At 31.3% G+C, this 54,527-nt stretch overlaps 4 protein-coding genes across 4 annotated transcripts; 3 read left to right on the forward strand and 1 right to left on the reverse strand.

Moving 5' to 3' along the window:
- Positions 1–955: 955 nt before the first annotated feature.
- On the forward strand, positions 956–3,587 carry LOTGIDRAFT_154166 (hypothetical protein). Its single transcript, XM_009061881.1, has 4 exons — positions 956–1,031; positions 1,757–1,918; positions 2,184–2,234; positions 2,451–3,587. The coding sequence occupies exons 1-4, from the start codon at positions 974–976 to the stop codon at positions 2,615–2,617; spliced, it is 438 nt and encodes a 145-aa protein (XP_009060129.1). The 5' UTR covers positions 956–973; the 3' UTR covers positions 2,618–3,587.
- A 484-nt stretch (positions 3,588–4,071) lies between these two features.
- On the reverse strand, positions 4,072–39,712 carry LOTGIDRAFT_210054 (hypothetical protein; the record flags this gene model as incomplete). Its single annotated transcript, XM_009061882.1, has 71 exons — positions 4,072–5,070; positions 5,315–5,404; positions 5,583–5,704; positions 5,927–6,015; positions 6,278–6,543; positions 6,786–6,914; positions 7,652–7,805; positions 8,107–8,270; positions 8,597–8,740; positions 8,927–9,033; positions 9,235–9,325; positions 9,492–9,608; positions 9,819–10,180; positions 10,325–10,482; positions 10,926–11,086; positions 11,466–11,708; positions 12,060–12,245; positions 12,506–12,813; positions 13,106–13,307; positions 13,696–13,956; positions 14,221–14,428; positions 14,726–14,943; positions 15,198–15,365; positions 15,640–15,925; positions 16,149–16,282; positions 16,586–16,753; positions 17,508–17,693; positions 17,846–17,970; positions 18,242–18,369; positions 18,709–18,912; positions 19,377–19,603; positions 20,613–20,798; positions 21,055–21,238; positions 21,491–21,571; positions 21,770–21,927; positions 22,136–22,261; positions 22,518–22,679; positions 22,892–23,317; positions 23,573–23,703; positions 23,845–24,067; positions 24,316–24,468; positions 24,774–24,975; positions 25,262–25,353; positions 25,572–25,862; positions 26,132–26,240; positions 26,354–26,549; positions 26,709–26,823; positions 27,717–27,923; positions 28,164–28,365; positions 28,584–28,846; positions 29,135–29,305; positions 29,496–29,610; positions 29,734–29,825; positions 32,158–32,369; positions 32,709–32,940; positions 33,310–33,473; positions 33,775–33,865; positions 34,099–34,192; positions 34,428–34,606; positions 34,729–34,834; positions 34,975–35,111; positions 35,136–35,230; positions 35,334–35,550; positions 35,757–35,952; positions 36,136–36,261; positions 36,477–36,672; positions 36,976–37,165; positions 37,463–37,598; positions 37,793–37,882; positions 39,091–39,290; positions 39,617–39,712. 71 exons carry the CDS (start codon positions 39,710–39,712, stop codon positions 4,864–4,866), a joined length of 12,255 nt encoding a protein of 4,084 aa, XP_009060130.1. The 3' UTR covers positions 4,072–4,863.
- Positions 39,713–41,063: 1,351 nt separating this feature from the next.
- On the forward strand, positions 41,064–49,646 carry LOTGIDRAFT_154169 (hypothetical protein; the record flags this gene model as incomplete). Its single annotated transcript, XM_009061883.1, has 10 exons — positions 41,064–41,631; positions 41,847–42,286; positions 45,408–45,646; positions 45,720–45,734; positions 45,929–46,132; positions 46,367–46,488; positions 46,723–46,871; positions 47,148–47,290; positions 47,563–47,721; positions 47,990–49,646. 10 exons carry the CDS (start codon positions 41,064–41,066, stop codon positions 49,644–49,646), a joined length of 3,696 nt encoding a protein of 1,231 aa, XP_009060131.1.
- A 1,718-nt stretch (positions 49,647–51,364) lies between these two features.
- LOTGIDRAFT_154170 (hypothetical protein) lies at positions 51,365–54,303 on the forward strand (the record flags this gene model as incomplete). The annotated part of the gene is made up of 7 exons (XM_009061884.1): positions 51,365–51,519; positions 51,944–52,001; positions 52,229–52,333; positions 52,570–52,728; positions 53,070–53,234; positions 53,441–53,592; positions 53,808–54,303. The coding sequence occupies 7 exons, from the start codon at positions 51,365–51,367 to the stop codon at positions 54,301–54,303; spliced, it is 1,290 nt and encodes a 429-aa protein (XP_009060132.1).
- Positions 54,304–54,527: the final 224 nt, after the last annotated feature.

Below are 54,527 nucleotides of genomic sequence, written 5' to 3' on the forward strand. Positions count from 1 at the left end.
TTCTTTGTTTATAATCATATTTTTTATCATAATGATCACCATAATCTATTGTATTTTAGAATATAAAATTCAGTCTTTATGTAAAATGTTTTGTGAATAGATAAGCCATTCCATTTAATTCTTTTTACCATTCTGTTTTATATATACATAATTTTTTTTTATTGTAAATACCCAATTTAAACTTTTGATAAACTACTTTTATATAACTTAATTGTGAACTTTCATTATTTTTAATTGAAATTTTCCTTAGTCCCTCCCAAATTATAATCCCGATTTTATGCAATCAACACATTGTAGGCATTTTGTTTTGTTTTTTTATGCAAGTTACTTCAAGATACATTCCAAAGGAGTCAGGGCTACTGTTCCAAAGCTTCTAAGAGAAACTAAACAAGATATATCTAATATCATTTCCACATGAATGGAAATGTTGCTGTCTGAATCAAGTCTAATGAAAGTTTGTAGTTCTGAGACCATAACTCAGTATACTGTATCTATTTGGTTGGCTTGAGTCTATTATTTCAGATTTCCATGGTCGCTGTTTCTTTTTTTACTTCTTCTAAAAGTTGCACAAGAAAAGCAGGCATATATATGTGACATATAAATAAATCCCCAGAGCTGTTATATTTCCATATTTTACAATCCAAAGACATTCTAACCATAGATATGTCTTTCACGTCTTAGTTTGTCGGCTAACCCTTACAGGGCCCCCCATGTAGCGCATGCGCTTAAATTAGCATGACTAATTCTGCAGTTATTTTTCTTTAAAAAGTTAATTCTTGCTATGACAATAAATAAATAATTAATTTTATAATTAGATTTCATTTCCTTACAACAATATTTCTTACTATCCTATTTTCACTTACTAATATTGGGTTTTAATTAAATTTACCTGTTCAGGTATGACAATATTCAAAAGGAATGCAAAAAACACCACAGCGCCATCTTTAGTGTCATCTACAAAGAGACCGCCATGATGGCGTCGCAGGCTATGATTTTCTGCGTGTTTATGTTCTTCATGTACATATCTCCAGGTTTGTTTTCTTTGTAATCTAATTCTTAGAATCCAATTCATTCTATTCTAGTTACCGTATTAGTAATTATAAATTGTATTTTAATCGATAATTAGATGACAAATTTTCAAGGGAACAAAATATTGTATTTGTTGTCATAATGATGACTGTAATGTTGATACTACAATTTACCAGAGTGCTCTTCTATTAATTTATTGTCAGTGCTGACCTTACCTGAAGAATAAGGCATCTTATTCATGTTTAATATACAATACCACTTAATTTGAGCAGACTCCATGAAATGGTCTATATTCTGTACAACTCGACAATTGTATGCATCATATATGGCTCTATGCAATTGTATATATTCAAGATGGCTCTATTAAATTTTTATATATTCTAGATGGCTCTATACAATTATATATATTCAAGATGGCTCTATTAAATTTTATATGTTCTAGATGGCTCTATACAATTGTATATATTCAAGATGGCTCTATTAAATTGTATATGTTCTAGATGGCTCTATACAATTGTATATATTCAAGATGGCTCTATTAAATTGTGTATGTTCTAGATGACTATACAGTTGTATATATTCTAGATGACTCTTTACAATTGTATAAATTTTAGATGGCTCTATACAGTTGTATATATTCTAGATGACTCTTTACAATTGTATATATTTTAGATAGTTCTATAATAATTGTATAAATTTTAGATGGCTCTATACTTTTGTATTCAAGGTGACTCTATACAGTGTTTCCAATGTGATAGTAATGAAGATATATCTTGCCCTAATGATGAACCATTTGATACCAGTGTAAATGCTAAAGTAGATTGTAATAGTTTTGAAGCCCATACACCTGGTCAGTTTTGTGTGAAGATTGTTCAAGAAAGTCCAGGGTGTAAGTATAAACTTTGGAAACTAAATGGTATTTCAAATCATAGGCTACTAACCAAGCAAATATTCTGTTGTTTATATACTGTCATAACTAATTAGGGAAGTTAAAATAAAATTTGGTTAGGTCTTTTCCTGCACAGTGAGGATTAATAGAAAATTGGGCATTATCTCTTACTTTGAGCTGTATGGAATAATTCGTCGATTTATATTTGGTGATTTCCATCCAGATTATTTCTCAATCTTGCATTTTTTTTTTATTATTTCATTAGGGAGAGGATGGAAGAAAGTAACAAGAAGATGTGGTTCTCGAACTGACTTTGGTAAATATATGTGTTTAATTCGTATTGTATATTAGACTCCACGAAGTACCAATGTAATACTTGCTGTATGACGGATACAAGAATTTAACTTGTGTACTTCTGAAATTTCAAACGCATTTCAATATGAGCAATTGAGATGTTCAATTTAAGACTTTGATAAGGTTATATTATTGTTCTCCAAATACTTTAATTTAATCAATTATTTAACTATTTTAGGTGTGGCTTGGGGTTGTAGATGGTCATGGGATTATACTGGTGTATTTAGAGAAACTTGTTACTGTGAGACATCAGATGGTTGTAATGGAGTTGACCGAATATCAACAGGATTTTTATTATCTTTTATTTGTTTCCTCTTCACTCATTTATACTGTAAACTTTTGTAATAGTAATTTTTAGAAAGACCAATAAACTTTCATTTCTCGTGCAAATTATGTACATATTGATTAAGAAACATATTACTTCATTCAAACATATCTTTGTTTTCTTTCAGTTTTAGATCACATTAAGTATTTTGCTTCGGTTGAAATAACCTTTTCTCTTACATTCTTTGGTTTTTATTTTGACGTTTAGGCATACAAATTTTGGCTTAAAATCTGAGAATATTGGCTTCAATTCTTTTATCCTGATAAAATCTATCAATCTAGAGTAAAACTTTTCATTGGGAATTAAACAACGATAATAATGTAAATGAATGATATAGAAAGTGCTGATCATATCATTCTCTGATTTTAGAATTTTATTTTTATTTTGTTTTATTTGCTGCAGATTATATCTGCTTTGCCACCATTATATCAAAACATATCATTTTTTTTCTATAATGGAAGCTTTGTATATTTTTATTTTGTAGATATCCTTTTAATGATTTCTTTTCATGAATGAATGAGTGAAATTGAATGAATGAAATTGAATGAATGAATGTTGAAAATATCTTGTCACACGATTATTGAAAATTTCATACTACATTAGCATTTTTATTCTAATAAAAAGGTTTTATATCTCTGATCATTTCTGGATATTATGCTTAATATGGATTTTTTAACCAGTCAAATATCATAAAAACTGAAGTGATAATCTAGCATACCACTAAAATATATCTTGGATTTGTTTCATATACCAATCAAATGTTTTTGGGCACTAGAATGAAATAAGGTATTGCTGAAAGATTTTTCTGTGTAATAACTGTCTTTTGATTTTATATTTGCCTTAAACATTGTCCATTCCAAACGCTAATCATTGTGCTCACAAGACCTAATGTGGTTGTGAAGTAAACTAATTATAATTGTACATTATAACATTCCTATTATATAGATCAACCTTATTTTTATATCAATTATTAATAAAATTCTTTTTATCAATTGTTTTGTCTATTTGGCTCCCATTACTCTACTTAAATCTTAGACCATATCAACTTGAGGATTTGTGTGCTGAATATATGTAAATAAGCTTCAGAACTACTAGAACTGCACAAAATCGTATAATTCATTGCAAATATTCTTTAAACTAGAAATTTCACTCTCTGTTTCTATATTTTATGTCTTTTCAACATATGGAAAAGAGGAGTCATTTTTACTTTTTAATTGGACACATTGCTTCAAATTTCAACGGTCAGCTTTAACACTATTACTGATTAGCTTAGCTTAAAAATTCCTGTTTCTGAGACTAAGGTAAAGTATGATTGGTCAAAAAGAGCACCCCTTTAAACATACCAAATTTTCTTCATCAAACAATAGTCATTCTGAGATACAATCAGTATTGTATTAAAGCGATATTCCATCTCGCATAATTAATGTATAATAATTTGGATGATGAAATTAGTTACATGAAACGAACAAGTATTGCAGTTGCAGACAAAGGTCTGAATTTATTACACAATGATCTAACACATTTAGTTAATTATCACAGACTAATTATATGGATATTATTATAAACAATAAAATAATATTAAAAACAAACAAATCATACTAGATTATGATATATGTAAATATATTACATTAACCTGGTTACGAGACAAATGTTTCTGGGTGAAATTGTGAAACTTTTGCAAGCTGGACAGTTCATCAGGAAATCCAGCAAACAAATGAATTTGAGATAAATTTGAAAACCAAATTCGCAATAAATCGCACATCTTCATATAAAATAATTCACGTTACCAAGGATTGATAAATAAAATTTATTTATACTTGGTCAAATAGAATGGAGGACAGTTAGTAAAATAAAGTAATGCTGGCTCTGGTCAAAAAATAATTTAATAACAAATGGCAAAAGGGCCATGATGAGTGGAATACAAAAAAAGATTGTTTATTGCATTATATTTTTCAGATATTTTTGGCATCACAGATTCCCAAAGGTTTACATGCATTTTGATATTCTCAGCCAAAAATAAAGCATAATATTTCACAAAATATACATATTGGCACAGCAAACTAGATATATTTATACAGTTTGGGATAAATATACACACAAAAACAGGCATGTTATCAGCAGAAAAACCACAAATATTTCACATTTTTGACATTTTATAGCTGAAAGTGGTTTTATGTCAAAAATGATCACCATTTCTTGGAACTTCTGAAATACATAAACTTTCTAGAATTTCTGCAGCTGATTGGTTGGGGAAGGAAATGGTAAACTAATCATCTAATTGACAAAGGGCAGCAACTCCTCTATTGATCCAATGAGATTGAGGTTTATCTGAAGGTAGTTTTATATACATAACAAAGTTTGTTGAGTGACCAGTAGTGGACAATGTTCCTCTTCTAGCGCTAGTTTTATAAACTGGACAGTCATAACTTGGTATATTGGTAAACTGGTCAGTTTTATTAGGTTTCAATAAAATCTAAAAGCTATATTAAGGAAAAACAAATTTAGTATAGTTAATCATAATTCAAGACTGATATATAAAGAATTAAGTCAAAAATGACTGATTAATAGAATATGGCCCATGGATGCTTGATTTCCAACACAACAGTTATTCGAAGGGAAGAGTTTCATATTTAGATTTCAAGCAGCACACTGTTTTCAAAAACTTCAGTATCAGAAATGCAATACCTGAAAATAACTATAAAAATTGTAAAGGATACGACAGGTATAGTATCAAATAGTATTTTAGGTTTAGATTCACCAATAACCATTTTTTCTCTATCCCATCTGGCGCCTTCTAAAAACAATCCCTGCAAATAAAGAATATTAAAATTGTAAAAACTTAAAAAAATATTAATCTACAATAGCAATTTATACAAGAGTAACAAACCAAATCTTATTGTCGTCCTTTTTATATGGCCTGAGTGCTTTGCAGCTAGATATAGACAGAAATAAATCAATCCAGTTTTTGGAATTTATTGAACTTACATAAACAAAAGCTCCATTTTCAGGCTTCACTGTCATTTCTTTCTCTTCTTTAGTCACTTCGAACTCAAATCCTACTAAATCTACTGGTATCTTGGTTTTTCTGGCAAAGTTTTGTGATACACCTATCAACAGACAAAACATTATTCAGTATAAGGATTAAATAGCGTTATTATATTAAGGAAATTAATTTTACATCCTACCCCTCTATTCCTGAATATGTTAAAAAAGACAGACAATATCATGCCTTGTACAAGTGAACTTCATTTTTTTTTAAGCTTTTTAAAATTTTATGTATGTCATGACAGTGTGTTTACAAGTTTCATTTTCAACATTAAATAACTTACCAGTGAGGAAAGATTGAGTGAAATAGAATCCAGATAACCAGAAAGTGACAGGCATACCATTTTTAATCCAATCATCAAAAAACTTCAATCTACAAAAAATATACATTATTAAATTGGTAATTATTAATCAGATGATAGAGCAAAGTAAACATATTCTTACTGAATAATGTATTCTAGATACAGGAAAACCAATAATACATGAAAGACAGTTTATGAAATTTTACTATCAGGTTGATGCAACATGTAATTGGAGAAAACTGTAAAATTTATAAAGAAATATATAATATTTTTCATCTACATACTGCACAATGACGTAATGTTATTCAAAAAATATAACAAAATAGCACTTACCGTTGCAATAGATCTGTAACGTAACTACCAAGTGGTTTTAATGAAGGATAAGATTTGGCAGCCCATACAGCAGGTAATTTACCAACCAACATACTGTTAAATATCTCTTCTAATTCACTAGACATAACCACCAAACCTTTGATAGCTTTACATAGATTTTGTAACGATGATCTGACAACTGAAGTTAATCTGTTAAATCGGATTAATTCTTGACGTAAAACAGTATTTATTGACTCAGAATACATTACTGGATATTTCTTTATAACCTGAAAAACAACAAGAAATGGCAATTTATTCATATAAAATAGAAAAGTGCACACAATGAGAAAATTTATTAAGTATTTCATTGGAAATGACTTACTCCTCAGACATTTCCATTCAGCTGAATCTGTCTCAGTAATGAATGGTGAGTTTTTAAATACAATTATTTAAGTCGTCTCAATGTATTGTCTGAAGATACTTCAAAGTCTGAATCTGGATCAAAACTATGGGAAATTCAAATACTTACATAAGGAATGTCAAAATCACTGGGCAATTTACTCAAGATATCAGCTGCTAAATCTTGAATAACCTCCCCTGATGATTTACCACCACCACCAGATTGTCGTGGTAACGTTAGTAGTATACTATCAAATAACTGAAATCATACAAAAAGATACTTAAAATTCTCTGCAACTATTGCACCAAGAGTTAATGAACATTGGTTGCGTATTAAAGCAGCCATTACCGTAGTCTGAGACATCTGCCTCTATTGCAGCCTCTGATGGATATTTTGACAGTTGTCAGCGGGTGTAGAGTCAGAAGAAAAAGACCCTTTTAAATGGGAATTTTCCATACCTCCAAAGATGCGTTTTTCTCTAACATAATATCAGATCACCTTAAAGATGATTGTAAATTAATGTTTGTTTTGTTCGTATCACATGACTCTGTGACCTTAGAACTTTTGGCTCTACACAGTTTTAATTGGCCAATGCTAGATCAGTTTCCCAAAAAAAACTTTGATGGAACCGGAGACATGACATAAATGGTTTAGGAAGAAAATGATGGTATGACTGAACTACAGAAATCTTTTCAAATATATACCTGGGTTATGCAGATCTAAGGTATCTAAATAGGTTTAAAACCCCCGACCTAAAGAGATGCGGAATGTCCACATTTAACAGGCTCATCATTTCTGTCTCTACACCAGCTGACATCTGCTATCAGAGGCTACCAATAATGTTACATATAGTGTCATAATTATGTTATTTAGTTATACAAATTGTAATTCTAGGTGCCATTTAAATTTCCAATGTAAAAGAGTGTCAGTAGTCTTTTCTGACAGACTACAGTTGTTTACCATGGTTACCAAAAATTGAGTTTTAAAATACTAACTGTTTGTGTTTCTTGATTATCTTTAGTAACATCAGCATTCTCATGTAAACCAAACACTTCAGGATTTTGTATTAAAGGTAATGTACGTATATACTCTATATAATTATTATAAGGCCCTTCTGGAGGTGCATAGTATATTCCAGTTGGAGAAAATCTACAAATATAACAATAGGTTGTTAGGTACATGTTCATATGAATTAGACAATTTAAGATGAACATCTTTCAATCAGCCAAAAGAATTTTTCACTTACTTTTTACTGCTCATTTATTTTAAAACACTTGCTTCATGCATAAAATACATTAACAGTTGTTTAGGAAACAGTTTTCTATTAATGGGACTAAGGACAAAACAAGAACAGGATGCCATGCATCATTCAATCCAATTTATGACATCTGACATTTGAATGGCATGAATAATTCCAGATCCGGCAAAATTATTTCAATACGATACTTACTTGTATCCCTCAGTAGTTATAATCTCTTCAGTATAAAATATAGATAATAATGACATTAATAGTCTTCTATCTTTATCATCAGTAACACGACCACCATAATTACATTCACCAGTTAAATACGTTACAGCTGGTAATGGTAATTCTTCATAATCATTTAAAAACATCTATAATACAAGATTGTCAAATATGAGATCAATATGAGGAGAATGTTACATACTTTATAGTCCAGAGGGTTCGAAAAAATAAAAAGGTTTTGAGTATTAGATGCAGGACTATCGATTATGCACTTTGTCTTTATTCCAGGATAAATTTGAATAGTCAATCTTTCTCTGCAGGCGCTGATAAATCCTTTTACAAGAAAAAAGCTTAATTTAGTATTATGTTCAGAGCTATCAGTCATGCATTATTTCAACTGCTTTTTGTCTTCCTAAATAGAGAGTTAATGTATACAAACTTTAGGTTAGGATAGAACAATCCATTTGTTACCTACCAATATTTGTCTCATACTAATACGTAAATCAGATTCATTAAATTCATATGGTATATTCCATCCTAATGGACCAAATTTACGTCTTTCTTGTACCATAGCATGGAAAAAACATAGACCAAATAACATCTTATGCCACCTCTCAGGCTGAAAAACAAAGCAAAATTCATCTAAAAGTCCACAATATAACCCTTAATATAATGTGACTTTCATGATTACAAGTTCTGAAATTTGCAATGTCTCTTATACAGAATCCATTTCAATTCAACTTTTTCATTTATCTTATTAGCATTTTATAACAAAAAGTACCCTTTTAATTGAGGAATTACATACCTTATTACAGCCATCAAAGAAAGCAGGATCAGATATAGGATCATTGAGATATGATCTTAATAAATTAGCTCTCAATCCTTTTGGTGGTTCGTTAGTCATTTTCACACCTGAAAAATCACAAAAACCATATCAAGCAAATGATCATTGTCCAACTAACTATCATACAGATAATTTTATACAGATTTGAGCTCCATTACAAATATTACCACAGAGGCTTCTAAATTTTATGATAGCAATTTTAATTAGATTTCTCTTTGGAGAGTCCATGAAAATAAAAATGTTTTTAGGGTATATTACTCATTTCTTACCATTTTGTAAGATAGAAACAGGAAACTCATCTGAGGGATAACTAGTTAGCCAGAGTCGGAAATCTTTATTGGTATTCTCTGGCGTAATAACCTACAAAATAAAATGGAAATAATGATTAAATTATATTAATTGTTAATTCATTTCATGTCTACCAAATTCGTTTACTTTTTCACTGTGACTTATGGATTGTGGTGTTGATTTTTCTCCTTGTAATAAACAATGATTAGAATATCACGAGAGAACAGCTTTTACTTACTTCTTCACAAATCTTCTCGAGTTTTGGCATCCAGCTAGTAGCTAGATGGCAATTCTGTAATACTACCCATGAACCATCTTTAATAGCATTCTCTATCATTTTAGCAGCAATAGGACCCTGAAGAAAAACACAGGCTTTTAACTTTGATATTCTAGGGATGACTTGATAAAAAGCTTTTGTAACATAGTTTTGGTCAACATATTTACCTTTCTTGTACACATGATATAAAGTGCTTCACCAATTCGCCTTCTATACAATCTGCAGTATATAGCCTAATACATCAATTGTTTTGCTGGTCAGAATGAATAATTTCTAAGGAAATCTTACCTGTCCTTGACCTAATGATATAGTTTGAATGCGTTGTCCAGAATAACCCATGTCTTGTCCAAACTTCAACAAGGCTGCCATAGGATCTGCACCAGGTGACAATATAAATATCAACGGAGCACAACAATTAGAATCAGCAAATGATCCTGGTAGATCAAAAGTTGGTGGTTCAATAAACGACTGTCCTAGATTATCCACAATAAATGTCTGGACAGCTGGGACTATTTTATCTGGCCGTAATGTTCTCAATATCACCATTTTACCCATCCCAGTAATGGCATCAAATGGACTAGGTAATTTATAATCATGCGGTGAAGAGGAATCATAGAGTTGTCTCCACTTAGCTGTATTTTCTTGGAAATCTGAAATTAAGAGAAAAAGTTTGAAATCCTGTATAAGCTTGGATAATATTTGAAAATCAAACTGTAGGATTAATAAGATAATAAACTATGGAATTTACTTGAAACAGACAATGTTTGAAGTTAGTTATAAACATTGAAACTTACGTTCTTTGTAACCTTTCAACTTCTTCAGATCACTAGCTCTAACTATTTCTGACCAAGATTTCTCAGTCAGCCATTCAGGACATGGATTAGGATAAGGATTATCCAGTGCTATACCACCAGTTAGTAGAAATCTCCATACTTCTTCATCTATTTTACCTCTACAATCAAAACATAAGTTAGATGTAAGATGAGCGTATGGTAAATTAAATACAGAGTTGTCATTACTCAACATTTCATACATTTTTTGTAGGCATTAAAATTTCTTTATTACTGTCTTCTAGCAGTCTAACAATTACTAAAGGATAAGAAGGGGTGTGCACTATATTTGCAATTATACAGTATTTGAATATGTTTGATTAAACAGCATGTGCAATTGACTTCAATCTGGTATGACTGACAAAAAAAACAAAAACCACTCCATGCCACAATCTTTTTCAAACTATTTTAAATGTGTCAAGGTCAACACCTATTTGACTACTTTGTTGACATGTTTTGATAAAAAAAAACATGGAATGGAAATTCAAATTTAAATCTGTGGACTAATCAAACTAATGAAAGTATGATAAATTTCAGACAATAGAGATGTAGGTATAATACTTACTGTCCTTTCATAATACCATAACACAGTACAAAAGAGAACAGTAGTTTATCTTTCTCAAATAATGAGCGGCACACATTACGATAAATACTGTTAGTAAAATGATCATTGAGGTTAAATATTCTCTCTTCTAAATTATCACTTGGTACACTGTTGATTATAGACTGAAATATATAACAAATTTAATTAACTTTATTCAAGCTGATTGTAATAATAATTATTTATGTGTGATATGAGAGGAAATGGATATTTTGTGCCAATTGAGACAACAATCTAGAGCAGGAAACTGTTCCTAAACCTTTATATTTACAACCTAGAACTAAGAATTCAATTTTTCATTTTATTTCAGTTCCTCCTTTTACAGTATCACCATGACAATCGAAGTTAAGATAATTCTCCTGAATTCTAATTTTTAAGATGAATCAAACCTGGGGCAATAAAAGTTAAGTTAACAGGTGAGCGCTTCTATAAATTTCAACATCGTTGATTTTGATAAACTCCAGTTGAAATGGTTTGAAATATGGAAGAAAAAAGAGTACAAACCTGTAGATAGAGGTTGATAAACCATGTTAAAGAATATTGGTACATAGGTTCAATATTAGCTAGATCAGATATACAGAAAAATAATATAGAGGAATGTACAGCTACAGGTTTATAACCATTTCTAGTTTCATCTATCTCTATTTCAGTTGCTGCAGCTATTTCTTGTTTAGCTGAAATCTCTTCTGATAATGTCTTAGATGATGAAAGAACCTTAATGGCTGTTTCATCTTCTAGAATGTTACCCTAAAATATTCATAAAATATTCTTTAGAAAGCAGTATACATTATTATATAATTATAAACAAGCTTGATTCAAAATTCAAGTCTGCAGTTTAAACACACTCAAATCAAAATTCACTTCTCTAAGTTAAGACATCCCAACCTGTTATAGTATCATATGACTTTCATTTGAGATAAACACAAAATCATCATTTCTCCTTTTTTTCCATAGGATGTCAAGAATCCTATCTGAAGACCATTAAGTGAAAAGGAAATTTATGTATTGCATAATATGTAACAAATAATGTTGAATTGTCCATCCCTTGAAACTTTATATTTTGTAAGTTGAGTAATTGTAATCCATGTCTTAATTTACCTGTGAGGAAGATAAAACTTCTAGAATCTTATCTTCAATTTCTTTTAATTGTTTTTTATTAGCAGCACTCTCAATAATCAGTTGATTTTTCTTTTCTTCTAATTCAGGTTTCTCTTTAGCTGCTACAATACCTAGTAACTGATCTTCTAATCCTAATGGTGTGATCATGAAGTTCAATAATGCCACCTAAAAGAAATAAATAGTCACAATATGGCATTGAATTATAGCAGCGATTAGTTATACATGCATCACATTGTTACAATGATAGTAACCAAAAGTAAAATGTCCATGTTAAAAGGCTCACCCCAGGAGACGCAAGTATTTGTTTCATTCTTTTAAGTAGTTTCAGCTTCATGCAAACTTCCAGCATTTGCAGGATGACATGTCATTTCATGGCATGATTCTTATTACCACGCATAATTTCAAATTCTATTCTAACAACTCACCTTAACAGAAATTTCTGGTAAGTAATGTGGATTACGTAATCTAGTAGTAATATAGAGTTTAAAATCTTCAGAATATTCTATAACACTGTCACCTAGTCTGATATATTCAACACCTTGTTGTTTAAATGTCTGTTTCTGTAAGATTGGTTCTAATATAGGATCTAACTCTTCTGCTACATTTTCTAACAATACTGGTGTTCCAAACTGTATAGCATTCTCCATAGTCCTCATATAGTTAGCATCAGATAGTTTGATTATACCTAGTTTATTCTCTTTCTCCATATTCTTTACCCATTTATTAGCTTGACCTGAGAGAACAAGGTATATAAACATTACCACATACATGTTTTCTTAACTAGGCTTGAGTCCAGCCATCAACATTCCACATTTTACAAATGGCATCAACTCAGAAGCAATTGTGCTGAATATATCTTTTGAAACATTTTTTAAACCTATTGGTAAATTTACATAAAATCATATTGAGAATCATCAACTGCTTGGCAATTCATTTTCATTAGTTAGAATGTCAATCAACACAAGAACAATTCATAACTCTGTAATCCATGAATCCTTCAGCAAATAAATACAAAGACCACCTACCTTGTGGATCAATCATGAGTGGCCATCTTCTTGAGTTTGATACAATAATACCATTATCTACACTGAAAGAATCAACTGGTAGACCTGCTATATTCCATGCTCGAATCTTTACAGGTTCACCTAATGTAGCATTCAGAGAGAACACACTAGAACATGGTATCTCCCTCTCGATACACAGTTGATGCCATTCTTTCAAAATATCCTGAAAGAATTAAAGATATTTCACATAAGCACTGAAATTAATAAGGCAACAATATCATCCATGATCATAGGCTCATTGTTCAAGCACCGATATGATATAGTTTTCAGATCTCAAAAGATTTAATTTTCTTTGAGTATTAGGGGGCAAAGCTGAAACTGCGCCCACTCTCTGAAGCACTGGCAGTGGCATCAAAATTTTTCTTACCTCGAGGAGGATTTGAACACACTGCAACTAAGAGATAACCTTTTCATAGTTTAACAAATGCATTTCTCCTCAAACAATATGTAAGTTATATAATTTAACTGGCTGCTATTTTCCACATTAGTTTTTGTCATTTCTAAGTTAAAGATGCAGAGCAAGGCCATAATTCAATACAAGAATAGATTACCTGTCTAAAGTCAACTGTAAAGGCACCAAGATACGCTACCACACCAGCTGATAATAAGACATCTCCAGTTGTATTTACATACTTTATACCTAGAACTTTAGCAGCTTCAGTCCATCTATCTTTCTCACCACCTAAACCACCAATTAATTTCTCAGCTCGATCTAATTTCTTACTACATAGATCTATATTATCTTCTAATTCTTTCTTCTTCTGTGTCATAGCTTCAAACTCATCATTTAGAGCTTGTAATTTATCTGTCACCTATAGGAAAGATCGGATGTGTAAAAGTATGCTCCAAGCCCAAAGGACAGCACATCTGTAACTGGTACTTCTGCTCCAAACATTTTTTTTTGCAATGGACATCTAGGTCTTGCACATAAAAACATCACAAGATATCTAAAGAGTAGTAGCAATAGCACATGATCAATTGTTACATTTTTCTTTTCTTTCATGGTTTGGCTAAACAAATCTATTGGAAAAGGCATTGAAAATGTTATCGTTATTCATGACCAGTTCAGTACTTACAGCTTGAAGTTGACCTCTCTTTTCATTTAGCTTCTCCATCTGTACTGCTAATTCAGATTCAGCTCCAGCTAATTTAGCTTTCTTGGGAGCTACAACTTTAGCTACTTTATCATAAATATCCATTGCTCTAACCCATCGACATAAACCTTCACAAGCTGTTGAGGCATTCTTAATAAGGTTAGGTTCAAATTCAGGATTGGATGAATATCTGAAAGAAAACAGAAATAAATCGTTATAAGGAATATTGCTTAAAGGATGTAAACATTAGATATTTTAATGGGAGTTAAATATCAACTTTCTGGATTATAATCTATATGACAAGACACAATCTACATACAAATCAGAAGAAACTAGTAAAGCATCATTTTTATGTAAAAATTTCTATTATTGAAAAATGTTGGACTGCTGCATGATCTCACGGCACGATAGTCTAGAATATATCTACCACAAAAATGAATAATATCTTTCTGCTCTTCAATCAGCAGATTATAATAAACTGACTTACTTTTCTCTGATCTTTTTGATAATTGGTGGAGGTATGTTATCTTTATCATAAGATTTCAGACGATCTAAGAATTTCAGATCACCCAATAACTTCTGAGATGGTCCCCAGAAATCTTCAATCATTTTACCAGATCCTCCTGGGTCTGGTTTACGTTCTGATTTTATAGCTAACATCACACAAATTGACTCCATTACCAGTTTCACTGCGGCAGGTGGATTCTGAAGTAATCAAAAGCAATGATAATTAAATGTTTTTTAGAAACGGGCAATCAAGATCTTTAGGATCAATTTTTGCTTCTCGTTCTAAGAAACAGATCAATGTTTGCTGTAGAAATATAGTTCAGAAAACAAGGATTGATGATTAAATTGGGGAAAGGCAAACAAATGTTGCTAAGCCATTTATGTTTCAAAAGCCTCAAAAATGAAAGTGAAAAATGTAGCAGAAACTATGAGAATGTGACGTGATGCCTTACCTTCATAGATTTGACCATAGTAATATCAGCAGGTTTGAGAGTATTCAAGGCAGAAATAGCAGCTTCAAGAGCTGGTATAGCTTCAGCTAAATCACCCTCACATTCATCTTTAATAGCTTGAGCTTCTGCAGCTGCTTCATTGGCTACTGCTTCATCAGCTGCTACGACCTGTAACAAACCATTTGAATAATGACACAAACAATCTTCAACAACTTTTGTTCTATAGCATAGTCAGTTAGGGCGTTGGCTCTTAACATGATGTCATTTGCATGGTTACGTCGGGCAAATGGCAGGTATGAGTTCTGATCTCAAACGGTGTGCAAAATTCTGTTGACATTGAAAAAGTCATCTTCACTTATAATTTCAATCGATGTTATCCTTGTAAAATATAGAGAAACATGACTCTGTTTCATTGTCTTTCCTTAATACAATACCCACATACCTCTTTCTTGGCCTCCACTTCTACAGTATCCTGTTCTATTTTTATCATTAATTTTTCTGTGTCTGCTGATGTTTTAATCAGTTCTGGTTGTAAATCTGTTAATTCTTGTTGCATAATAGAAACTTGGGATGCAGCAAACTCTAATTTCTCTAGACCAGTTATATATCTATTTTTCATGGTGGTAATCTCATTTTGTTTTTTACCCAGGAGATTTTTAAAGGTCATAATTAATTCTAAATATGATGTTGGTGTTACATAATTATGTCTTCTTAACATATCCATATACCTATAAACAAATATTTTTTCTTAATGTCAGCATTTTGGCAGAAAACAAACAGCTTACTGTTTCCAACTTGAAAAGCAAGATGGCCCAATCTACATTGACTGTGACTGTTTAACAATGTAGAGAAAGAAAGATGTCAACCCAAACTAGGTTTTCAAACCCGGTCATATATATCTTCTAATGACATTTTGACAAAAGATAGAATGGTTGTCAGAATAAATCTTACCTTTCTGAAAGTCTTCTAACACTTTCATGGAAATATCTGACCATTACAACTGTTTCAATTCTAACATTGTCTTCTAATTCTACATCTTCTAAAAATTTATTAGCTACCATTTCCAAGGCATCTTCTGGCCAGGCCTAAAATAAGTCATCATTTGTTAAAAAAAATCCTCAAGAAACAGTGGCAACACATAAATTATATTTTCCACCAGCTCTATAAGATCTTTTTTACATCCATCATTTTGATCCTCAGTTTATTTTTCCATTTAAACAACAAGAAACTATTTGCATTTCATTCTATTCATCCTGCCTGACTGACAAGTGACTACCTTGAAAGTCCTACATTTCATGCCAATCACACTTTGATTCTGCATCTCTGAAAATAAGGAAGCACCTGATTCAAAGATTCACAGTGTGAAGTATCAAAGAAAACAGGATTACCTGGAACCAATCTATAGTACAGCAGTTAATCAGAGATGGAAACATTCTCAATCTGTTTCTGAAGGCATCACCAATAGGACTCATAGCTAATACTATATGTAAATTCTGTTTGACCCGCTCAATGAAAAAGTTATACATAGCTAATGGCGTAGCATCTATCTTTTTAGCCTGAAATCATAAATTATTTCACCAAAAATGATAATTATGACTTTTTTTTTTTTAACTTTTGCGAGACTTTACTCAAACAGTAGTCCGTAAAAAATACACAACATTTTCTAAAATACACATAGATCATGTTTCCAAAACACATTTATTCATTTATGTTCACATACTGTAGATGTATCCAACATTTTCTATTGTTTACTAAACTGATGTGATTTATTTAGGGAAAAAATATAATCTGTTCCAAACATTTAACTAGCTACAGTTTGATTGTTGCTAGTCCTACAATTGGCTGAACATATTTAAACCTTAAATAGTGCATTTTTACAGCTAAAATTTCAGTTGACATATTGGTAAACATGCAAAATGAGACATTGAGTGAAGTTCCATATTCTACAGTTGATATGCAAATTTGATATCTAAGAGAAAAGTTTGTGAGTTAAGAAATTAAGTGACACTATCATTGTCATGCATTTTCTATTTGTCATTTTTCATTGACCTTAGTTTACCTTTTTATAAAACATAGATTTACACTTTTCCTTCTCCTACAATAGATATTTCTAAGGACATTTACATCAAGAAATAAATCTTTATAAAACAAATGGTTAATATTCATAAGCAAGCAGGACCTAAAGTATGAAAGTTGTATATAGTCAAAATTTTCTCCTTAGTCGCTCTCAAATAAAACACAATTTGAGCCACTCATTCCTTGGTGTAATACTGGAATTTAAATATATTTTCGCAATTTATTCTCCCTTACCTCATTTCGAGCAACGTTCTGCATTTTTTCAATAATTTCAGCCTTCTCATCAGCAGCAAAGATATTGGGTACATCTCCAGTATTTAATATCATACTAATATCTTCCATAAATGATTCATCTTTAATTTGATTATCAGAGAATAAAAATACTGTTGGTTTTCCTTCTGTACCAGCTTTTATCAATAGCTAAAAATAAATAAATGGAATTTGCGATATGATTTTCTAAAAGTTTCAGTTGCTTCTATTCATGGTAGTAGTAATGGATTGCACACAATGGATAGTGATCTAAGTTTTAACATAAACCCATAAATTACGCTTGAAATTTGAAAAAAATTCACCTTTTTCAGATCTTCTCTCCAATCACTGACAGAATAATTCTTGGTAATTTCAATTTGGAACAAATCATAATCGGCCATAAATGATGCTAATTTAGCAGCACTCTGTCTACCACTGCCTCCAATACCTTAAAAAATGAAAAAAATGGCTTTCATAATATACTACCTCATAGAAAGAGGTTTGAATGAACAGGTGGGGAGACTCAACATCTTAGAGTTAGTCAGTTTAATTCGAGCTGACATGAAAAAGCCTTGAGCCATTAAGATCAATGCTTTAAAAGCTTTGCATGTCAAGCGAATGGAGCGGCTTCAAGATTTCTTTGTGTCAAAGATATATGTTAGTTTCCATGAAGAGTATTCTCTTTTCAGTTATTGGTCTAACAGGTGGTCTCTACTTACCAACTAAGAGAGCATGTCCATTATCTTGTTTTAATACACGACTAACTCTAGATACATGTTCTATAGCAAACTTAAACATTACTAATCTCATTGGTGCTTTACTCATAGTATTATATTCTTCTAGATAGCTGAAATTAAAAGTAGAATGAAATTTTATATAAGGTCTGCATCACACACTTTTGAAATAAATACTAAGTCAATGTTTACATTTTGTGAGGGGAAAAACAGTACTTTATAGCTTTTCCATCCAATAATGTGATCATAACCATTAAATTACTTTAATATAAAGTCTACTGTCAGGATTTGTCCTTAGATGTACCTGAATACTTTCTCCTAGCCCAGAAAGAAATACATGAAATATAACAAGTCATATTTTCATCCTTTAATCAGTTGGACTATTGCATCTACAAAATAAACATCATTCAGCTAAAACTAGTTATTTTTTATTTCATAGTTCATAAACTTACTGTTCTATCATTGAAGTCAACTCTTTCAAGTCAATAACTTCATCATAGATTTTAGTCTCAGCATTCATATAATCACCAAAAAATAAACTTCTAATATTGTCATCTACAACATTACCACTTTTTGATAAATGACCGAGTACTTTATCTATGCTTAACTTAAAATGAGTCTGACACATCTCTTTCACCATATTGAAGAATGTTAGCCTGTATAAGAAAAGAGGAAAAGGAATAAGTTATTAAGTTTTCTAAGAGTTTTTTTTATCCACTGAAGATGGATAATGACAGGCAGTTTGTTTTAAATTTGGAAATATTTCAAAGATGTCTAGAATAAATCATCCTTTCCTCTATCAATTTCAAAAATTGGCTGGATTTTTCACTTGACTCAAACTGTATAATCATAATATAATCATATAATCACCTATGTGATGATTCTAGCATGTTCCCTATTTTTGATTGTCACTACTCTGATTTCATGATCTAGCAAAATAGCATAAGTGCCATGACTAAAGTCTATAATATCCAAATAAGCAACATGCAACAGTAAAACATTTTGGAATTTCTAAAGATTTCTTAATGGCTCATGTATCCACATGTATGGTGAAATGAACATCAAATATACAGTTGATACAGGGAATTGAACACTGACACTGAGTAAATTGTGCCCTCACCTATCTTCATCATCTATCAATCTATCATAGAACACTCTATATACTTCATGTATCCATAATCTAACTAGTTTCTCCATTTCAGTCAGATTAGTTGACGGTACCAACAGTACACCTCGTATTACACGTGAGAAATCACGTAAATTAAATACATAGTGACTTTTACTTGGTGTTGGTAGAAACTTCTCTACAGCTTCTTTATAAACAGCCATTGTAGCTTGTACTAATAACTATAAAATAACACAAACTAAGTTTCAGTCAAATATTACAGAATAATGATAACTCAGTGTAACCACTTCAATTGTCATATTTGACTTTTGCTTTGAACTGTTCAGCTGCTATATTCCAGATTTTCCTTTTCTTTGTTTTTGAAGGGGGTTTAAATAAAAGGGAGTTAACAAATATCTTAGATGGGGTTTGATAATACTGTAGAGGGGATATGAAATATTATACTGATTTAATTTGATGATGAACATATCTTTGTTCATAATGCTTTAAAACAGGGAAACATGAAATCCACTTAAGATTCTTAAATACGATTAGTCACTGGCAATGTGAATAAAAATGCAAAGTTCCAAAACTACAGAAATAATGAACATAAAAAAAAACTCAACAAAAGAAAATAAAAGGTCTAAACTCTGAACTGTTTTAAACGCAACTCAAATGGCATACCTCAGTCTCCTAAAGTAAGAAGATAGAAATAGAGAAATGTGGTTGTAAAGTGAAAATGAATGGAAGAAATCAAGAATCCATAAAAACATAATAGCTTTGGTATTTTATAGCTAATTGTTGTTTTTTTTTAAATTCTATCAAAACAAACTATCATATTATGAATAAAAATGTGGCATATCACTGTGAGAATTGTGGTACATGACATGTGATAACTATGTGACTATCAGAAGTTATCTGCAGACCAAGTGATTTGGATCTTACTTTACTTCTTTGTAACACGATCTCCAGCTCCTTAGAAACATTGAGTGATTATACATAAAATAATGATCTATCATTTTATTAACTTAATTTTCTGAGATCAGATTGATATAGTGTTTTTGATCAAATACATGGTTGAGGACCAAACCTTAATAAGAAGAAATATTGACATCTTCCTTATACCTTAAGTTAATTTTTGCATTCATGTCAATCTCCTATTTATTGTCTAAGAGAAATAAATTTATCATAGATATGAAATTGAGGGAACCCTAGAGAAAACTGTATCATATAAAAGGATATTTATCTTACCTTTCCATTTTTAGTAAAAGCAGGATCAAAACCTCGTGCGAAATGCCAGTCAGTAATAGTAGTAAAGATACGAGTCATAGTCGCATCATCAAACTCATCAATAGATAGAATATTTAAATGACGAGTAAATCTACCAGTAATATCATTTCTACCGCCACCTGGTGGACCCATAGCTGATACAAATATCTGGAAAAAACATCAACATAGAAATTGGGCATCATAACTATGAGGTATCTCTTTTTCTTTTAGTTTGATACTCTGATGAATTTTTGAATTAAGAATGCCACAGTTTAGTTTCCACTGATGTTTTCATGAGGCATAGATTTCAATTTCCGATTTTCACTTTTAGTCAGGCCTTCTCAACAGCTCTCCCAAGGGAGACTACTTTCAATACTCTTAGTATTTCAAGACACAATAGAACAATAAATGATAAAATACTAACCACATCAGTAAGGAAAACCTTTGATGTATCTTTTCTATCATACCAATGTCCATGATCTATCCACTGTCTTAATAATTCTATTGGAGGTTGGGCTCCATATTTCTCTTTAGCTGGCATATTTAAATCATCCACAAATACCACTGATTTCTTACCCATGGGAGGACCATAAACACCCTTCCTTCTCCTATAAATATTAAGCTAAATGTTTAAATTACTTCCATGATCAAGCAAGCAATTTTCAATGTCAATTGATATTTTAAGCAGTTCTGTAGTCTAAGCATTAGAAAATGTAATGTAATGTAAAATCAAAGTCATCACACTACAGCATCCGAACTGACCTGTTAAAAAATAAGTTACAAATAAATCATTGGAGACAAGAGGCGGTTCTTACCAAGGACCTACTAAGAGTATGTGACGAAAAAAAGGTGAAACTTACCTATCTAATTTTGACATGACTATATCTTGTGTTTGATTAGCAGACGTACGAGCTGAGAAATTGATACAGTTTGGTACATACCTGAAAAGAAGGTACGAATACAGTTTCACTGGATCATATCATGGTTAATTAGGTGATAGTGTTTTCTGCTTGGAGATAGGCACACTTTTCTGTTCAATTCAGTTACAATCCTGCTTATATCTTTGAGAGTAACTATTATGTAAACAATTGATATAAAAAAAATTCTGGAGAGTATAATAAGAGATGATGAAAACTTACAAATCTTTTGGTAATTTGAGTAAATGGTTGTTAGTTATAGCTGATTTACCAGTACCAGTAGGACCAACAAATAAAATAGGCACTTCATGTGATAAATAGGTCTGTAGAAAATAAGTCTGTCTTAATGTTTCCATAGTGGTGATAATCAAATCACTGACCTGCAATAACAGAATTAATAAACTTTAGTATTAAATCCATACTATGGGAAATAATAATAAAATACTGTGCTTGAACTTGACCACCTCCTACCTACAATTTATTCAATATCAACATGATGTCATCTTTTTCATATGAACTCATAATTGGTGCAAGTTGAAAGCTTTTCAAACTGACATTCATATTATATTAGAATGGACAAGTACATACTTTAGCATTAGCAGCAATACCCATAGAACCTTTAGGTACAGTATCCATCCAATCTGTCCAAGTTCCACTTGATTTCTTCTCAAAACAATAGTCATAAATACTTCCCTTTTCTGGTATAGAGTTACTCTAAATAAATAGTATAAAATAATATGTAATTCTATCTGTCAACAAAAAATTTGATTGAACATAAGTTTAGTCAATAGTAGTTTTGTTTTTGGTATTATAACGATAGAAAAAGACAAATGCATCCCTGTTTGACATGTTTTCAGTTGAACAAAGTTAATCTTCCAGGTTAAAAAGCTTTACTCAAATCTTCAAAATGTTTTGTTTTATGTATCATTGTCAATTAAAATTAGTTTTCAGATCTAGATGAAGAATATACCTTTGTTAATTTGATACTCTTGGGTTTTGGATGATCAGCATTAGTTCCACCAATCAAATTACGGAAAAATACATCAAACTGTTTTCTACTTTCACCAGTTATAGTAGCTCCGATAGTCCAGATCAATGAGAAGATAAATAACCCTTGTAACCACAGAAATATCTGAAAATAACAATGAAAGATAGATTACAAATCTTTTTAAAGATATGGACCTTCTTGCTGCTGAAAAGTCAAATCATTCTATGCTATTCTATCTTATTCACATTTGCTCATTTCAAAAGTAGGCTCATGTTCTTGGCATCCCCAAATTTAGTGAAAGTTTCCTGAAAATCGAAATAGACATTTTTATTCATATGACAAGGTATCAAACCTACCTGTTGACTGCTCAGAGCTTCTGAATGACCTTCACCTCCTTCCTCTCCCTCTTCAGTCTTTTGATTGATGGCTGCTATAATTTCATCCATTAAACATGTATACAGACGCATATGAGACTGAACTAAATGCATGTTTGATGTGTTGATCAATGTTTTACATTTTGTACGTATAAATTCTAGACATGGATCTATCAGCCATTCAAAGAGATCTGTGACCAATTCTACATGCTCTTCACTCAAATTTTTAGGCAGCTCATGTTGCATGTAGGAATCTTTTAATGGTTTCCAGCCCATCTGATGAGGTTCCATATAGATCATACCACAGCGACTAACTGTGGCAGGGGATGCTTGTTCTAAATCTGCTGGTTCAAAGATTAAGTTCATTGTATTACTCATCTGTATAATTTCACCACTCATTAAACACAGCTACAAATAAAATATATATTAACATTAAAATGTTGAACAATAAATAGAGTAAAAAAAAGTTCCTATCCACCAACATGCTTATCAAAGTAACATTCCAAAATATTTGATGCACAATCCTTGAACTAACAAATAGTGTTTCAATATGTCAAAATTCTAATTTCATGTACTAAAACCAAGAACAATCAAGCCTGCTGACACTAAACACATCAACTAAATAAACAAATTTACAATTTTTCAAAAAGTTAACATTGATACCTTTTTATTATCATCTAAGACAGTATTCATGTTTTCAATCCACACAGCATCTACAGGTCCATCAAATAAAATCCATTTCCTATCTTCATTAGGATTACTAGCATATTCTCTGAATGTGTTAGCCAAAACACCTACAATTTGGAAGACAGCACATAAATAAAGGGACATAACTCTACCAAAACCTTGAAGACTAAAGGGGGATAACTTTGCAGATTTTCAAATTCTATATATATATTTATCAGCTATAAGGTTAAAACTTGCAAGACACTTACCATCCGACCATTCATGAGAAACAGGATCAAAACAGCCATACAACTGTCCCATAGTAATAGCTTTAGGGTTGAGTATTCTATATTGTACTCTAAACTCGTTGAAAAGACCAGCCGCACACAAATCACCTAGAGTATCAGCTAAGGCTTGGTAAGCTTGAGTCTTTCCACCGAGTGGCTCACCAACAATCATAAGACCATGGCGAACCAGTATCATCTCATAAATCTAAAAAATGAATTGATTTTACGATTATATAAAATAAAAAGATAATGATCCCAGAAACTCAAGTAAAGAAAAATCTGTGAAAAAAAAAGATTGGATGTTCAGTTTCAGTTTAATTACCAGAAATACACAATGCATTTTTTGTGTTACTAAAATAATTAATCTGAATACATTGACAACTGCTAGTAGTTTTTGTTTTTTTGCCAGAAAAACTGACACTTTTTTGAACCATTATTTCAACTCTCACTAACCTGAATAATTTTATCTTCAAACCAAGGGACAGTTTGAAGTTTACGTTTGACTATATTTTCTCTCAGTGATTCCATAAACACACCGTAATCTGGTGAAGGTAATTCTATACCAGGGAATAAATCTGATATAATTCCTTCAAATAATGGAACATCCTGTAAAATACAATATATTAGAGATAGAAAAAAACAATATTATTATCTTTTTTATTATAGGAATTTTCACAATTATGACAATGCCAAACTTTGTAGTTGTAATTAAAAACTTAATCCGAAGTAGGTAATTTTTGTAGGATTTTATAAAAAAAAATAATAATAATTATGAAAATAAGTTGCTAAGATAACCCAGTATGATAAAATGTATGAAGAAGAAAGTCTCTTACACGTTTAGGATTAAAGATAGAAAAATGTCTGAGGCCAAAGCTAGTGAATTGTGTGTAAAGTTCTGCAAATCTACTAACCTGTGATAAAAACTTGGGTAAATTAACATCACTAATAGCTTTCAATAATAAGACAGCTTCATCTTGTTCTGGATATTTCAATTTGAGGTTACCAGCAGCAGTTAATACAGATTTCACAGCTCTCATACCATAATCATAATGATGTTGTGAGGACAACAATTCAGAACATAGTTTATATGTAGCTACAATCTTATTAGATAAACTGAAATCAAATAACATAATGAATTTATAACATTGTAGAAGAATATAGAAGCTATGCAGGCCTGTTGAAAAGCAGTCACATGATAATGGACACAATGACAATCAATTCCAAGTTTCATTTTCCCCCCTTCTGCTTATTATTGACGACAAATTACTCTTCTTAATTTCACATTAGAAACGGTCAAAGGATCTTTTTCAAGCACAGTCTGTTAGGTTAAGAAGCTTTTTCGTAGTATTATCAAAGGGTTATTGTCATATCAATCGTTTTAAAATAAACAGGCACATACCTCCTAGCATCAACAAAACCCATAGAATATAAGACAATTTCACCAATTAGACCATAATCTGGTACCATCATAGCCACTGTACGGAACAATACCTGGAATAGAAGAGATATCCTTGAAGAAATCAACCCCTTTCATACCTTTTTGTATGTATTTTACACATTCTACTATGAATTTCAACAAAACTCCTGGATCAGCTTAGCAATAAAGCCTTAAAAATTATATATTAAATGTTATAACAGTGTTCATTCCCTTACAGATTACATCTGTAGAAGTCTTCAAAATAAAAGATATTGAAGAAATTCACACCAACCTTCAGATTATCAGGTAATTCTTGTCGACCAGCATAACCAGGGTTCATAGTAATAAACATAGTACAAGTAGGATTGAGAGATAATTCAGTTCCTTCAAATATAAATCTCTTCATCTTGCCAGCTATAGCCTGTTGTATAGTATGGATCTGTTGAGCTACTACAGATAATACTTCTAACTCAATACGATTAAACTCATCAAAACAGGCCCAGGCACCAGCTTGTGCTAAACCTTTAAAGAATTTACCCATAGCTTTAAAATCTAAACCATCTGAACAGTTAAATACCACACACTGAAAAAGATATCAAATTTCATATTAGCTTAGATTGATGAATATTTCATGGCTGACAAAATAGCATGTCAGACATAGTAACTTTCATGTTAATGAGAGCATTTAATTCTAAAAGACATTACTGTTTCTCCTTTCTGATATCACTTATCTAAGTACATTGATATTTGTTGTACTCACAAATAGATTTTGGGAAATTATCATTGGTTGTTGTTCTGCAAATGAGAACATCCAATATACATGTCATAAGATGTAACAGAAGTTCTGTTTACCTGTTTGGCTACAGCTTTAGCTAAATCTTTACATGTTTCTGTTTTACCAGTACCAGCTGGACCTTCTGGAGCACCACCAAGATTCAATTTCAAAGCTCCCATCAATGTTCTGAAAATATATTTCAAATCAAAATCCAATAAAATGACATTATGTATATGATCTGTAAGTCAAAGCAAAACACATTCCTTCTGATGAGGTAATAATGTCATTAAGAGACTTACCTATAACATCTATCAGTAAGTGGTGTAATGACCAAGCGAGGAGTGTTACCAAGATATTCATAACCATAATTGATATCAGTAGTTATCATTCTTACAATAACATCATCTTCCCAATAATATCGTAACTGAGCTAACCAATCAAAATCGTTGGCACTTCTGATCTTATTCTTGGCTAAAATGGCTACCACATCTCGAGCTGAAAGTAACAAAAAATTTGAGTAATGGCTAATGTTTCTACCAGGTAATGTTAAGTTACTGCCAAGATTCCAGAAATATTCAGTATTTAACTGAATCGTTTAGAGCAGAGCAATTCCAAGCTTTAGTCAAGTAGAAAAAAGAGTTACTGAAAACCTACCATGGACATCAACTACAGTTAAGGCACCAAGTGATGTTCTAGCTCCACCTTCTAATTTACCACGTACTAATTCTACTATTTCTTCTATCTGTTTATTACTCTTCTGTAGATATTCCTATTAAATAATATACACATTTTTATTACAGGGTACAATAAGGTTATATTCCAATCAGGAAACAAAGATTTATAAAAAGCAGAAACAGTGGTACAGTCAAGTAACCTAATTTCGTGGAAACCTATTATTCGTGGATTTCCGGAAATGATTAACAATTTACATGAGCGACCTTGCGCGACCTCCGCATTAGTTTGTTTTGATAAACATGGGCTTTCTCTACAATATCAGCTAGTAGAATGAATCCAGTAGTTTCAAGCAAGGTAAAATGTATTAATGTATACTTTGACAAATACAAAATGGCGGATTTCACTTATTACCACAAAGTGGACCATATTCTTATGTTGTTTCAGTGACTTTTAGCAATAAATCACGCTACGTATCTTATTTTGTCAGTCACTATTTTTGTTAAAAATCATGGTTCTTTGAAGGAATTGTCACTAATTATAATGAATTGATGTTAAAGATAAATACTAAGAGAAGTTAATTATACAACCCGGTATCCATACAACGTGTTTTTCTAGACTTATTTATAGATCAAACATTGTACCCGAAAATAAGTGTGGCATTCTGCCGCCATTGCCGAGTTGGTTGCTCATGAAATATTGGTCAAATATTGATTCATAAAGAAAATCGAAATAAACCAATTTTAATCATTTTGTAGAATATCTGAGGAAACATCTAAGGCATAAAATTTTTTTTTCGTTTTTTTAACTTTGACGAAATTCGGTGTTGAATCCTTATATCCACAAAAATAGGTTACACCACTGTATACCACACACAATAATGTATTGCAAATTTATTCAAAACCATTTAGAAAATTATTTTTCTCAAAATGATCTAAAAAATAAAATGTCGAAATTTTCAAAATATAATGAAAAGACTGAGAAACTTACATTCATGCCATTAGGTTCTTTCATAGCTTCAGTAACCTCTGATGTCCAATAAATAGTACTAACAGCTAACGTAACTTGTCCTGGCCATTCTATAACCCAACGTTTACGTGGGGTTTCTTTATAGGCTTTTACTGATTCTAATATAACTTTTCTTATAGAACTCATCATAACATCTTCTACTTGTAATAACCATTTCTCTACCATACCCTATAATGTACACAGTAAAAAAAAATAAAATGGCTTCTCTTCAGTGTCTTAAGAAGATAATGGGAAATGACAATAACACGCAATGTACAATGAGTGACATTTTACCAACAACACATCTACAAAAAAAATCAATTTTCAAAATCTTGATTGAACCCCAAAGTTTAAGTTCTAAACCTCAACTGCCTTCGCCAATGTGGCTAAACATTCACAACAAAATATAGTTTTAAATTTCACACATACCTTAGCTTTAGCAGGATATATCTTAGTACTGAAAGGTACAGTTTCATTTTCTGAGGATATCATTCCTACTATTTCTTGTTGTTCAGTAAATTCTAGTTTATGTATACCTTCAAAACATTTCTTTAAATGTGGCTGTACACGTGTAGGATCTTTAGTTTCTGACAGTATTTCTAATAACTCATCATTAGACAAGAAGAAAAATCTGAAAAAGTAAATAAAACATTCAGATTGTAAATTTCAATGTGTCAAGGAAGAAAAAATGATAACATCAGCTTCAAAGGTGAAAATTCACATGTATGGATAATCCAGGTAAGATCGATGACAAGAAGTTTGGTCAAGGACCAGTTGGTAGAAAGGATCTAAAGTGAACCTAAGTTGTTGTTTTTTTTCTTTCTTCCACAAAAAATCAAAATTACCAACCTTGGAAAGTATAATCTCTTTTTCTCCAAATAGGCATTTAATCCTTTCTGAATCTCTTCTAGCAGCACATTAGCTTCTCTCAATCTGCCCACCATATTAGCCTGTGCTGTAGCAGCCAGACAATGAGTATCTTTAATAGACTCAGTCATGATATCTCTCCAATAACTGTCAACTATACCAAATTTACGACCTTCTTCAGGCATCTGAGCCATAATATCTTCTGAACTAAAGATAGGTTCTAAATATAACCATGTAGCTTGACACTGAAAAAATACAATATAAATTAGATTTCATATTGGAAATTCAATGAAATTTAAGACAAGTTCCATGCCATTTGAAATAGATGTGTTTCAGAATGCAATCTTAATTCTTATAAAATTCATATTGTTGCAGGCAAGAAGGTTTCATCTTAGAAAGATTAAATGTTTCTTTCCTATTCTATTTGGCCTTCTCTGTCATGAGCAGTTCATAGTTTTTAACTTTGGACAAGGATCTAATGAAGATGGGGAAATTGCAAATGATATTTAAATAAAATAGAAATCTGTACCTACCTTCAACCATTCATCAATGATATCCTGCATCAAAACTAATTTCTCTTCCCATTCTTTCATTTCAGCTTCAAATGGTTTAATAAATGGTGAACCTCTCATAGTCTGAGCTTTAACAATATGGTCATCTAGTAATAGTTGAATTTCATCAACTGATGATAAAATACTCACACCCTGTAAATTAGATGGTATAAAGATAAGATTTTGAATAATTAGGGAATCTGATTTCAGCAAAATTACATCTTTATATTGACATTATTTTTTGTCTATTTTTGAGTGTCAATAAGTTTTTTTTGTAAAAATTTCATTCATTATAAGTTATATGGTATGGTCTCTTACACTTAATACAAAAAAATGTACTTACAGTATCTCTATATGGAATCATATCAAATACTAAATCTTTCCATTCAAATTTCATCTTTTCTAGTGCTTTCTCAAGTGAGTATTCTTTAGCTGCTGCAGCACCGATTTCCTCTAATCTACAATCAATATAGTTATATTTTTTCAACATTCTTAACTTTAATAAAGCTATTTTGAAAATATTTTTTTCTAAAATCATACCACTGGACAATTCTCATATTGTAAAAGAGATAATAACTTACCTAGCAAGATGTTTATTTAAACCATATTCTAACATTTTAGATAGTGAAATATCACCTTCAGGTTTAATATTAAAACCAACAATATCACTCATCTGAAATGATCAAAAATATCATATATGTTGGTGCTCTCATCATATACTGCTGATGTCTGTTTCAGATATAAAATCTTCATTAGGTAAACTAGTTTAACAATGAGGGTTAACTTTTCAATATTAGGACTTGAGGCCATTGAGCAAAGTAAGCATGAAGAATTTCAACATAACGATAAAAGGCTAATTGTAGGACTTTGCTACCGCAAAGTCCCAGTTTGTTTTTCGAAATGTCTATTCTTTTTTTTTTTTTTTTTCGATTTTTCCACAGGGCACACAGCCTAAACTATGCTAGCTGCAACATTTCTGAAATATGTTCTGACGTCGCATCATGGCGACCTACTTTTTAAATATAAATTGGAAAATTTTTGCAAAAATGCAAATTGCACATTGCAACCTGAGCAAAAACGGGTTTTTTGACCCTGAAAGCCACATTTTTGGGCCGATTTTGCTCGGGTTTTCATTTTTGGAATCTGTGACTAAATTCCGATGTGATATGAGTTAACAAATTTCAAATTTCGAAAATTCATAGCATACATTTTTTGGCCGATTTTCAAAATTTTTGGACCATTTTTCAGTTTTTTTCGGATTAATCTGAAATTTTGATAAAAGATGCATGTCACTAATGAAAACCATTTGATGTATTCAAAATTTTTGCGTCACTTCCGGTTAAAGTGGAAAATCGCTTTTCACTTCCGGTTGAATAACTTCCGGTGTGATTGAAATATTTCAACGAAATTATGTATATCGTTATTAATCGTAATTCTATGGCCGATTTTAAAATAAAATTTAGTCCGAAAAAAATACTTTGGCCGCCATCTTGATTTGATACTTTTTCATAAAACTCAAAATGGGGCTTCGGGGGAGAATGGGATTGGTCAAATTTTTATGTTGGTGTATACTTTAGTCGATGGCGACAAAAATGTTGCGAATGGATTTTTTAATTTGACTTTTGCAACTTCCGGTCGAATTTTTTTCAATTTTTGAAGGCTTGTATCTCGTGACCTTGACCTTTGATGACCTTGACCTTTAGTAGGTCAAAGGTCATTGACCTTGGCTATCAGATCATACTTTGAAATTTGACCTCCGACATCTACTTCAGGTTTTATAGCTGTCCGAAAATAGCCAAATTCGCAACTTTGTACTGCCCCTACAGGTGACCTAATTAACCTAGAGAGTTCATTTTTGCATATTCTGAATGGGCTTTATGAGCTCTTTCCAACGATATATCACAATGTATTGTAATGCAAAATTTTAAATTTTTAAATTTTGCAATCTTGGAAACCTTGAAAAAATTGATGAGGGCGTGGCACATCCGGGTTAAATTTTCATTTTGTTTACATTTTGTTGTCTGGAAAAAATATATATACAGTACAATTTTTCGGAAAATCCTTTTGCACACACTTACCTCATTACTTTAGCCCAATTATATCAAAATCTCAGATGATTCGACTGTATAGTTCGAAAAAGGGAACGGGTTTTAGAATTTCAATATTTTTAATTTTAGATTTCCAAAAAGGGAACGGGTTTTGAAATTTCCATATTTTCAATTTTCTATTTTGACCTTTATTGACTCTTGTTGACCTATATCTTTTGACCTGTATGATGTAGAAGCTTTAAATTTGGAACACAACATAACATTCAGAATATCAATTAACCTATGCACAAGAAATTGAGGTGGGCCTAGCACATTCGGGTTAAATTACTCATTATTGACAATTGTGGCAATGGACATAACTCGCAACGTATACATTCGTTCAAAATGGAACTTTGCATACAATTACTTCATCCGTTGAGCCACGTTGTCTTAGAAGTTCGATTGTTTCAGCTTTATAGTTCAAAAAAAGGAACAGCTTTTGAAAATTCAAAATTTTCAATTTTTGACCTTGACCTTTTTTGACCCTGATTTTTGTAGGATCAAAGGTCATTCACATTGGCTATCTATTTATACTTTTATATTTGCTGTCCTATCTCAACTTCCGGTTTTATAGCCGTATATATTTAAAAATTTTGATGACTTGTATCTCATAACCTTGACCTTTGTTGACCGTCTCCCTTTCAATGTCAAATGTTATTGACCTTGGCTATCTTCTGATACTTTCATTTGTGCAGTCTGTCTACTTCCGTTATAACAATCTTCCAAAGAATTCTTCTCAACTTTAGACAGCTCTTGCGCGTGATGTAATTATTGTAGAAGGTTGATTTTTTCAGAGTCTTTTGCATTTTGCTACATTTGCAAAGTCCCACTCTGTGCCACGTGTGGCTCTAGTTCTTATCTTTTTGCAATTCCAGTTAATCATAACTTTAAAACAAGTTGAACCAGATAGTTACTCACCATATCCCAATGTCTATCTCTAATACCAGGATTACAAATAGTTTGTAATATAGGCATATGTTGTTTAAATTTATCAATCTTTCCTTTCACACTATCAGCTATACGTCTAGGGCCAGCCTGATCACCAAATGTTTTAGTTAACTTATACATTGTTCTCCACATATCACCAACTTCATTTTCTATATCTTCAGCATTTAATTCTTGGAAAGCTCCTGGAAATTACCAAAGCCAAACTGATATAAATCTTCAAAAGATAACACGCAAAGAATTTGAAATAAAATTACATAATAATATGATTCCTCTCTTGCCATTATCTTTTTGGACTTTTATAGAGCAAAACCCAAATTCTTGTAAATATATGCATAATTTACAGCTTTTATCAAAAATTTATCAATTAGACCTGTTAATTTATTGACACAGTTGCTTTGTTGCAGCTTTCACAAACTTTTCACATAACTTTTGCTTGGTTATTTTCAAAAAGAGATATAAGTTTGATTAACATCAAAACATTAAATCCTTTCTTTGAACAAAAAACATTAAGTGTCACTTACCGTTCATCCATAGTTCATGTTTCTGATGAAAAGAATAAGCAGTTGTCCATAGTTTTTCATACGGTTCTTTCATAGTAAACATTAGTTGTAAATCAGGAAATGAACTTTGTTCCCATTCTAATAATCTCTCTTCTTCATTAATAGCTTGTAATTCATCTCTAGCAGCCTCCAAACATTCATGTAGATGTTTTAAATTTTCACAGTTATTCTTCATTTCATCTGAACTCATTATCTATAAAACAAAATAAAGATGAATGAATAATCTTGTTTAGACAATATTTCCTGAATGAATCAGAAAAAAGCAAGATGCAATATGAGAAATGAAAAATTCTGTTTTATTTTTGTGCTTACACCATTCAAAGAAGTAAGCACTGTTCTATTGGAAAAGCTTTGAATACTACTTTGGATCTTCAGCTTAGAAACAAAGCAAAAATTCAAACACATCTAATGTCAACAAAGAAGGATTTTTTTTTCAAAACAAATTCCACAGCAAGTCTGGAGGAAGTATACTGGGATGGAAGTTATTTTGGACAGATCATACTTGCAATTTAATATCAATTCTGTAACCCTGAGAAATCTAGCAATAATTAGCGAAATTTACCTCTTTCTTCTTGTAAGATTCCACTTTAGACATATATTCAGCTAGACGATTTTCAAACACTGACACCTTTTTCCTTAATTCATCTTCAATATGATCTCTCTTATTTAATATTCTAGACTGATTTAACTCAAACACTGTACGAATATGTTCTGGCCAGTGGAATACTGTACTGTTTAATTTGATATCTTCAACTATGAATAGAAATCAATGACAATGATAGAGAATGGTTCATCTTGAGGATACTATCCCTGGAACAGTAGTGAGTTTTGAGAAATAAGCTACAGACAGATTGTTTGCATTTAGATCATATCTCTTTTATATTATACATTTCTAAGATGGATCACAACATGTTGTTTCCAGAGCCTGTATCATATTCTGTTGAAGTGTAGTATTTACAGTGGTGAATACATTATCAGATATACTCCAGGGTATATTCCCAATTATACAGTACTTAACAATACTTACAAGGGAAGATGGCATAATCTAATAAAAACATTAATCTATTGGCAGCTTCATCTATTTCATCTTTTAACTTGTATACTGTTACTTCCATAGACTAAACATACAATCACAATAGTTAGTCATTCATAAACCAGATATTCTCATAACATTTCCATACAAACAAAGTGAGTACAGGTAATTTTTAACTTTGAAACTTTCAAAGCATATTCTCATTTCTGTATTGGTTTGGCATTCTATTATATTTTCTAATTAACACTAGACACTGAAATTCTCTTGAAGTGTTGAATTTCCCAGTATAAATCAACAGAACATTATGTAATTACTCACAGCTTTCAAGAATTCCTGAGTTTCGACTATCTCTTGTGTTGTATCAGGCATTTCACTGACTTTATCAGTCATTTCATCATAACGACGACAAATTCTAAAATAATTAAAAAAATGTGGACATTCCTTTACCCCCATACTTCCTTGTAATTGGTATTCTAACCAGCAAGAGCTGCTAACTTTTATAAAACCTATCTATTTAAATAGCAGATACCAAAAAGGCTTTTTACATTTTGAGCTGCCATTTAAAAGATATGGAACATTGCTTTAATTTGATTTGGTTCAATCACAATATAAAATATTACATGTACATCTTAAATTTCAAATCTTACCCCCTATTTAAGTCTCTATTTTCATCCACTTCAAATGTAATCAATTTTTCTCTCAGATTCTGAGCTCGTAGACATAATTCTTGGTTTAATTGTACACAATCCAGACAGAACATACTCAATGGTACAGTTATTCTTAATAAAGCTATTTCATTCTTTAAATCTTGTAAACTGTTGATTTTCTACAATAAAAAAATTTTCATAAGTAAACACAGAAACCTACAGACTACCTGAAAATGTGATCCATTTGACTCAAATCATTCCTAATATTTTTCTTTTTTCCAACAAAGTTTAAAATACCAACCTGTTTAAAAGCTTGAATAGAATGTCTCTCTTTTAGAAAACTAGATACATCTTGTTCAGCTTTGTTATTTAATAAATCAGAATATTTCTTGTATGTATTCAGGTATCTGTATAATAAAATAATCAAATTGGTAATGAATCTGCCAAAGAGTCATATCAAATTATATCCAACATTTCAGTCTATATTATTATCTCCATGTTAGCACCTAATTCAGAGACCCACTGCAGCATGCAAGGTAAAACTTACTTCTGAGGTCCAACTGTGTTATCTTTAAATATTTCCATAGCTTTATCAATAAAATCAGTAACTAATGTTTCTTCTAGTTTAACAGATCTTAAATGTAATTTCTGGTTTCTCATATCAGGGAACAATTCACATTCAACCTAGATGTAATAGAAATATTATACTAATAGTAGTAATTTATCATTGAAATTTAGGGGATGTGATATTTTTGCAAAATAGTGTAAATATGACCATGATAGGTAAATGTTACGAAACATTGCTTACAGAAGACAATTGTCAAAAGTATTAGCCAAACATCAAATCTTTTTATTTTTTTGACAAAGGATTCAAACTCACAGCACCTAATGATTAACATTATCAACTATCTATAGGAATGGGAATTTTTCTTAATAAACTTACCCTTGAAAGTCCTTCAGCACTGGCTATAATTTCTGTAAAACATCGTAATATGATATCTCTAATATCACGGAATAGGGGATCAAATAATATCTTCGGATCCTGTACCCTTAGTTTTATAATCATGACTTGTTTCATCACAAACTTCAATTCATCAAACTCTTCACCAAAATCATTACCAGCCTATAAAGATAGTCAAATATTTTATGTAAAAGAATAAGTTTCTACCTGTTTCAAGAATGTGACAGTCTCTTCACCTACAGTTCAATATTTTGTGGAATTTGGCTGACAATAGAAGAGGATCTAGTGTTTAAAACAAAACTTTTCAAATTATTCAATAAACCAGCAAAATTATATATTGTTGTCAAATATAAATGTAGGATCCTTACCTCATGTATTTGGAAGAATGCTAAGAAATCAGCCAGTGAATTAATAACCATACTTCGTAATTGTATGGACATTAAAGCTGCTACACATGAGAAGAATTCTGCTACTAGTTCAGTGGAATCAACTTCATTCTGTGGAACTAAATATTCCCATGTATCTTTCATATCAATGAACAACTTGGCACACGTTGGCACCCATCTATGGAAAAAAAAAACAAAAAAATTGTCTTATTGAAACAGTTCATAAGTTTACAAATTTGTTCATGTTAAACTTTATAAGTATATTTTTGGGTTTTTTTTTGTTAATGTAACCCAGTAAATGTTACATGGCTTTTTTTTTAAATATCTTAAGTAATTCTAAAATGCAATTTAACAAACTTACTCTTTTCGTAAAACTTCATGGGCTTCCCAACATTGTTTTTTAACTAAAGATTCAAATTCTGAGGGTAATAATGGTAAATCAGCATTCAGTAATTCTTTTAGATTGACAAATCTCTGATGAGCAAACCTGGAAAAATATTTTTTAAGTTAAACATACAAGCAAGCTCTCCAAGATACTGCAGTACTGTAGTCATTCAATAAGTCAAACATTTAAATAGAGCATTTGTCACAGAATATATTCTATATGACTTTCAGATGGATTTGAACATTTATACATATCATACTTATTATTTCATAAATTTATTGGTTTTTAGACCCCAATAATTTGATCAAATTACTTACTTATCAAACCAAACATTTTGTAAAGCTAACATTATAGGATTAGTTATAAACAAATAAGTTCCGTTATAACTTTTCATTCTTTGATACATATCATGCCATGGGACTGGAGCTCTTATCAGTCTCTGTGGAAATGGTTTAGGTGTCCAGGCAATAAATAATCTCTCCTTTTCTTCAGGATCTTTCAGTATATAATCAACTAAAATAAGAATAAATCAAACAAGTACATAAAAGATTGAAATATTTCACTACCAAATAAGAAGAATATCTAGTATGTAGTGTTATTTTGCTAAAAATGTGGTCAGGATAAATACAGTCCATAAATAGAGAATATGCTCAGAGAAAATTATTCATTTAAATAGTTTAATCTTGCCTTTAGATTCTGCAAATACCTTTCATGAACTTGTTTAATGAATAATTCTGTATTAAATAAACCGTGGTCATGGACAGAAAAATGTAAGCTCATATCAGGTTATTAGATGTCTATAAAAGAGATACTCACCAATAGATTTTCTTATACTTTGTCTATGATCTTCATGTATTTCTTCTATTAATTCAGTATGAATGTCCTCTAATTCAGGATTCTCTAATAAGGCTTGTGGAACTAAATTTTCTATTTCTTTTAATTGCCCTGGTTGAGGTGGTGCCAACATTTCCTTATTAATTCCTTTCTCAATATAGTAGTAATATCTCTGCAATATCAATACAGTAGTAAATAAAGAGGACATGTCCAAGTCAGAATGAATAAAAGCTGAAATGCCTCAAGATATGTGTGTTTATACTTTTCTATAGCAAACACTCAAGCAGCATAGTTGCTAAATTGACAGCAATGATAGCATCAACTGTTAAAACTGAATATCTGCATGAGACAGTTAATGACATCCTTGAATTGAAGAAGGGGATGTCATATCTTAATTTTGGTAAGTTACATATACCAGTAGCTGAAATTAATTTTTTATCAGCTGATAAAGCCAATATTTATAGTCTACCTCTAAATCTCTGTCAGAAGCTGAACCAGTTTTTTCTAACAGCTCTGTTTCTGCTTGTAACATAATATCTATCTGTTCTGTAGGTGTAAGTGGTCTACTGGGTGGTAACTCTTCAATATCTGGTAGAGGAGATGACCTAGTACCAATCCATCTACAAGGAACAATTCAAACAATTGGTTAGATGAATACCAAGACTTCACACTAACATAGTGAAAAATAGACATCAGATATACCACATATCACTATTAGAAAGATAAAAGGAACGAAAAAGGCTTTCAAGTAATTCCAATCTCATCCCAAAATTTCACCACAGAGTGATTGGATTCTTACCCATTTGAAGACTTTTGTTCAGACTTTCTCTCAGGTGACCCATCCTTCCTTCTTTTTTTAGATGGGCTAACAGTTGGTCCTCTTGGACTTCTAGATTCTTCTGGAATTAAAATTAAAGCATAAAAAACGAGCATTATCTTTATCTTTAGATCTAGTTCGTTATCGGGTGATTTATCTTATAAATTATCATCCTTGATATTAATTATTCATTCATCTAAACAGTATTTCAGTTTGATGATATTCACATGTTTCTTATCTTTAAACACTTTCTTTAACAATATTGTTTGCCTCAGACAATGGTTAGAACTGGAGAATGGTTCCATTCATGTTCCAATGTTGTAAGAGAAAAATAATAAGCAGAGTGCACTTCATTAATTAAAGCTCAAACTGAATTACAGCATTATCTATTTGTCATGTCTATTTCTTTAAAACAAACTGCATGTCTTCTTGAAGCAGATCTAGGCTTTGATATTTGCTCCAGTATATCTACTAAGTATGTTAAGTTTTTGGAGCATATTGATTAAATTTTTAGTTAAATCATAATTTATGTAAGCTTACTACAATAAAATATTTTCAATGTTAAAATAGTGCTCAATACATCAATTGTAGAGCGGTATTTATAAAATGTGTATTAGTATTAGAATTAACTGTTTAATGTATTAAAAGATAATCTTATTGACTAATAGTAATAAGATTAGGATTAACAATGTTATAAAACACATGAAGTTTGTTATAATAACCTGTGATTAGCATTAATAAGTAAAAATAAGCTACATATATAACATGATTTCATATCATGACACATTACCTAATGGGGGCAAATTTGTGGGTCCTGAAAATCAACAGAATGTATCAATACGGTTGTAAAATTTTAATAAAATACAAAGAAGGATAATGACAAAATGAAACATATTATTCTGATAAGATACTGTTGGCTTTTATTTTGATTAAAGAGACAGGTGTGCCTTTTTGGGGGGGTTGATTTTAATCTTGAATATATCATTAGAAGTACCGTACTAGAAATGTACAAAAATTGTATAATTCCTTTAAAAATATTTTGAACTAAGAATTTTACTAAGTTTTCCAATATACGTCATTTTCTATATATATCACAGAGTATCTTAAATTGAAGAGTCGTCATTTTAACATTCAATCGTGGATTTGAAGGCACGACGGTGAGCTTTGAACACAATAACTGTTTGGCTTAGCTAAAAATTCCGTTTCTAAGACTAAAGTATGATTGGTGGAAAAAAATGGCAACCTGTCCCATTAAGAAAGAATAAATTGTAAAGAGAAACAAAAGAAACAACTTACTTTTAGCTTTATTTCTATATATTTTAGGAAGGTCTCTTAATTTAAGTGTACTGGCAGAGGGTGTATAATTATTAGCTATTGATTCACTTGGAGTTCTGTGATATTTTTCTTCTTTAAATGGTGCAGCTAATGTCCATGAGGTACCTTTCATCAATGGTGGATGCTGACTGTTGCGTAACACAATCTGAAAGCACAAATTTGTTTGCTTTAAATCATATGCATTGGCAATGAATGTCTAAAAGTTTTATAATAAATCAAATAATCAAAACAATATGTCAGTGTAAAAGTATTATAAACATCATTATGTGTTTCAATGTAAATTTCATTTGTATCACTTATTTTTTTCTAAGCTTTCATTAAGATGTGACTTGAAATGAAATGAAATGCATTTAGGAGCATCAGCACCAAACGGGCTATATAACTCCAAGATGTGAATTGAAGAAAGAAAAATATTGTCATTATCCTGGTAAGACCATAAGATCTTGAAAATTTTATTTGAAGAACTCTTACTTGATAAAGATCTGATGGCTCTTTAACTGTGCTTGGTAAAGCTGGTAGACCAGGTAAACCTCGAGATTTACTACTACTTTGTAAAGGGGTAGTCATCATCTGAAATTACAATGAAAGAGAGAATGTAGTTTCATCAATTTTATCATCAAATTCCATTTTTAAAGTATTTAAATAAATCTACTTGTTTGTGTAGCCCATTATTATTACCAGACTCCAGAGCCATGTGATTACATTTACAAATCATTTCAAATGGATAAGTGATATCTAGCTTAGACTTGGTAATAAACTTAAATCTACTTGAAGTGCTATTTGAAATGAAACAAATCTCATCTAAAATAACGACTGGCTCTTTTTTTTTTTTTTTTTAAAATAAACTAAAAATTGTAAAAAATCCTGAAAAGTTACAATTAAATTTTTCTGCTCACCTTAGCGCGTTCTAAAGCCATCTTAACGATGAGCAAGTTCGCCGAGTTCTAATAAAAGTGAAAGTTTTAGCTGAACTAGAATATTGAAGAAGTGGACGGATTCATGCCATGATGACAGAAACTTGGTCCTTTAGCTACAAAAGTAAAAGACGTTTTGTTCTCTGTCCTCCATGTTTGTAATCAACATCCGGGGATTTTGTTGCTAGGAACTCGCTATTGTAGGGGCTAAACGAGCACTTCCGGTAGCAGACGAATTTTAACATTTTGGGTTATTTTTTTAGTTAATGCATTACATGACATGAAAAGTCAGTCAAATTCTTTCCAACAGTTTTATTGGAAAGAGCTCTTCAAATGCCCATAAATATTTCATATGGCAAGGTTTATTTGGTAAAAAATTGCATAGATCTAGGGGTTTTTTTATTTGAATTTTTCCAAAGAAAGCAAAGGGACATTACTCGTGCACAGTCATATTTGTATACACGTACCTGTCAAACAAAACGATTATCACCTTGGGGACAAATTATGGCCGATATCCACCTTTATCTCTTAGTCACGTGAGTTAGGTAGTAGTTGATCACAGTCCGCAAATGGAGTGTGAAATTTTACAGATTATTTATTAATGTCTGATGATTGTTTGATAATTTCAGTGATGTTATTGAATGAAAATGAGACAAAATGTGTATCATACAAGAGATGTAGTGATTTGCTGGATTAAATAAGTGAAGAAATGCTGATAGCACCTGTCAGGATAGATCCTTGATAAATTTATAAATTATAATTATCAAAAATTTGAAATCAAGGTTGGTAGGCCCTAGTGTTATATTATTTGACAATTAATTATTATTATGTTTATTAATCTAAAATTGATTTAAAGAGTTTGAAAAGCTCAATATTTGATAAGGAAAATATAAAATTTGAAAGGAAAGTTGATTCTTTAAATTATATTTTAACTGAAAAGGAAAGCAGTCTATCCTGAATAGAACTTGTTTATATATTTTTTTTCCAGACCAGAAGTACCCAAGATGATGGAAATTTGTAATTATTTATCTGAATGTGGTGGTGATGCCATGAAACATCCACCTGTTAATTTAGAAACATTTGAATTTAATTTGGGAAGAGTGAGCAATTTAAAGTGTGAAAGTGCAGAAAAATGTGGAAATTGTGAAACATGTTCTTTAAATAGCAGAATTAGTTTTGTCAAATCTTGGTTTCTGAGACTTGGTGACCATTCACAAAGACGTTTTATGTTAGGACTATTAAGAAGAATACATAGTGTGGATTTATTGACTCAACTTGTTAATTTATTACAACCTTTAATGAATAAAGACTATACATACGCACGGACAAGAACCCATCCAGGACTTGATACAGACTTAGCTACCTTGAGTTCAGATCATGCATTAACATCTACAGCAGTAGAATACTACCTCTCTTCAACATGGGATTGGTTTACAGAAGCCAATTATTGGACCAAAGCAAATTTTGCTATGAATATATTGCAACTTTGTGGTAGCCATTTACTATTTATTTTGTCATCACAAGCACAAACTTTATTAGTTTCTGAAGAAAGAGCATTATCGGCAAAACCAGGTAAGCATTCTTAATTTTCGAATGTTAGCTTCATTTATTGCAAGAGTTAAGTTTTAGTAGAAAATTTCTGGTCGTCATAAAACATTTCCTCACTCTAGTTTCTTTAATCTATTTCTTTTCTCTAAAGGGACAAAAAAAAAAAATTCAAAAAAGAGAAACTTAAAGATATTTTAAGGAGACATGAATCTTAAAATGTATTTTTATCTGTATTTCAGGATCATTTTATACGGAAGCAGGATCTGTTCATAGTAGTGAATATTCTTATGATACAATTAATCATCCTGAATTATCATTATTAACACAAACATGTCCTGGCTATAGTCAAATCCATATTGATCCTTTTACTGGTGACAGTCTAGAATTAAATATAAGAGAAGATAATAATGATGAGATTATTAGTGACAGTATAAGTAGTATTGATCCAGCCTGTATGATCATTCCAACTGGATCCAAAGCTTATTCTGGAGTAGCTAGGTATAAGGATTTTATTAGATCGCTACCAGTTCATCTAGCCAAGTATATTTTAAGTTTTTTGGATCGATCAAGTTTAACTAATGCTCTATGTGTTAGTGATAATTGGAGAAACTTGGCAGAAGAAGTACATCAAGAACATTATGTTAATCAACAGTTAATTGAAGAAGTTATGTTAATGCAGGTTTGTATTTTTTTCTTTTTCAATCTCAAAATCATATAAGCAAATCTACATCTATGTTTAAGAATAGTTCAAATTTATAAATAAATACAGTTTCAAATTTGATTCCGGCCTCTGCTAAGTTTACCAACCAGTTCTATATTACTATCTTTTATGGTGTTCCAGCTCAAATAAGATTGGTCATGTCATGCCAATATTTTTCTCTTAATAATTGGTAAAACAAATCTATGTTTTTGACACTTTTAAGCAGAAAAGGGTCTATTGTAAAAGAGGTCTATAAAAATATGACTCAAACAATAGTTGTTATGTTTATACAGGTTGTGACTAATATCAAACATAAGACAATTATTCAAGTTTCATTGGATAAAGATATAAAACAAACAATATTATTATATCAGTTTACCTCCTACCAAGATTTCAGCTTAGATTACATTAACAATAACATTTTATAAACAGTCAGTGTATCAATAATTACACTAGACCATTTTAATGAAAAGCTTATGTGTGTTTTAATTGTAAACCCTCAAATTTAATGCTAAAAAATCCTTGCTGGCCTCCTGTTAGAAACTATAAAAAGGGTTAAAAGACATAATTACACCATAATAAGCCCAATTCTACAGTTTAAATTATTCAGACCTTCACTTTAATATTAGTTTTCTTGTCCACAATAATGAAAATTATTTTTGAAACTATTTTCTAAATTGAGAAATAGTGAAGTATGTACATCTTAGAATACTAGGACTGAATATCAAATTAAGATTACCTGATAGTATATATATCCTTTATGGCAATTGAATTCGTTAAACCAGTGCCTTTGAGAATGGCATTTTGAACACTTTACTGATAAAAGTATGGTATGAACAAACAGATATAACACATTGCATGGTAAATATGAGAAATGAAGGCTGAGAGATAAATTAGAAAGTGTCTATTGTAATTAATTATTGATATAATTAGCATCTCAATCAGTGTGGAGATCAAACAATCAATAAACAATCTCAAGATTGAGAGATTTTGAATACAAAGATAATTTATTGCTTTTTCAGTACAGAAATTTAAGGCTGATATACAGAAAAGAGTAAGGGAAAAAAACTGTCAAATTTTAGTAGGAAACCTTTACTTCATAGTGATATAAAGTCTAATTAGCCTATAGATTAACTGAATTTTCCTGTGCTGTCTAAGCTGTTAGAACCATTTTCAGCTGTCCATAGCTTTGTAGGAATTAAGATCAAATCCAAATCATCTGTAAGAAGCTTTCTATAATGAAAGTTCAGTTTTATCACTTACTGGTCATTATGACAGTTCTCTCTAGATATTATGTTAATGTCATCCATCATTAAATGTTCTGGAGAATGTGAATGACAGGCTGAAAGTGGTCCTTTTTTTATTGAATTGCAGGAGAATCAGACTATAAATCTAAACTTTAACAACTGGTTAATATTTATCCATTTAAAATACAACAAAATAAGCTTACTCCAAGAAATAAAAGACCAATGAGGATTCTCTATCCAGGTTAAACTATCAAGGGTACATTAACATGAAACCAATATGGGCTCTGAGAAAGCACCTGATTCATTGAGGTTCAGGTTGTGTCCAGGTCACAAAATTGAGCCACTTGCTGAGTTAAGGTGTCCTCTTAAATTTGATATTATATTTAATTAATTTAAAAGAGTTTGAAAGAATTTGCTGATATATCTAATGAAATTAAAAGATCTATTATCATTTATATGAATCAGTAAAGAATCAATAATCAGATAAGTTTTAAGATTAGATTATGGCTTTTCCTGGGTGTTATGACCTGTTTGTCACAAGCCTTTTAGTAATCTTATTTGATGTATAAAATCTCTTTATATAGGCTTAAGTTTATTGTGGTTCAATAGACTTACTTCTTATTATAAAAAATTTATTGCTTCGCTAATCTTATTAATCCAGTTACTTGACTACCAAATAATTTAATCAAATAAATAAATTATATTTAATTTGCATACCCTATATAATTTAATTTTTTTTTAAATTATTTGTTTGAACAGACAAGGACATATTGATTTAATGTCCAAAATAAACTGTAAAATAGATATGTAAACTTATATATCTTTTTTTACTTCCTACTGATAAAGCATATAACTTTATATGTGAAGATTTAAAGATAGAGTTCAAATTGACATATTTTCTTTCTCATTTTCAACTGCACAGCAATGCAAACAGGAGGTGCATTTAGTGTCTCATGCTTCTCAGAATACACCTTTTGTTTGCGTCACAAAATCCCATCGCTGGAGAGGACAGGAATTTGATTGGCTGGCAGTGTCATAAATCAAGCCAATGTTCAAGAAGACTCTTAACAAAGTGGCATAATAAAAAAAGGAAGGAAAGTTTGGTCTAATTTTAATTAGACTGAAACACAACAATACATTAAATCATTTCAGCATAAAATCAGAGGTCTTTGGTGGCAGTGTTTTTTGCCGCATTTATTGTAATTTCTGAAGTATTATTACAGATAAAAGCATATTTGTTTGGTTGTATTATTCAAATTGATCTTTAAGTTGAGGGTATTATTGTAGGTATATACAGACACTTGATCTAAACAATACCTATTGAATATCTTCATATCAAAATGTAATCTGTATAATAATAACTTTCTTTAAAATTCACCAGGTAACCCATTGGATTAACCTACAAACAATATTAGTGACAAACTATTGATTCCAATTAAACCAAAATTTTACCTTATGCTGTGTGGTTTTCTCAATCTCAATTTATTGTTATATATCCTACATTTGCAGTGTGCAATGAGGTAAATTTGGACTGAGAAATTCACAACCACTCCTAGAACATAAAAACTCTTATGTTTACCCTGAAAGTATTCTATGACATTATCAAAGCTTTTTATTGAGTCTAGGCCTATTGAACTTGACATAACTTTAGTCATTTTGGTGACACTATGCTTGATGTACCAGTAATACATATGGCAAAGGCCTATATCCTAGATAGCCATATCTTTATTCTGTAGATTAAATATATTTCAAATTGAAATTCGTGAATACGTATGCATTAGTAAATAAAGTTCTGTTCAAATCTTGAATTATATAAGATCTGTAATATGTTAAGTATTTTACTTATATTTCAGGGAGCAGCTGCACAATGTGCCAATCCAGTATTTGCTAATGATATTGATGTACCTGTACCCAATTTACATCCGGGATCTAATAGTGTCATCTATACTAATAATGATACAGTATTAAAAACACACTTCCGTAATGATGTTAATTTTGATACAGCTTATAATGGTGTATCTACTAGAAATGTTATATTAGAAGAAAGAAATGTATATTGTGGAGCTTACAATGTTATGGTTTTAAAAGATCAGTGAGTATTATTATCCTGAGGTCCACATATCTCTTTATTTTATGTACACATAACAAATTATTGTAACTTTCAGATACTTCCTTGCAGGGTAAGAAATCTCTTGCAAGGTATTTTTATGACTGCCTTCATTGAAATTATATTAAACTAATCTGTTGTCCCATTACAAATTGACATTCAGAATATTCAAAATAGTCTTTCTCCCTTGTAAATTTTCAAATTTCAACACATTTGTATTTACTTCACTTGAAACCTGAAATTTTCACATTTTTTTTCATTTTGTAGGGTTGATATCAATAGAGTTCTACATACTGATGGTGGTAATTTAATAGCTACAGGATCTAAAGATAGAAAAGTCCGATTTCTAGATGCTGTATCTGGTAAAGAGAAGGGACCATTGATAACAGGACATGCAGGATCTATAAGATGTGTATTTATTTGTGAAGACAAGGGATTTGTATTGAGTGGTAGCTATGATACTAGTATTAGGTAAGCTGTTCTCACTGTCAAAGATATGATATGCAGTGCCTAATTTGCATTGAAATCTTATGGATGGAAATTGAAGAAAATTTGTTTCATCATTAACATACTGGGAGAAAATCATTAGTTCTTACTTCACCTCAGAAATAATGTGAATCGGATGATACCTGATTTGTGATGTTGTTGTAATTGAAGAATGATTGTATGATATAATTATGTATGATTTCTGATATTATATGGTAGGTTATGGTCTATAGAAACTGGACATTGTTTAAAGATATTTCGTGGACATCGAGATACTGTCAATGCTATTATAGTATTAGGTGATGTTATGGCCTCTTGTGGTAAAGATGGTGCCTGTAAGAGTAAGTGTCTCTGCTTTCTTGATCTTTTTTATTTAGGCTCAATCAAAATGATGATACTGTGTTATGGAGCAGTAGGGTTATCATCCCTTTAAGGAGAATTAATTGGTGTATTTAACTTATCATCAATTAGATGATAATCATTGAAGAGGTTGAGAAAGTTGTAAGTTACACATATGTCTTTTTTTATAAATAATAAAAACCTTCTAATTATCATTATGTCCATCTTATTTACAGTTTGGAATGTAACAACTGGTAAATGTCAACAAACTTTTAGACATCGAAGTTCTGCCTGTAGTTTAGCATTATCTAAAGGACTATGTATAACTGGGTGTGAATCAGGAAAGATTAGAGTGTGGAATTTAGAAACTGGTAACTTGGTCAAGGTATATTGTTATTCTTATTTCTCATTTCTACTAATACTGTTTTGTGATCAAATTTGTACAATTCTACAATATAACAAAATACATTATTATTGGGATATTAATTCCATCATGAAGTAAAAAGGTGTGCTTAACAAGAATTACTATTTATCATGAGCCTGAATACTTCCTTTTTCCTTGCCTTCTTTAGGATTTTGCCTTTTTAAATGATCACTGTACATAAGTCTGTTTAGTCTTTAACATTATTAAAATATTTATATGTTTATCTGTAATTTGTAGACATTAATAGGACATCATGGACCTGTAGTTGATATCAAGTTTGATAGGTGGCATATAGTATCTGGTAGTAGAGATGGTTATGTATTAGCATGGAGTTCATTAGGTGATCATTCTAGATGTCTCACAGCTCTACGTCATCCCAAGTAAGTTCTTGAAATATCTATGGAGATTTCATATTCTTTAGAAGAGTAAATATCCAGGATATAAATATATTTGTATAGTGTCAGATATGTTATATTGATCAGATTATTTAAAACTCCTTATACTTTTGTCATTGCAATCTCTATATGGATAGAATAGAATTGCCATTTGCAAGAGAAGAGAAATGCCACTGAAGCCTAATATAAATCTCAATGAAAAAGGTGATGTAATTGTAATCTGATGATATTTAACAATGTTTTATTGTATGTTTCAGGGAAGTATTATGTATAGAGTTTATGTATTTAAGAGTTATAACAGGATCAGCAGATGGTAGACTAAGAATCTGGAATTTAATAACAGGACAATGTTGTCGTATAATGAGAGGAAATAGCCGTAGTGATCCTATTTTATCTATTATCACTAATGGTGATAGGTAATTATTATATTTTATTCAATATCACAATCTCTTCTTCAAGTATTAGCCACTTGTACATATTAAGTATGGCAAAATTACAAATATCAGTTTTTTGTGCGAGGGGAACATAGAACCAGTCTAAAGCATTCCTTGTTAATCAAACTAACATAATATGAAAACTGTAAATTCTTTTTTTTTTTTTCACATTTATGCTAACAATTATTTTACTTTATATTTGTCAATTTCCTTATATTTGTCCCATTTTCAATTGTTTTCGTTTTTTCAGAATTACTTTGAACACAAGTAGAAATTTACTGGTATTGAATTTTGAGAAAGTGGAATGGGATTATACCTTAGAAACAGATGCTGTGCCACCATTAGCTCAATATGGATCTTATTCTGATGCTCCAATAAGACCACAATCATATGCTTATGTTAGAGCTATGAGAATGAAGAAGGCAGGAGCTACTAATTCTAAAATTATTGATCATGACGGGAAACTTAGTCAAAATAATACTTTTACTCAACCATGGCTACAGTCTGATTATCCTGCACCACAAATATTACATAGTGCCAAGACATTGAGTGCAAGAAGTTTAGAAAGTGCTAGAAAAATCCAATCCAGTCGTTCTGGTGAAGCTACTTTTGAAAGTCGTCTGTGGACTGGTGGAACAGAGGGTAAGAAGAGTGATGTTGGTGTTACATGGCATGGTAAAGAGGTTCAGATGACATCACCTCCACCGAGTGCCCCTCATTCAGCACCTATCTCTCCAGTTAAACGAACTCGCTCAAGATCTTGCAGTAGACCTAATACTGTTAAATCTCAACCATCTTCTGTTAAGATTATGGATCCTCCTGTTCAACAACCAGATGAATTAGAAATCAGAACTCCTATACATATAGAAAGAAGAGTATCATGGGCCTTTGATAAGCCATTATTGCCTTCGGTCAAAGATATTTCTCTTTCTGAAATGAAGGCCCTGTTGAGGTCTCAAATTAGAATGAAGACTGAGAATATTATTCCTCCAGATTTTATTTATTTAACTGTCAATTCAATACAGAGAACTATGAGTCATTCAGAAACTAATACCAATACTACTACAAATCTTAAAGAACAGTCCCAACCAATTTTTATTAAAACCAACAGACCATCTTCATCACCAGGTAAAATAGATCCTAAAACTAAAGTTCCCATTGAAGAATTAGGATTAGAATATCTGAAGGCTTTTTCTGAAGATGGAGAATCCATGTCTGAAATCTCTGATTTAAAATCCATTAGATCATTGAGAACCAAAGAACCAAGTAAACCATTACCACCTCCAGAAAAAGAAGTGTATTCAGTAAGATGTGTAGCAACACCAATCAAAACTAAAAAGTCTCAATCACTTCATCCAAAACATATCAAATCAACTCTCCCGCGTGGTAGAGTTATTCGCCCTTTATCTGCTGCTGTTATGCAGAAATTACCAGTCTCTCCTGAATTTGTTAAAACATTAAGCCAAAGACCAATTACTGCTCCTATGAGGAGTAGAGCTACCTCATTAGGTTCTATACCACCTTCCATAGCGCCAGCTCTTCCTGGTATGAATTCTGCACGACAAAGAAAACAGGAAATGAAATCACAGACCAGTGAAACAGCAAGCATTGTACCAATGTTGATGTATTCACAAGATGTGAAAGATAAAATAGAACAGCTGAAGAAAAAGCGTCAGGGTGAAAACTGTGTAGCTTCATCATCAGGATCTCCTGCCATTGGTAAAGTTAGTCCCTTTAACGATCCACTTCGTACCAGTGTTAAATTTGAGTTACGTACCAACGAACAAGAACAAGAGATCGTGAACATAATCAAGAATAACTATAAAGACAAGAAAGCATCTGATGAAGAAACACAAGAAAAAAGAAAAAGAGCAGCTTGGTTAGCTAAAGCTAGAAGCAGACCATGATTGAAAATGTAATCTTGTGACAGCCATTTTGCATGTATTCTTGTTGTTGATTTAGTGTCTGTATTAATCAAGAAATTCTGATATTCTGATAAAGGTAATGCCAAGGCTTATCTTCTCATTACGAGCTCAGGCATTTGAGCTGCTCCTAAGAAACTTTTGCCCTCCGACATTGAATATATACGTTGATAAGAATAATGATCTTGATAAGAATAATGATCGTGTGACAGATATTTTGAATTTGATAATGTCACAGATCCACCCAATTAAGAATTTTTTGCCCAATTATTTGGATTTTAAAGCACACTTTAGGGAAAATTAAATCACAATAATCAACTTTGTTTGTTTGTTAAGATCTTTTGTAATTATGTTGACACATATTAAAATTGTTATATTATCTGTTCAAAATGTTAGAGTTTTTCATTTGTTATGACTTGCACCTTTGAAAGTTTTTCTCATTATTTGACATTTTTGTATCAAACCGTTGATAAGACATTAAGTTGAATTAGTTCTCCATGCATTCCATTTACCTCAAAAAAAATTCATTTGATTTTTTTATACTGGTAGATGATGCATTCTCAGACCCAAACTGATATATTTGAAAGCAAAAATGGGAAATCTGTGGTCATTATACCTTATAATAAAACAAATGAAGGTTTGAATAAAGAAAGAAGATTATTATATCTCCAAGAAAATATGTGCTTTTATGCAGAGCAGTAACATTCTTATATTTTCTTATTTTACGTATCTAGCATTTATTAAAGATCTGTGATATTTAATATTATTTATATATTTAATAAAATAACTTTTTATCTCAAACATATGACTTTTATCTTTAACAATTGACATAAAATGTCTCCAAGCTTGCATATTATAAGTTATAAGAGTGCTTCAAGAGAAGGATAGCTTTAAGCTTGTGGTACACTTTCGCAGCATCAGCTATATAGAGTTTGGTGATAGTACAATACATCATCTATCTTTATGATTTACTACAGACATCATCTATATATAGTTTGTCTGTGATAGTACAATACATCATCTATCTTTATGATTTACTACAGACATCATCTATATAGAGTTTGTCTGTGATTACAATACGTCATCTATCTTTATGATATACTACAGTTTGGATTTTTTTTTTTTTGGTAATCAAAGATCCAACATTGGGTCTAATGAAACAAGGGTATTATGCTCATGCACATTAAATGGTATCCCTTTTCTCGAGAACTGGGGCTTTTTTGTCAAGAATGGTTCACCATTTTATAATTTGTGGTAGATAACCAGGGTAAAAAGTGCTCGAAGTCTGACTAGAAGTATGCCTCAGTCGGCTGATTTAGCAGAACTAACGTAATAGATATCAACTGAACAGCAGTCAGAGATTACGACATTAAGTACTCATTAACACCAATCAGTATAGAAAGCGGTAACCTGGCTTGAACCCTGATTTTAATCAATAGTTAATCTCTACTCAACTACTAGTATAATACTAAATCACACCTCGCTCTTTCGACACATTCTGATAACAGCTCTGACTCGAAGATAGAGCAGCAAATTTCAAGGTAGGAAATAAGACGCTTTCTTCTAAGGGACTAAATTTCCTGGTTAAAATTACAAAGAAAGAATCGGTTTTCAGTTCATTCATTTTATGTTCAACTTTGTAAACCACGAACAATTGAATGCTGTTCAGTTTTTTAATGGTAAAAACCTTTTCACATTTAGAAATGGCTGAAAATAGAAATCATGGCTATGATGCTATCTTTGAACCTGAAGTTGATAAGAAGTATACCTGTCCTGTATGTTTAGCTGTGTTGAGAGATGCTGTACAGACTCATTGCGGTCATAGATTCTGTGAAGTCTGTATTACAAACGTTATAGGGTAAGTAAGTCTTTTATAATTAATATCCTGTGTCACGATACAATCTGAAATGGGGGTTAACATCCAATTTTCAATATCTAATAGGGATAATGATGTAGGTGCTTTAATCAATGTGCTGAGCCACGATACAATCTGAAATGGAGGTTAACATCCCATTTTCAATATCTAATTGGATAATGATGTAGATTCCATAATCATCGTCCCGAGCAACGATACATCTGAAATAGAGAAATACAGTCCATTTTCTGAATCTAATTAGGATAAAGATGTACAATGCTGGAAATTCGAATATTTCCTACGGTGCACGCACAACTATAGCTTATTTCACCAAAAGTGGTTGCGGTAAAGATTGTATTGCACACGATTTTCAAAACATTCGTTTTCCTATTTTATATCCCTTCCAACCTCGACATTTATTTTCTAGAACAAGACGAGCTGCAAGATGTCCAGTTGATAACACTTGGTTCTACTGTGATGGTCAGGTAATTATGAAATTAGAATATTATTGGATGATGGTAAATGAAGATAGGCAATCAGTCTTCCACCCAGTTTTCAACCAGTTTACAGAATTGAATCCCGATTCCAGTTCAATTTAAAGCGAGCACAAGCTTTCGAAAGGAAACCACTGAACTGATCGTTAGAAGATAAATAAAGAAAACATAGGCACTATAACAGTCTCAAATTATAACTGATCATTTCTGTATTTCAGCTGTTTGAAGATATAGCAATAAGAAGAGAAATTCTGTCTTTCGCAGTGAAATGTTACTATTTCAATGAAGGATGTGAGTGGAAAGGTGAACTAAGAGACTATGAGGTTAGTATCTGTTCTGTAATTTGCCGAGTCGACTGTTGCGAGACCATTTTGACGATGAACAAAGCGTGCTATAAATATGTCAAAACCTCAGATGTATCACCTTAATTAACCATATCTTAAAAATGACTTCAACTATGATCAGTTGTTTTGGCTGAACATTGTACAAATAATAATTAAAACAATCACCAAAGGTACGCAGCATTCATAACATTATGGCAAATTATGGTTAATTTCAGGAACATATTGAAGAATGTATATATCGACCAGTAGAATGTACACATCAATGTGGAGCTTCGGTACTATATTTAAATCTATCTGAACATCTTGATATTTGTCCAAGAAGACCAACTATTTGTGCTCATTGTCAAGAGAACATCATACATGTTGATATGACGGTAAACATCTTTATTTACCATTTCTTATTACGAGATACATATCTGTGGTATTTAAGCAAAATCCAGCCCTGCATGCCTAATGTTTAGTGAGCCAAACACTCACCACACCCTTAAGAGCTGAAACCAATAGTGAAGATCATTTGGGGTGTTCAGTTCCAGTAACGAGATAAAGAAACTGCCAATTACAAGAGCATAGCCTTTAGATTTACCATTTGCAGTGACTGTAATGCTAAACTTGATTACGCTTTACGTATTCCGTGAGCGTGTCATTTGATATATCCCTGACTGTATCTAAGTTTTTAAACTGGATCACCACTGATCTAAAAACTTGTCTTTTACAGAAGCATCAGTTACTATTTTGTCAGAAGTTTCCAGTAAGCTGTACTCTTTGTGGTAAAACTGGTATTCTACGTGAGAACATACCAACACATGTCGATACTAAAACAGGAGATTGTCCCAATACAACCATATTGTGTTGTTTCCAATCTGTGGGCTGTCATTTCATGGTAAGGGTAGATTGTTTTCGGATATTGATTGAAACAGATAATTCCCACATTTTCTCACCATCAAGGATGAAAGTTTGAGAACTGGAATCGCGAAAGCGATTCATAAACGAATGGCAATTTACCGTTTGACCAGATTAGTCCTATATAGCTGTATAGATCTATATGCTGAAAACACACTAAAACATTTACATTTTTTTTAAATCTAGGATCGTCGTGGATTAATGAGTAACCATTATAGTGAGAACATGGAGGAACATCTCTCATTAATATTATCAAGTGGTATGGAAATGTATAAACAGATGGCAGGAGGCAGGAGAGAAATTGCCAAATTACGTGAAGAAATGGAACCATTACAAATGTAAATTCTTTCTTTAAATTTTCTTAGATGTAATTTTTTGAGTATATCATTTTTGAGCAATTGTATCTTGTATTAGAATCGGATACCATTCTTGAATCACTGTCTTCGTACCGATTATCGCAATATCAACCATATAACAGATTTTGTACACCAAGCTCTTGATAGACCTGATGTGTCATTGAATGTAATGGAGTTCTTTTTTTTTCTATTTTCAGCCTTGTGCTCTCTCAGAAGTATAAATTAGAAGAACAAAGTCAATATTTAAATAGTTCGAGGAATGAGAATAGAAGAGGATGTGTTCACTGGACAATACCAGAATCAGATTCTGATGAGGACATCACATCACCGTTTGTCTATACCAGTACTCCTGGTTATAAGATTAACTTCGCCTTATCCTTCAATGCACAATCTTTAGGCTTCAATTCATCTCATACCTATCTTATTGCCTATATACACAATAGAGAGGATGAAGAACAAATAGACTTCCCAGTTCAAATTAAATATAAAATCACTCTCTATGATCAACTCAGTCCTAAATTTTCCCGAAGTAATTTTACCTCTACTATTGAATGTGATTATGAACGAGTGCCTACCAACCATCTGATATCTTATGAAGTTTGTGGAACTAAGAAATTGTTACCGACCACCTCATTGTTTTCATCTCATTATAAAAAGAATCGACAAATATTTATGAAAATTGAAGAGTGCTAATATCATACATGCATCAAAGTTATTTTTCCATACTTAAACTATACAATGTGCCAATTGTCAATGCAGTTTTCATACCAAAACCCACATCTACATCAATTGCTCATTATTTGAGAGTTTTCACTTTCATCAGCTCACAAATACTCTGAACCTTAAGAAGCCAAATGAATACCGATTATTTGTATTTTCATTTTAGTTTTTTCACCTGTATGTTAAATTTGTTTGCA

This window comes from Lottia gigantea, assembly GCF_000327385.1.
Source record: "Lottia gigantea unplaced genomic scaffold LOTGIsca_5, whole genome shotgun sequence".
In the NCBI taxonomy this organism is placed as follows: Eukaryota; Metazoa; Mollusca; class Gastropoda; family Lottiidae; genus Lottia; species Lottia gigantea.

What these genes read in the sequence shown, in the direction of transcription:
- LOTGIDRAFT_154166 (XM_009061881.1), top strand. Translation starts at nt 974, where the DNA reads ATGGCGTCGCAGGCTATGATTTTCTGCGTGTTTATGTTCTTCATGTAC. An exon ending in TGTTCAAGAAAGTCCAGGGT is followed by an intron (nt 1,919 to 2,183) that starts GTAAGTATAAAC and finishes TTATTTCATTAG; the next exon opens with GGAGAGGATGGAAGAAAGTA. An exon ending in TGGTTCTCGAACTGACTTTG is followed by an intron (nt 2,235 to 2,450) that starts GTAAATATATGT and finishes TAACTATTTTAG; the next exon opens with GTGTGGCTTGGGGTTGTAGA.